General features: G+C 44.0%; 1 protein-coding gene and 1 long non-coding RNA gene across 5 annotated transcripts; one reads left to right on the top strand and one right to left on the bottom strand.

The window, feature by feature from the left end:
- Nucleotides 1-288: 288 nt before the first annotated feature.
- Nucleotides 289-22008, top strand: MEX3C (mex-3 RNA binding family member C). The gene is made up of 2 exons (XM_082416578.1): nt 289-1416; nt 18948-22008. Exons 1-2 carry the CDS (start codon nt 684-686, stop codon nt 20171-20173), a joined length of 1959 nt encoding a protein of 652 aa, XP_082272704.1. The 5' UTR covers nt 289-683; the 3' UTR covers nt 20174-22008.
- A 1797-nt stretch (nt 22009-23805) lies between these two features.
- Nucleotides 23806-39094, bottom strand: LOC309639445. Of its 4 annotated transcripts, none has more exons than XR_014251648.1 (4): nt 36836-39094; nt 33640-36288; nt 33242-33327; nt 23806-32706 (listed from the first exon to the last, which is right to left on the bottom strand). It is a non-coding gene; the product is annotated as an uncharacterized lncRNA (long non-coding RNA). The 4 variants fall into 4 exon arrangements; XR_014251649.1 differs by having other exon boundaries at nt 33640-35079; nt 36124-39094; XR_014251650.1 differs by having other exon boundaries at nt 23806-31957; nt 32526-32706; nt 33640-39094.
- Nucleotides 39095-67500: the final 28406 nt, after the last annotated feature.

A 67500-nucleotide genomic window follows, 5' to 3' on the forward strand; every position in this document is an offset into this window, starting at 1 on the left:
TGCCTTCGTCCCGCCTCCTTTTCCCCGCCTCCACCTGGTACGTCACAAAGAGTGACGTGTAAAGCGAACAACCACAGTCCCTCTCCTCGAGAACCAGTAGGGAAAGGGGAGGGAGGGGTGGGGGAGAGGGCAGAGGACGGAAGGAGAAGGTTTGGCGGGGCTAGCTCGTCTCAGTCACCCAATCAGAGCTCTGGGGAGGGGCGGGGCGGGGCACGAGACGAGGGTGGGGGGGGTGGGGCTAGGGCTAGGAGTTAGAAGGCTGCGGGGAGGAGAGGGCGGGCTCCCAGCGATTAAAAGCGGCCAATCAGGGCGCGCCGGCTTCATTCGGAGAGCTGCGTGGGGCGTCGCCGCCGCCGCCGCGCGCGCCGGGGGCTGGTTAAGGCCATGAAACAAAAGAAATCCTGAGAGGGGAGCCGCTGCCACCTCCACCAGCCCGCCCCGCTGCCGTCCCCACCCACCCACCTAGTTACCTACCTCTGCCACCTTCCTCTGCTCCTCCACCCCGCCCTCTCCGGTCTCCGGGCGGCCCTGGCGCTGCTCGGCCCGGGTCGCCAGCCCCGCCGCCTCCCCAGAGGAAAGGTGTTTGCGCGCTGAGCAGGGCCGGGGCCCTGTCCGCCATGGGGCTCGCCGCCTGCCGCGCCTGACCCGGCCGCCGCCGCCGCCATTGACAGCGCGCCGTCGCGATGCCGAGCGGCAGCTCCGCGGCCCTGGCCCTGGCGGCGGCCCCGGCCCCCCTGCCGCAGCCGCCCCCGCCGCCGCCGCCGCCGCCGTTGCCACCGCCCGCGGGTGGCCCGGAGCTCGAGGGGGACGGGCTCCTGCTGAGGGAGCGCCTGGCCGCGCTAGGCCTCGACGACCCCAGCCCGGCGGAGCCCGGCGCCCCGGCGCTCCGGGCCGCGGCGGCGCAGGGCCAGGCCCGGCGGGCGGCGGGGCTGTCTCCGGAGGAGCGGGCTCCTCCCGGCCGGCCCGGGGTCTCGGAGGCGGCCGAGCTGGAGCTGGAGGAGGACGAGGAGGAGGGAGAGGAAGCGGAGCTGGACGGAGACCTGCTGGAGGAGGAGGAGCTGGAGGAGGCAGAGGAGGAGGACCGGCCGTCTCTGCTGCTGCTGTCGCCGCCAGCGGCCGCCGCCTCTCAGACCCAGCCGATCCCGGGCGGGTCCCTGGGGTCGGTCCTGCTGCCCGCCGCCGGCTTCGATGCCCGGGAGGCGGCCGCGGCGGCGGGGGTGCTCTACGGAGGGGACGATGCCCAGGGCATGATGGCGGCGATGCTGTCCCACGCCTACGGCCCAGGCGGCTGCGGGGCGGCGGCGGCCGCCCTGAACGGGGAGCAGGCGGCCTTGCTCCGGAGGAAGAGCGTCAACACCACCGAGTGCGTCCCGGTGCCCAGCTCCGAGCATGTCGCCGAGATTGTCGGTCGCCAGGGTGAGTGCGGTTGTGGGGGGTGTCCAGCTGGGCTTGGCCCCCGGGCGTGGGTGGGGAGACGAAAGAAAGGAGCGTGGGGCAGGAAAGGCGAACCCGGAGAGTCCTCCAGGTCCACCGAGAAGGGGTCTGGGAGGAGCCGAGGGTCGACGAGATGAGAAGATGGGTCACCTTGCGAAAACCCCACGGTGTTCCTCTCATCTTGCGTGATAAAAGGTGCTAAGTTTCTCGAGCCACCCTATCCGGCGGTGTTCACTTTACTCGGGCTGTATTCCTGGAACACCCGGCTGGCGTGGCACCAAAAACCTCAGTGAGGTGGTAAAAGGTCGGGTCGGTTGTGGATTCGGTGTTGTGCACGGAAAGCTTTGAGATTGCAAGTTTGCGCAGCCGACCGTCTTTGTAAAAGCGCTCAGCTTGCCTTACAACGGCTTGTTGGGAAGAAGAAATGGACAGAAATGGAGGCTTGTAGGAAGAGCTTGTTCGAGAGGGAAGGGGATGTTCAAGTGGTCGTTCTTACCGCCCGCCCCTCCGGTGTTCAAAAATTTAGTTTTTTTGCTAACACTCTGTTGATCTTATTGTATTTCTTTCGATACATTTCAGCTCTCGAAAAGGCACGTTGGGTCCATTTCAGAACACTTTAGGGTGCACGATGAAGAAAAATTGGGCAGTAAAGTAATTGAGTTAAGGAACTTCATGCGTTTATACAGTTTTCAGTAAATTCTCTTCACTTGCCAGCACACCAGTACTGCAGACAAGACTCCTCCCACATTGCTCAGACAAAGGACCTAGGTCTCAGATTCCAGGAGTAGATTTGTGGAGGTGGGGGAAGGGATGCCCAGAGTACCTCCGTATCCGACATTTTTAGGGAAGGTCTCATGCTCTTTAGCGTAGCTCTTTTTCCCCTTTATTGAAGGAGTACATAGTACCTGCCGCTGCCTTATACAATATGATTTAACCTGGTTGATGCATGTCTTTCTCCTGTTAGGTTGAGAGCATTGTCGGGGTCAAATAAAGAGAAGTGATGGCGCTGCTGCTTAAATGATCTCATCTTTCCCAAGTGGTCTAGAGTACACATAAATAAGAGGTCTGTCGAAATGGTGGTTTCAAATATCAGCGTTGGCTCGTCTCTTACCTCTAGGATTTTAATAAGAAAAATCCATCTGAAATCCGGTTAGAGGAAATAGCGTATTTCAGACTGCCTGGTGACTGGTACTTAAAGGCAGTGTTCAAAGCTGATGCCCTTCAATTAAGAGTTTATTTCCGTAGTTCGGTAGATAAATTTTGCATGCCTTTTTTTGTTTTTTGGTTTGTTTTTGTTGTTTTGTTTTGGCAATACTGAAGATACTAATCCAGGAGAGAACTGTTTCACCTCACATAGGATAAAATTATAACATCTCAAATTAGAGACTCAGAATGAGTTGGTTATTCCATTAACAACATCGGGGAATTGCTATGTATCAGGTTTGTATTTTGCCAGGCATTGAGTTTATGGCAGTTGGGAATGTGAGGGTAATTCAGACTAACTTGGCTGCCCTTAGGAAGCTAACAGTCTAATAAACAGCAGAATGCTGCTAATCTAATCTGTAGTTAATGGCATTAACTATAGTGTGTGACAAAGTGGTACGTATAAGAACATCAACCCTGGAGGGCCTTGGAGAACAGATGGGACTTTAACAAATGGAGATGGAAGAAAGAATGAAGGACAGTGTGAGGAAAGGTGTGGAGAAATAATCTCTAGGTATGGTTGGAAAGTTGCTGCGGGGGGGGGGGGAGGGGAAGTTTGTATTTTTTGATACTTAGGATCTCATACTTAGGAGAGTGGTGAAAAGGGGCTGGGAAGGTGTCTGTTCAGGCCCTACTAGGGTGACACTTCCTCAGCACAAGTTGCTTCAGTGTGCTTATGGTAACAGTTTAGGATAATGAAGGAAAAGAATACTTACAGGACAGATTTACTAGGGGACAAGATACTGATATCTTTTGTATATTTAGTTTAATACAGATTTTTGTTTTCTGTATTATATCCTTTAAAGCATGATTAAATGTTCCTTAATTATGCAGACTGTTAACCTTTATGCAAATCCATTATTTAAAAGTAAACTGAATTCATTCCAAGTTTGTATTTTGTACCAAGTTATAGCAATGGAATGGTCTTTAGTTTTTCTTTTTAGGGCTGAGCTTATTGGTTAATAAGGAAATGTGAATCTATTTATGTCTTAGGACATGGAGACAAATTGCTGACTATTCCTTTTACGCTTAATATTTTCCCAGAGTTGACAGCACTGTTAAAAGTATGTCATCATCCTCTATCTTATCTTAAGAGCAAAAAGTCTTATCCTTTTCCTGTTCTGAACCATTCAACTAGTGGATCATTGACCCCCTTTGCCACACACAGCCCTCAGCAGCACCATGATAAAACCTGTAAAGTTATTTTCGCACTCCTGCAGAAAACCAGGCAACTTCTAATGTTTGCATCCTTTTACAGTGTGATAATTTCCCCTTTCCCTAAGTGAATAAACAGGGCAAATCATTTAGTTTACTTTTTGCTTTGGGTGAACCAAATTTTCCTTCTTAAGAATTATCCCTTCCTGCCATTTTATTCATTACCTGAAGTCATAATTTTCTGTTTGACATCTCTTAATTGGTTTTGGAAATAATTATGTCACAGATGGAGACATCTGTGACCAGCTCTGAAGCCAAGAGTAGGACAAATGGAATTCTGAGTCATATAGACTAGCAACTCATGTAGATGGTCTCTAGCTCCATTGTCTCTCAGAAAAACAAACTACTGCTTTTGATCGTGATGAAAGTTTGCAGAGCGTTGACCTCGTGTTTATACTCCCCAGCAGCATATGGTCATTTGCAAATGTTAAATTGGCCCCCTTTTTTAAGTGTGCATCTCATTTTGAAACCAACAATACTGTACAACAAAGCCAGGAACTGAAAAGAGGCTAAAGACTTGTAATCCAAGGTTTTATATTACTGTAAGATTAATGTACTTCTTTAACTATTTTCAATAGTGATTTACTTGATGGTCTATGTGTGTTCTCTAGCCTCCTAGTCAAGAAGGGCTATTTCTGGCTTTTTTTAATTGTATACTGTCAAAAAACATTTAAGCTAATACTCTCTGGATATTTATGAATAATACATATGCTGATATACTATACATTATAAAACATGTGAACAATTTTAAAAGGATGAGGTAAAGATGGAAATTGGAGTGTTTTGATTTTTTTTTTTTTCTGCACTCCAGTGAATTTTCTTGCACCCTGCTTTGGCTATCACTGAGCTAGACCTTAGAAATTTTTTTCTTCTTTATTAAGCTGCTCTCTCTCCATTGGTCCCCAGTGATTGTGTATATTGTCACTTTTTAAACAGTTAATATGTTACATTGCTTCAGGTTGTCTTAAATACATTCTTGTGAAAAATTTTTCCCAGTTTCCTAGGGCTGAACCACTCTTCCAGGTTCTAAAAAGAGAAAGCTTGGTCTTGTACATAAATTCCCTGTTTAAGAAGAAATAGACATTTCATGAGGAGAAATAGTTTCAGAATAATGCTAAAGCACAGTGTCTCTTTTGTGGAAGAGGGGGGATTGTTGGCATTCTCTCTGCCAGTTACTATATTACATGCCATTTAACTCTGCTAGGTGGTTATCCCCATTTTACAGACGTAGAAACTGAGGTGCTGATAGGTATCATTGCTCAGATAGTGGAACTTGGGGTTAGACCAGTTTGTTTGCTAGTAAAGATAAAGTTCTCATTCTACATTGCTGCCTCGGTATTGAAGCATCTTGCTCAGAAAGGCTAATGATATTTTGGGTTAATTTCTGCCCTAATCATGAGTTGGGGTACTGTATTTCTAATATGCATAACTTAAAATATCATCACTATCCAAATTAATTTACTTAATAAAATTTTGGTGTCTACTACACAGAAGGAACAGGTCATTTTCTAGTTCTAACGTGTCTAACTAGAAATTCACTGTCATTTATAATTCAGAAAGTTAATTTGTGTGTATATACATGCTAGCTTTAAAAATTAAATGTTGTCATTTTTCTAGGCTTTAAAATCTAAATAATAGTTTGTATTAGCTCTGGGACCACTGGGGAAGGTTCGATTATTATAATTGTTTTGCAAATGGGTGGGGAATCTGCTGCCTTTTCTTCCTGCCTTACTCAGCTAATGAACTATTTTGATTCACTAGGGAGGAAATGGAAAATAAAGTGGTAATTCAAGGGTGTATTTTCTGCCCCCTGGTAGAAATGCCAGTGACCTAAAAATGATCCAGGGAGTCAAGTCTTTGAGAACTATTAATCTGTTAGAGATTTCCATTGAGGAAAATTTCCAACAACGTCTGTGGGTTGGAATTCTAGATAGTTCTTACATTTTAAGTTTTCAAGGAAAGGTGGAATTTAGTTATAAGACGGTGCTTAGTATTTTATGGATTTGGTTTTGAATGAATTTAGTATTTGTACACATTGTAGAATTTATTGCTTTTGTCTTAAACTGAATACAAAAATGTTTTAGAATGTATGTTTTAATATAAAAATATTTGTTGAAAACTGTTCCAAATTGCCTTTAACAGTCTCTGCTTAGCTGTGATATATTGGAAAGAGCCAGCAATCAGAAATTAAAATTCCTAAATTTTGATTACTCTGTGCCAGTAACTCACTTTGTGGTCTTGGACAAATCACTTAAACTGCCTAGGCTTCAGATTCTTCTTCAGCTGGGTGTTATCATATCTACAACACCTCTGGGGACTATGAATTTTACACAAATAAATTGACATATATGAAACTGTAAGTGATAAGCACATACTACTTTTGTTAAGTTAAATCTGAAATTAATTCGAACCACTCTGTTAATCTCGTTCACCTTTCCTCGGCTTGAGCAGACAGTTTTCACACATTACTATATTCGTCTAAGGTGATAGAACTAGAACGAACTGATGTCTAAATGCCTGTTAGGCACATGGCACCTCTATCCAGATAGGCTTAAATGATGCTGTGATAACAAAGAACCCCAGCATCTCAGTATTGAAACAACAGTGGTTTATTTCTTATTCACAGGGGCTGTGCTCATTTTAGTCATTCAGAGTCTTAGACCAGTGAAGCAGCCAGCATCTCAAGTGTTAGCTGGTCTTCCCCTGTGCCGGAAGGATGAGAGACAGTGGCACAGCACACACCGGTCTTTAAATGTTAGACCCAGAAGTAATAATGATCACATCCGCTCATACTTCATTAATCAGAGCAAGTCATCTGGACACACCTAACTTCAAGTGGGCGAGAAATTGCATTACAATCATGTGCCTACAGGAGAGAGCCAAAATATTCATGATTATTACCACAGTATTATTTTAAAGTCTATGGAATTGTGACAGAATTTTTTAAATGTAATTTATGCCCTATAGGATTTGTAATTTAAACTCAAAATGAAAAAAATTATAGATAAAAGTGGTCATAACGGGAATAAAGACACAGACCTACTAGAGAATGGACTTGAAGATACGGGGAGGGGGAAGGGTAAGCTGGGACAAAGTGAGAGAGTGGCATGGACATATATATACACTACTGAACGTAAAATAGATAGCTAGTGGGAAGCAGCCTCATAGCACAGGGAGATGAGCTCGGTGCTTTGTGACCACCTAGAGGGGTGGGAGGGAGGGAGATGGAAGAGGCAAGAGATACGGGAACATATGTATATGTATAACTGATTCACTTTGTTATAAAGCAGAAACTAACACACCATTGTAAAGCAATTATACTCCAATAAAGATGTTAAAAAAAAAAGTGGTCATAAGATACCAAATAGTAAAGTGTATTCGCAGTTTAAAAACTCCTCTAGGGACTTTCCTGGCGGTCCCGTGGTTAAGACTGCATTTCCACTGCAGGGGGCAAGGTTCGATCCCTGGTCGATCAGGGAGCTAAGATCCCAATGCTGCGCAGCACAGGCAAAAAAAAAAACAACAACTCCTTTAGGAAACTCCAAACATTATGGATAATCTGTTTTAAAACCCCATTGATCTTCAGGTGATTCTAAAGTGATATGTTTATTAAACTGCATCTTAATCCTTCTCAAATGGCTTATATACCATAATGCATGTTTACTTTTAACTTTTTTTCCCTTACTACCATTAGGTACCATATAGACATTTATAAGGATTACATCTGATATTTAAGCTTTTGAAATGATATTCTAATACTAGTAATACCAAGCCAAACTATGCTAAATTGCATATGCACAACGTAATGTTATTTGAATACTTTGAGGCTTTATTCCATGACTGATTTTGAGAATTTTAAGTTACACTGCATAATTAGAGCACCTCTTTCATGCCAGTGTTGGAGATTTAAGAACAATTCGTGTGGGCATGGTTTGTTGCCTTTGTCCAGTAAGCGAAAACTGCAGTTCATTGTGTGCAGGGAAGCCTGATTTGACCACAAGTAAAGTGGTATCGTGAAATAATAAGACTAGGCCTTAAAATAATAAAGAAAATTATTTAATTAGCTGCAGATGTAGTTGAAGGTAAGCATAAAGTAGTTTCGTCTTAAACATAGTTAGAAGAGAGTGGGGAGGTAATAGTTCCAAACTACTAGAAGGTTACCAGTGTAAAATGTTTGCCCTTTGGGCTGACCTTTTTATTACTGTCCCCCTGTCTATACCACTCTCCCCTCCCCTTTGGCTTATCTTCTACCTTTCCACCAGTACCTGCAGGAAAGGACATTGAACTTGGAGTTAGGAAACTTGTTAGAGAGCTGGCTTTACCATTTGTCGCCTGTGACCATGGACAAATCGCCCAACCTCACTGAGTCTCAGTTTCCTTTGGTGGGGGGAAAGCTAGTCCATCCAGCTGTTCTTCCCGGCCCTCCCCCACCCGCTCTCCATTGTGAGGATCAGGTATGGGAAGATGTCATTAGTACAGATTCACTGTACAATGGAAAGTATAGAGATAATAAATTATATATGAGGCAGGGTAAAGTTTATCATTTTTTTTACTGCTAGATTTGTACCCTGAGCAAATGCTAGTTGAAACCAAAAATTGTCATTTTAGTAAGTTTTTCCTAGGACGTATATACCACTAGTTAGTGATATATATTATATTTTTTTATATTTTTTTAAGTTTACAATGTCTTAAAATTTTCTTTAAAATCAGCGCTTTTGAAATGTATTTCCTGGTAAAGACCTAAGCTAGTCTGTAGTCTGGAAGAGAATCATTTACAAATGAATCTGATTCCATTATATGATTCCCATACAGAGGTAATTCTCAGCTTTCTATTAACATCCTTTAAAGGGCATGAACCTAATTTTAAAATCCCCAGTTAGGAAAATTGTTCTGCCTTTCATCTCTAATTTACACCCTCTTCTGGGTGTCACAGCTTTAGTGAAAGGCCAAATATGAGCCCTTTTTTTGTTAAGTATGTCGATCCTCTTGTCTAAACTACGTGAAAAAGGAGGGGGATTTTAAATTTAGTTTAACCTCTGTTTTTAAAAATACCTTTATATATGCAGGGAATTCTCCACTTCTAAGAATCAACTAGGAAAATAAGGCAGGTTGAGAGAATGGTGTATTTAGGGAATTGGGGTATTTAGGAATCATTAGTTTATAACTTTGGGCAATTCTCAGCTTCAGTTTTCTTCACATATGAGATTGAACTAGATTATCTCTTGTAGCTCTTATATTCTTATTTTTGTCCAAAAAGAGTTCCTAAAATCATGTAAAAGTAAACCAGGTTTCAAATTACCAATTAGATTGACTTCAACATATCTCCTCCCAGTTTTGTAAAGTTTATAATATCTTAACATGCTTTTCACAATCTAAATATAAGTTTTATCTTCAGGATTTTAATTTTTTTAATGTTTTTTAACTTTCTATAGAAAATTGATTCATTTGATTTAAAAATAATAATAATAACAAACATTTAAATGTGTCAGGTAGTATATCATCTCATTTGATCCATTCTTATTTCCACCATACAGATAAGGAAACAGATCTGTGGGGATACAAATAACTTATCCAGGGTCTCAAGCTAATAGAATTAGAGACTTGAACACTCCACCTCAGTAAGTGGTAGAACAAGCAGACAAAGCAGCGAGGATATAAAAGGCTTGAACACCACCACCAACCAACAGTATAAGAAAAGAAAATGACAGATCAATATCTGTACTTGAACACATGTAGACACCAATTCCCTTTGGTGCTTGAAGTTTGGTACAAGTCAGTGAGGGCAGAATTGAATCTCAGTCATCTTAATGTCAGTTAAAGTACCTGAAACATAGCAGATACTTGCTGTTTGTTTTATTGAACTGAATAGTTGGATTAGAAAATTGCCATTTTATTATTTATCATTTTAGTTTTCATGTTGTGGGGTTTTCTTCCCTCTTGCCTTTACCTGAGGAGCCAGTCAACCTAAAGTTGTTTGGATCTGTTTGTTTTAGATGCTACTTGATTTAGGGCATTAGATGTCCATGTGAATACTGGTAATCAAAACTAAAATCACATAAATGAAGCTGTTTGAAGTGTTGACATAGTGATGTCTAGAGTGAAACAGTATTCTTAACAGAAAATTTGAGAAAATTTTGACTAGAGCTACAAGAAGGGCCCTTGAACCCGGGAAAGGAAAGCTGTTTCTATATTGCGCATTTAGGAATCCATTGCATTGCCAATCTAAACAATTTATTTAAATGTTGGATTAAGTTGTGTGCATAAGAAACACTCTCTTACTGGGATTTAGCTGATATTCATCAGTCTTTGAAGCTCTTAATACTGAAAAATTGAGTCCTTGTAAAATTATAGGAGTTTTGAATGCTCTGTCTAGACTCTTCCAAGAGGAAAGGGATCTTATTTATATATAAAATCAGTAAAGAATATGATCCCCTCATTAATTCTAATATATCATGAAATGTACATATAAAATGTGTTTCTCTAATGCTTTTAGAGAAAAATAGTATGGAGTAGTGAGAGGAGTATGGAATTATTAAGGCAACTTGTGTTTGAGATCTGACTTTCCAGCTGGGAGATCTCTCTAAGCTCTTTCAGTTTAGTTCTTTCCTATCCTTCCTAAAGCTATTAAGCCAATCATCATTCTGTTATGATGATTAAATGAAAATATAGGAGAGTTTGGAAAACTGAAAAGTGTGCTACGAATTTTACTATTTCAAAGCCAAGCCTATTGGCTCAGTTTACTCATGAAATACTTGAAATGGTGGTGGGGGGTAGGGGGGTTAGGTAGCCTAAAAAAGCTGTCCTTTACTGACCACAGGCATTGTAATAAGTATTTTTAATACATTATTTCATTTAATCCTTGCAACAACCAAATGAGAGAAGTAACTTTAATTATAGTTCCTCAGCCATGAAGGGAGAGATAGAGGTTTGGTGGCCTGTTAGAGCTCCCAAAGATGCTTTGTGATGGTCTATTCAAAGTCTTATGTTCCCAGCTATAATTCAACCTACTTTTCTTGAGGAAAGGAAGAATAGATGTATGCATGTGAGATATGGTAGTATCTGATTGTCCCAAGTGCTTTTTAGACTTCAGAAAGAAGTGATTTTATACTTCCTAGGAGAAAAGGGACTAGGTCAAAAGATAAAAGCATTGGAAGAGAGCTGGAGGTTGAATGACCTAACATTAAAACCACAAGCAAACTCTGGTGGTGGTAGATTAGAACCCAGTCCTGCAGATAATCAGTTTTTTTTCCTTACATTATTTCCTTTAAACTAGACCTTGGAATAGTATTAGTAAGTGGTAGCTGTGATAGAGTCATATCTATGTTTGTATTATTCTTGAGTTCATAGAGCCTTTCACACACAGTCTTTATCTTTTCCAAATGACTGTGTTTATTACTCAGAAGAGTTTGCTACTCAGAAGATTTGGGGGGGCGGGGAGGGGAAGTACTAGGAGGATTTTCCAGGTTATTTAGGGAAATACCTGGGTAGAGATGAGGAAGAATAAGGCATGTTTAGGAGATGATAAAATCTGGGAGAAGGTAAGTGATGGCCACTTAATTAGGAGATGGATGGGGTGGGAGCTGGGGGTAATTTAAATATCAAGCCCAGAGTTCTAATTTTCTTGAAGATAAAAGGAACTACTCAAGGAGTTTCACTCCCCCTCTTCATTGTTATTAAAGTGTGTTTCTGTATGTGTGTGTATACTGATTTCCCTTTTAAAATAAAACCTCTTGGAGAGAATTTCTGAAGAAAGATATACCCCAAGGATGACCCAAAGTGAAAATACACATAGTTTTGGTATGTGTTTATAAGGGTTTTAGCTTTCTTAAATCACCTTATATTTGTAGCTAATTGATGAAATGAATGGGAAATACAGTGAATTTAATTTCTGGAAAACAAAATCCTCTGTCGAAAATCTGTGACACTTCACATAACGTGTGGGACTTCTTTAAAAAAACAAAACAAGTTCTTTGCACCTACAAGATAGACTTTAAACTTCCTTGCCTCATGTTAAAGACTGAATCATCCCCCATCTGACCTGCTCCCCTGCCATTCTACCCTCCAGTCACTTAAAGCTCCCACAACACTGAGCCAGGTGTGGCCATCTTGTGCTCTTGATTCCTGCTTTGGCACTTGCAGTTCCCTCTACTTTCCTTCCCACCTGGCAGAACTACTTTCTTCAAGCCTAAGTTTAAATGCCATTGAAGTCTTCTTTCATTTTCTGTAAGCAACAAAGCCCTCTCCTTTTCTATGCTCCCACTGCTTTGTATGCTTATTTTCATTAAAGCAATTATCTTATATCAGTATTATATCAGTATTGTTTTCATGACTGTGAGCTCCTTTCCTTTCCTTACTGTGAGCTCCTTGAGAGCAGAAATTATGATAGTTCCTGTATATCACCTGGAATTAGCACCTGCACCTTTATAGGGAATTTAATATTTGAATGGGTAAGTTTAAGCATCAGGCTTGTGAATGTTCTTGGGCCAAAGAAGGAGTGGTTTAGCTAGGAACACCTAGCCAAATCCCTTAGGACAAGTGGAGGCCAGGTTTTACTTGTGCATCTCTTAACAAATCACTTATCTCAACATAAACACCCTGTCTTTGTCAACACCCTGGCTTATATATTTGTTTTCTACCTATTTTGATTTTTATCAATAGTCTTATCCCTTCACCCTACTCCAGTGCCCGTGATCCCCAGACTTTTCTTGTATTTATATCTAGCTACTTATATCTGGCGACTGCCCTAGACATTGGGTCTCTATTCTTGGGTTAGGGTTTACATTTTTTCTGAACCAAATACTTTCCTTTGTTCAAAAGCCAGGGACCTGGAAGAATGGAGGAAATAATTGGAGGAAGGGAAAAATGGTAATACGGTAGGCAGAATAAACCCCCTTTCCCTGAAGATGCCTACACCCTACATCCTTGGAAACTGAATATGTGTATGGAGTATGGACCTTGAGATGGGGAGGGAGGTTGAGATCATCTGGGTGGGCCCAGTGTAAACCCAGGAGTCCTTAAAAGCAGAAGAACTTTCCCAGCTGGGTCAGATACAAGAAGGGGAGAGATCTGAAGCATGAGAAGGATTCAACCTCCATTGCTGGCTCTGAAGATGGAGAGATGGGGCCACAAGCCGTGTTGGTGGCCTCTAGAAGCTGGGACTGGCCTTCAGCAGACAGTCAGCAAGAAAACAGGGAGCTCAGTCCTATGATGGTAAGCAACTAAATTCTGTCAATAACCTGAATGAGCAAGGAAATAGATTCTTCCCTGGAGCTTCCAGAAACACAGCCCTGCAAACACGTTGATTTTAGCTCTGTTGAGACCCGTGTCAGACTTCTGACCTACAGAATTGTAAAATAAAAAATTTGTGACATTGAAGCCACTATGTGGGGTAACTTGTTATGGCAGCACTAAAAAACTAAAGAAGGTAATAAGCAAAATTAAAGGACAGAACAAGATTTCTGGATTGAGGCCTCCATTTTCCTTCCAGCTCTCAGCTCCTACAGGCCACCTGTAGTTCCTTGCCACAAGGTCTCCATGGGCAGATCAAGCACAGAGTGTCTGCTTGCTTCCGGGCTAGCCAGAGCACATCTGACTACTTCTGAAGCCAGAAGGAGAAAACTCTTTTAAAGGACTCGTGATTAGGTCAGGGCCACCCATATAATCTGGACAATCTTCCTATTTTAAGGTGAATTAATTTGGACTGGAATCATATCTACATTACAGACTGTAATTCTACATCTGGTTCTTCTAAATATGTCATTCCAAGTGTTTCATGGAATTAAAAAGTGGTCTTAAAAATCTAGTCTAGTGCTTTTAAGCTTTTCTGATTGTGACCCGCCCCCCCCCCCCCCCCCCGCCCCCGGCAAATTTACTGAAACATTTGGAACCTATTCAATTGATATTGCAAACCATGGTTTCAGAAACACTGAAGATATCATTTCAATTCCGTTTCTTCAACTCCTCTCCCAGAAACAGAGGACCTCTTCCTCTTAACTGCTCAGGCAGCTGGTGGAAGAGGCTCTCTTTACCCTGGAGAAGCAAGACCCAACCTTTGCTACTCTACCAGGGAGTGAGAGGACCAGAATTCTGGCTGCAGCTAAAGAGTTTTAAGGTGAAACACAGTCCCAGCCACAGTGATAGAGAAAGGGGAAATGGGTTCCTACAGGAGGGAGGTAAGTTGGAGACTTTCTCTTGGGAGAATTTACTTGCAAATCAAAATAAAATTGCAGCTATGCAAGTCATTAGTGCTATCCTAGTTCTTAATCTCTACGCAGTCTGGTATAGAACTTGCCATATGTTGGTTTTTATTTGTAGCTGTAAGAAAACAATTGTTAGTCTGTCCTTGGACTTACTCAGCTTCGAGGTTATGAAATCGTTTACCCTGCTGTTCATAAATTTTTTTTAAAGCTCAGAACTAGCCAAAAGTCTGATTGATATGCTTAGTGTAATAAAGTATATCATTTCTTCATAACTAATTTTTAAATTTTTCTAATTTAATATTTCTTTGGAAAAAAAAAACTAATACATTTGTATGGTTCAAAATTTGTAAGAAATAAAAGTGTACAAGGAAAATTGTAACCCTCCTACCCTGTCTCCCTAAGTCAACCAGTTTTATGACTGCAGAGTATTCCTTTATATAGCTTTACCAGCCTCACACTAATACAAACAGTAATATAATGCAAAGGTCATTTGCCCCTGTGCAAGTATTCCTACAGACTCAATTCTATGAGTGGGATTGTAGGGGCAAAAGGATACTTGACTTGTAATATTGATGGATATTGCAAACTGCCCTTGAGGAGTTTATACTCTCAGCAGCTAAATATAAGTGGTTTTTTTCCCCATTCTTACTAGCACTGTTTATTTGTTTTTGATATTTGACAGTCTTACAGGTGGAAAATGATACCTCAGTTCACATGAAAATGGGAATTTTCATGTTTGGAGCCATTTATATATTTCCTTTTCTGTGAGCTATTTCTTTCACCTTTTTTTTCTGTTGGGTTTTGGTGTTTTGATATATAAGGGTAGGTATATGGGTACCTGTGTAAGAGAGAGAAATTAGCCATTTGTGATGTGAGTTGTAAATAATTCTTTTACGTTGTATTTGGTGAGTTTTGCCATGCAGCAATTTTAAAGTGCAGTCTAACTTTTCAGTACCTTTATGGCTTATGAGTTTTGTGACACTCTGAGATTATAAATTTTTCAATGTTTTTTTAAAATATCATTGCACTTTCAAATAGAAACTCAATCTAAAATACTCTAAAAAGCTTTTTTACCTCCTCTATCTGCAAAATAGTAAAACAAATTGGTTTTTTCTGCTTAGTTTGTGCCATCTGTTTAGAACTCTGCCTATTCAAATTGTCCCAAACTTTATAACGTGTATATATATTCTAGAAACCGTGTGTTGGTTGTTGGGAGCTCAGAATATGCATGTTCTCATAGAAACAATAATGTGATTGATGAGGTTTCCTATAGGTTTCCTGATCTGAGTTAAGGCTACTGTGTTAAAACTGTCTTATAAAATTTAGGAGCGAAAAGAAATACTTCTATTTCTGTTGGCAGTGGCGTAAAAGGGGTTGGCTTTGCTCTCTTCCTGTTCCCTCTTTCCCCTGATCTGCAAAACCTAAGCACATGACCCTTTTGGGCAGGGTAAGCCTATCTTACGCCCCTATCTGAGAGATGGTCCACACTCCAACCATCTGTCTTCCTAATGAGCCATGTATTAAACATCTATTTATTTGTACCATCCATAGGCCCAATAGTGTCTGTGTACCTTTAGGCATATTTTCTTAGTTAATAATATACCTACTAGGTATTAAACAAAGTGTTCTACTAAGGTGCACCTGACAGTTGCTTATAGTCTCAGAAGCATTTAGAGAAGTTTCTTAATGCAGCTTTCTAATGTTCACTACAGTAAGCGTTGAGAGGGGCCAACCCTAGACTCTCAAGCTAACTCTCCCTTTGTCCTTAATAGAAGTTGCCCAGTGTTTTTCTGCAGGATGATCAGGGCCCTCTTTGTTAGAAATGTGTGATTCTAGCAGACTGCCTTCTTGTTGAGTTGTAGCTCAGAGAAGAAACTCATGTGTCCAGATAATGATAGTAACTCCCATGAGTGTGTAGTATGAAGAATTAGGCATTCATTCCACCCATTTCAGACTTTCTTAGGCATCTCTCCATCAGTCACATATTGGCCAATGGAAAATGATTGCAGTTCTCAACCTCAAGCAGCACCTGCTGTGCTGACTGAGAGAGTTTCCTAGAGATTTAGCCTGTATAAATGATAAGTAGATGTAGAAGTTTAATTGTTCTAGTCTTCCAATTCACTGTCTTTTGTGGAGCAAAAGCAGATATATTTTCCTATACTCAGAAGTTACACTATCAATTTAACCTTGTAGTTCATTGTAGATATAAACTTACAGCAGCACTCTATAATACAAACTTTCATGTTTTACAGTAGCGTAAATTCGACTGATTGCACTCTGCCCTTCTTACCTCCTCCAGTTACTGCACTAAGTGCTTTCTTTGCAATTTTGCTTTTAGCTGCACCACCCACCCACCCCCACCCCCCAGTCTTCTTGAATATATAACCTTCAGGTTAGAGAAAACCTGACTCTGAAAGTGTTTTCGTGATAGGTACCTAAGATCCAGCAGTGAGAAAGCAGCCGTTTCTAAGTTCTACAGTTTGTTGGAAGGAGAAACAGGATCTTCATTTGTGGTTCAGATCCAAAAGTTCAGTGGTAGGTTGAGTAAAGTTGTTATTGAATAACATATTCAGTAGCTTCATAGCATAAAGTCAGCATAATCAGCTCCCTTCAACAGGGTTGGATTAGCAGTATGGGGCCAGAATATGAAAGGCCGGGAAAGCTCAACAAAAATGCTTAGATGCAAAGCAATATGTATAAGAAGGGCCCAGTGTTCTTATATAGAAAAATGATCTTTGTTTCAAGAAATGTTATATGGCCACCCCGTGGCATATACTTATAGCCAACCACCCAGTGCTTTGAGAATGCTTAGGGAGGGCACACAAACCAGTCCTGAGGGAGAGGAAGCTCCGCAGAGGATGAGGCATCTAAACTGAAATCTGAAGGGCTACCAGGAGCTAAGCAGAGCTGGTAGTAAAGGGGCAGGAGTAAAGGAACATTCTGATCACGGAAGCAAGGGAGCGTGCATAGGAGTTTAATATGGTGGAAGCACACCCACAGAGTTTAAGAAGTGAGGAGGGGGAAAGGAGAGGGGTACAGAGAGAAGGCTAGAGAGGAGTAATCAGGTACCAGGTACAGAGGAGCCTTGTGTGTGCCGTACTGTTGACTTTATCCTTATGGTAAAAGGGAGCCATTAAAGCACTTTATGCAAAGAAGTGAGCATGTGATAGGTGCTTTGTTTAGAAAGCATCATCTGCCTAAAGTGACTATAGAGAGTGGATGGGAGTGAGGCAAGAATGGAGGCAAGGACACCTATTTGGTGCAGGGTGGAGGGTACTATTGCAGTCACACAGGTTAGAAATGATGTCCAGAGAGAATTAGTTTTTATACATTATGAATTTGTTGAGGGCCAAAAAAAAAGAAAGTTTAAGAGAAGGATCTGCTGAGATTGTGATGTGTTTTTCAGCAGCACCTAGCTGCTTTATTTTGAGGAACTAGGAATAGCATGATATATTCATGAGAAGAAATCTATTCTGGCAAGCTTCGCGTTAAGACCTTTGAAAAGTATAACCCCAGAGTTTTATGCCTTAGTTGTATATTTGACATCTTTGTTACCGTTTGAAACCCTCTAATCTTACGCAGTTGGCGCTGGTAATGGGTGATTACTCCAAAAAGTAATCATGGGTAGTTATGCATAGGTGTCTTAGATATTTTATTTATTTAACTTTAATAAATTTTATTTATTTAACTCAGGATTTAGGGCCAAAGCCTTTTATTTGAGAATGGGACTGCCAACCAGCGTAGTCCTTCAATAAAACCACATTCAATGACCATATTCCATACAATTTCCAATATGTTTCTTTTGAATTTAGCAAGAACTTTACAGTGAGTGCAAAGTTATTCTATGTTAGTTTTTTTACCCCAGGATTTTACAGTTGTCTCACCCATAGTTCAACAGCATCTTTTTTTTTTCTTTAAGGTGCTCGTCTTTACTGAAATTTTTTAAAATAATCAATTTTCATACAAGTTCAGCGTCTTCTCTCATTTATATGTTACTGCTTTATGTAATTGTTAATTTAGTTAATGCATGAGTGCAGCTAGTATAAACAGATGGGAATCAAAACAACTGATTCTTAGTGAAGCCTGAAATCCAACTGATGGAACAGAAAAGAGATGATGTACTAGCCTTGAGCATTTTGCCATGGTCATCAATTGAGTTTTACAGAGGAAAGAGTAATGTTAAGGTAAAATGATAAGACAGTTAAATGGAAGTCAGTTGAAGAGTTTTTATCGCAGTATAGTTGTGTGGAATTTGAGATTCTGGGAATAGCAAAAAGACTATATAGATTATGAAGTCAGACTAGGTTTAACTCTGGCTCTGCCTCTTACTTGCTGTGTGAACTTGGACACGTTATACAATTTTTCTGTGCTTTATATTCCTTAGCAATAAAAGGAGTGTAATAGTCTCATCCTTAGGGTTGTTATGTAGATTAAATAAGATGATAGATATTAAATGTCTCACATGTACATTAATGGTTTTTCTTTGCCGCCAACACCCTGCACGGTAGTAAACTATTAGTGTTCTGAAAGTCAGACCCACTTATAGTGTAGCTGGCGTATTTCATGCATCATTTGCAATGACTAATAACAAGAGGAAGAAACAATAAGCCTGACCTCTGAGTTAAAGACCTCCAGTAGAGGTGTCACCTCCTCCCTGAGAATGAGAGATCACCAGGAAAGTATGCCTCAGGATCTAGGAGTCTTAGTGGAATTAGGAGAGTTTTATCATCATCTAGTGATAAGTTTTTGTGATAAAGAAAAAACTCTTAAAACTTAAAGAGGGAAGAAAAACTGCCCAGTAGCAGACTTTTAGCTTGAAAGGAGCTTTCTGTGATTTGTCTTTATCAATATTATTGAAGTAGATGTTGATACTTACGAAATATTTCTTTCTAACAGGTTGTAAAATTAAAGCGCTGAGAGCCAAGACGAACACGTATATCAAGACACCTGTTCGTGGTGAAGAGCCCATTTTTGTTGTCACTGGACGGAAAGAAGATGTTGCCATGGCCAAAAGAGAAATCCTCTCAGCTGCAGAGCACTTTTCCATGATTCGTGCATCTCGAAACAAAAATGGCCCTGCCCTGGGAGGGTTGTCGTGCAGTCCTAATCTGCCTGGCCAGACCACCGTTCAAGTCAGGGTCCCCTATCGTGTGGTGGGATTAGTTGTTGGACCCAAAGGAGCAACAATTAAAAGAATTCAGCAGCAGACCCACACATACATAGTAACTCCAAGCAGAGATAAGGAGCCTGTCTTTGAAGTGACAGGGATGCCCGAGAATGTTGACCGAGCACGAGAAGAAATAGAAATGCATATTGCCATGCGTACAGGAAACTACATCGAGCTCAATGAAGAGAATGATTTCCATTACAACGGTACTGACGTAAGCTTTGAAGGTGGCACACTCGGCTCTGCGTGGCTCTCCTCCAATCCAGTTCCTCCTAGCCGTGCCAGAATGATCTCCAATTATCGAAATGATAGTTCCAGTTCTCTGGGAAGTGGTTCCACAGATTCCTACTTTGGAAGCAATAGGCTGGCTGACTTTAGTCCAACAAGCCCATTTAGCACAGGGAACTTTTGGTTTGGAGATACACTACCTTCTGTAGGCTCAGAAGATCTTGCGGTTGATTCCCCTGCCTTTGACTCTTTACCAACATCCGCTCAAACTATCTGGACTCCGTTTGAACCAGTTAACCCGCTCTCTGGCTTTGGGAGTGATCCTCCTGCTAACATGAAGACTCAGCGTAGAGGAAGTCAGCCATCTACTCCTCGTCTGTCTCCTACATTTCCGGAGAGCATTGAACACCCACTTGCTCGGAGGGTTAGGAGTGACCCACCTAGTACAGGCAGCCATGCTGGCCTTCCGATATACATCCCTGCTTTTTCTAATGGTACCAATAGTTACTCCTCTTCCAATGGTGGTTCCACCTCTAGCTCACCACCAGAATCAAGACGAAAGCACGACTGTGTGATTTGCTTTGAGAATGAAGTTATTGCTGCCCTAGTTCCATGTGGCCACAACCTCTTCTGCATGGAATGTGCCAACAAGATCTGTGAAAAGAGAACACCGTCATGTCCAGTTTGCCAGACAGCTGTTACTCAGGCAATCCAAATTCACTCTTAACTATATATATATATATATTATATATATATACATAAATACTATATCTCTATATGGACTCATAAAGGCATGGGTATAATGGTACCCCCAGTAAACTTCCTAATGATTTCTTATGACTGTTATCAGGCTTTATTGGGATTAGGCTAAAGTTGTTAGTAAACTTATAAAAGGCTGCTGTGGTAACACTAAACCTAAGTGGTCTCTTGTCTATTAGTTTGGTTTGAATTATTAATACTATTCTGTAGACCCAGAGACATAGCTTGTATAAGAATTGCTAAAGCTGACGTTCAACTCGGCTGAGTGAAGATAATCATAGGTTGTGTGAACCTATGAGAAAAGTGTATTACGTCTAAGATTTCAAAACGATGGGTCCCAAAGCCTAACCACATTAAGAGTTTATGGAGGGTACTTGGCATTACAGATGATTCAGACACTTCCAGTGCTGCCTTCTTTACACTGCCAGTTTTCACAAAATAGGTTTGTTTGTTTTTTATTTCACAACAACTTATGCCTAATTCTGCAGGATTGCAAGTAACTTTTTAATGCATTGTGATGACTTACTGGTAATAATAGGGCTGATGGCGGTTTACTCGATCACTGGTTATAATTTGGGACAAAAACTGCTACATTGACCTTCATCTCGCCCAGAGTGCTCACGGCTGGTATGAGCAGTGGATCAGGAATGCATTTGTGTCGGTTGTGAATTCACACCCATTGCCTCCCTTGGTGAATGTGGAAACGGCCACCTGGGTTTTTCCATTTCAGGAAGGGCTTTGGGATGCACCTATATTGGCTAATAATTGAGGATACGAACATTCCATTCATTAGTCTGATCAAGCTGTTGATTAATTTTTAGACTATAGATCAAAATGTGAAACATTTTATGTTCAATCCATATTTGTCTTGCACATTATAAATATATTTTTATTTTTTAGTAATTTAGGGGAGGGGGGAGGGAGAGAGGGATAGTAATGCCCTTAGCATAATTCACAAAAGCAGCTGTGATGACCTCCGATCAGTTTACTTCATTTCAAAACTTACTTCCAATCAAAAGGAAAGATTTCTTTAAGATACACTTTTTACATTTCACCTGTGGATGTCTGTGACTTCATCCTCAGTATGTTCCCAAATCTGTGCTGGCATTGAACGGACAAAACATTATACTGGTGGGTTTTTCTACTAATTATTTTTTGAAGCGTTATTTTCCCAACACAAAGAGCTTTTTTTCTCAGTATAACAAAAATTGAAATCCTATGTGTATTGAATAGTAAATAGACAAATTTTATTTTTTATTTCCACTTGAAGAGTTACATTTCGTATAAAAGTTTACAAATAACGGTTTTTATTTTGATTTTTTCAGTATAAAAAATTGCCTTGATGGCATATTATGATGTAATGCTAATTGCTTGTAGGATAGTTATATGTCAGTATTGAAACCTAATCTTTAGCTGCCGTCTTGTAGATACAAACGAATGTTCACCAAGCATGTATTTTGTATTTTGTTGCATTGTACACTGCAACTAATAAGCCAAGGAATCGACATATATTAGGTGCGTGTACTGTTTCTAAAAACCACAAACTAAGAATGATAAATTATCAATATAGTTTAGTATTTGCTAATTTTACTACACTCTTTTGTTATGTATATGTAGGGAAGTCATAGGGATTATAAATTCAATTTGAGTAAAGTTTAAAACCATATATTTTATGATAAAGGGCCTTTAACTTAAGATGGCCAAAGCACTGATATTATATATTTGCTGTAAAGAGAATTATAAGAGTTTTATTTTTCTGATATTAAAAGTTACTTAATAAAGACTTGTTTCCATTAACTTGAATGTATTCTCCTTGGTGTTTTTCATGTAATCATTGGTTTAGACTGGGAGACTGCTGTTTGCCAGAATTGGAAATTTCCTTTTACAGTGTTTCCCCTCTCCTCAGCCAGTGACCCTGTTGCTTTTGCTCCTATCCGAATTTAGCTTTTTTCTTTAAATAAGTGTCACATTAGGTAAAACTAGAGACTTGGCTAGTTTCAGATTGTATAGTTAGTTGCACGTTTATATAGTTGACCACAAATAACCACTATTAACCTAATTGTAAATAAAATAGTGAATGATTTATACATATTAATGTTAACTAAAATCCTGAACCCAACTTAGACTTTACTCAGTTTCCATCCTTTGTTACGGATTTTTGCCTTTCTATCACAACTATAAAACTAATTTTTTTATAATATGAAGGTACAAGTTTTTAACTTTTAGTTCCTAAGTACCTTCCGAAAGGTTTTGTGGTTGATAAAAATATTATTCTGTTAATGAAATTGACTTGATGCTGACTGGAATAAATTGTTGCCGTTTGTTAAAAAGCAAGAATAAAGACAGTTCTAGATTATTTTAATAAAACCAAAATTCTATTGTTAATACTTAGAGGTATTAGCCATAGGAAGTCTTTTCATCGTAAGTTTTGGACAAATTCTCAGGCTGTGTTAGACAACTCTGGAATATATAGATTTGATGGGCAGGATCGTTGCCCTATAGAATCATTTTACTAGTTTTAGGATTAGCCTCCAGAAGTATGAAAGTTAAATTATTTGAGTGTGTTTTAGTATTTATACAATTCCAGCATAGATTGAATGAACGGTGAATATGAATTTGACCTTTACCTAATATAAGGTCAAGATCTTTCAGGGGACCTTGAAAAACAATCTACTTTTGGAGGCTTTCCTTGCCAGAGGAAGCCAAAACTTTGTCTGAAAGTAATGTTAGCAAAACTGATAAGCACTTACCCAAGGTCTCCGTCTGAATCTGCCTTTCCTCACATGCCCACATTCATTTTCTTGTTTAAGGACATACTGTGGGAGAGGCTCCAGGAACCCCATGGACCTGTGTTACCAGGGAATTGCTGCACCACACTGGATAATCTGCAGTGTGGATAATCCAGAATTAGACAAACCTATTGAGAAGAACTTGACATTCCATTCACAAAACCTTGGAGGCCAGATGCTAAACTGAAAACATTTGGATCAGCTAGCAGCTTAGTTACTATAATGATAACATAATTCTTTCTGTAAAGGATTTTATCAAAAGAATCCCCTTGCAAAGTAGGTTTTTAGCAAGAGTGAAAAAGGCTAGAATACTTAGGTTTAGAAAACAGATACAGAATATTGCTCAGCCATAAAAAGGAACAAAATTGTGCCACTTGCAGAGACGTGGATGGACCTAGAGACTGTCATACAGAATGAAGTAAGTCAGAAAGAGAAAAATATATTAATGCCTATATGTGGAATCTAGAACAATGGTATAGATGAACTTATTTGCAAAGGAGAAATAGAGACAGAACAAACATATGGATACCAAGGGGGAAAGGGGGGGTGGGATAGATTGGGATTGACATATATGCACTACTGTGTATAAAACATAACTAACGAGAACCGACTGTATAGCACAGGGAACTCTACTCACTGCTCTGTAGTGACCTAAATGGGAAGGAAATCCAAGGAAGAGGGAATGTATGTATACGTGTAGCTGATTCACTTTGCTGTACAGCAGAAACTAATCGTAATAAAGCAACTATGCTCCGATGTATAAAAAAAAAAAAAAGGTACAGGAATGTTATTATACTTCAGATTATTTCTCATTCCAAAACTTTTTATAAATAATGCAGGTTAGGAATATTTATAATACAGGCATACCTCGGAAATGTGAGTTCAGTTCAAGACCACCACATATAAGTTATGTTTACACTATACTGTTGTCTAGTAAGTGTGCAATAGCATTGTGTTGAAGAAACAATGTACATACCTTAATTTTAAAATATTTCATTGCTAAAAAATGCTAATCATCATCTGAGCCTTCAATGGGTCATAATCTTTTTGCTGGTGCTGGAGGGTCTTGCCTCTATGTTGATGGCTGCCGACTGATCAAGGTGGTGGTTACTGAAGATTGGGGCAGCTGTGGCAATTTCTTAAAATAACAGTAGAGTTTGCCACATCAATTGACATCCTTTCATGCAAGATTTCTCTGTAACATGCAATGCTGTTTACTAGCATTTTACCCACAGTAGAACTTCTTTCAAATTTGGAGTAAGTCCTCTCAAACCCCATGCTGCTTTATCAACTAAGTTTATGTCATATTCTAAATCCTTTGTCATTTCAGCAATCTTTACAGTATCACCAGGAGTAGATTCCATCTCAAGAGACCTTTTTATTTGCTCATCCGTAAGAAGCTCCTCCTCCAGTACAGTTTTATCATGAGATTGCAGCAATTCAGTCACACCTTCAGGCTCCACTTCTAATTCTACCTCTCTTGCTGTTTCCACCACATCTGCAGTTACTTCCTCCACTGAAGTCTTGAACCCCTCAGAGTCATCCATGAGGGTTGGAATCAACTTCTTCCAAACTCCTGTTAATGGTATTTTGTTCTCTTCCCATGAATCATGAATGTTTTTAATGGCATCTAGAACCCTTTCCAGGTTTTCAATCGACTTTGCCCAGATCCATCAGAGGAATCGCTAGCCATGGCAGCTATAGCCTTAACAAAATGTTTATTAAAAAATAAGACTTGAAAGTTGAAACTACTTGATCCATGGGCTGCAGAAAGAATGTTGTGTTAATCTCATTATACATCTCCATCAGAGTTCCTGGGTGACCAAGTGCATTGTCAATGAGCAGTAATATTTTGAAAGGAATCTTTTTTTTCTGAGCTGTAGGCCTCAATGGTGGGCTTAAAATATTCAGTAAACCATGCTGTAAATAGATGTGCTACCATCCAAGCTTTGTTGCGTTTAAAGAGCACAGGCAGAGTAGATTTAGCATAATTCTTAGGGGCCCTAGGATTTTTGGAATGGTAAATGAGCATTGCTTTCAACTTAAAGTCACTGGCTGCATTAGCCCCTAGCAAGAGAGTCAGCTTGTCCTTTGAAACTTTGAGGCCAGGCATTGACTTCTCTTTAGCTATGAAAGTCCTAGATGACATCTTCCAATATAGGGCTGTTTCATCTACATTGAAAATCTGTGTTTAATATAGCCACCCACATTAGTTACCTTACCTAGATTTTCTGGATAATCTGCTGCAGCTTCTACATCAGCACTTGCTGCTTCATCTTGCACTTTGATATTATGGAGACGGCTTCTTTCCTTAAACCTCATGGACTAACCTCTGCTAGCTTCGAATTTTTCTTCTGCAGCTTCCTCGCCTCTCTCAGCCTTCATAGAATTGAAGGGAGTTAGGGCCTTGCTCTGGATTAGGCTTTGGCTTAAGGGAATGTTGTGGCCGGTTGGATTTCCTTCAAGAACTCTTCCCTCGAATTCACAACTTGGCTAACTGGCACAAGAGGACCAGCTTTCGGCCTGTTTCTGCTTTTGACATGCCTTCCTCACTAAACGTCATGTCTAGCTTTTGATTTAAAGTGAGAGACATGTGACTTCCTTTCACTTGAACACTTAGAGGTTATTAATTGGTCTAATTTCAAAATTGTTGTGTCTCAGGGAATAAGGAGGCCCAAGGAGTGGGAGAGATGGGAGAACAGCCCACTGGTGGAGCAGTCAGAACACACAACATTTATGAATTAAGCTTGCCATCTTATATGGGCGCGGTTCATGGCACCCCAAAACAATTACAACAGTAACATCAAGGATCACAGATCACCATAACAAAATAATGAAAAAGTTAGAAGTACTGCGAGAACTACCAAAATGTGACACACAAAGTGAGCAAATGCTATTGGAAAAATTGCACTGATAGACTTGTTCGATGCAGGGTTGCCACCAACCCTGAATTTGTAAAAATGTGCGATAAAGCAAAGCGCAATAAAACAAGGTATGCCTGTATATTGTGAGCATATTTTCCATGTCGCTATACTTCCACAGCATGATTTAGTGGTTGCAGTAATAATCTGTTTTATGGCTATTCCATACCGTAGCCATTTTCTATTAGTGGTTAAGTAACTGTAGGCAGTGGAGCATTGATGGACTAGGGAAGGACATTGAGAAATGTAATAAGGAGATTCCATTTAATAAAGATTAAGAATAGCTGTTCTCTTTAAGCTGCCATACCTTCCTATTTGAGTGTCTGAGTAATTATTCCTAGTAAGTGTCTTCAGCTGACCATGTGAAATAATTGAAAGTTACGAATGTTAAATTTTCTTGCCATTTGGGGATTTTCTATGCTGTATCCATATTAATGTTCATCTGGTTTTATAAGTATCATTTGTACAGCAGTGCAAGAGAGCTTCCATAGGGAGAAGTGGTTAGGTGTCTTAAACAGAAAATAGAGTTCAGTGATCAGAGATGGGGATTGGAAGGCAAAAGAGGAAAACAGCTGAAGAGAAACCACATTTCTAGGCCCTCAGGGTGTTTTTTAGAGGGCTCATGGGAAATGGCGATGTTTGTCACCTGACACCTAAATGAGTTCCTGCTGCCTTTGTGTTTAAAGTGATAAATCGTCAATCTTTGTAAGAGCGTATGCAAAAATACCTTTTTAAGTGTGAAAGTCTTAGGAAGGAGCTACAATATTCAGCTGAATACACAACAATAAAAAACTGAAAAGAATTAGCTTAGTAATAAGAAGCTTGCTCATTTAAGAAGAAAGTAAATTAACACAACATAATAAATCAACTATACTTCAATAAAATAAATTTTTAAAAAAAGAACAGTCAATGAAGGCCAAGATTATATAAATCTTTGTTTAATGCCTACCAGCAACATCTCAATGTTCACCTAAAGCCTCTAGCAGTGTCATGCATAATTTACTGCATATATTAATTTTGAAAACCAAGATGGGAAAAATCAGTCCCACCAACTTAAAGGCTGTATAAAACCTCAAAATATAGAGATGACCTATGCCAGAGACAGTCAGATGGAGTTCTGTTCAAGTGGAATGTTCTTGCATAAGTCAACAATCATTAGCCTCTATTCAAAATGAAAATTTGAGGGGTTTTTAAAAATGTGATCCTGGAACTATAAGAATGTAATGATTATTTAAAATGAAAATAAATTATAGGTATTTCTCTATTTTAAAGCACCGAGGTTCATATCTATTCCATGACATTACAGTGGAATTTTTACACGATCTGGTACTGCAAATTCAAGGGAATTACCAAGGCATTTCAACAAGAGACTTGAATGGGGTAGTGGTTTCAAGTCTGCTTGAGTCATAGATGTAAAATGCTAAAGTATGGAAATTAGGCATTGTACTTTAAAGATAAATCTAAAACTAGAGAGCTAAGATTTCCACAAGGAATGCGGGAATACTTGATAGCTTATGGATTTCGCTAATGATAAATATTTGTAAGTTACCTAGATTTAAAGTCTCTGAGGTTCACTATTAGGTGACAATTTTTAATATATTGATGTGTTAATAAGAAATAGCCAAACCTACTACTATTAAGAAATTGTTATTGGAATTCTTCGTAAAGTAAGATTTTCTGAAAGTAAGACCACAGAGAAAAACTGGAGAGATGGGCTAGTGCATTTCTTCCACATTGGTGGAGGCTACAACAAGAACTTGTTGGACATTTTAAGAATTGTATATGTGTAAAAGTAATTGCGTGGGTTTCTCTTAAAGCTACTTTCTTAAAACAGTCTGTGCTACCTCAGTTAAGGACTTTTTTTTTCCCCTCTATCGATAAGAACCAAGAATGGACCGTGAATTGGTTCTCGGTTGTATTTGGATTAAATAGCAACTTTCCTTTGTTATTCTGTACATTGCTGAATTTGAACTTCTTGGAAACTGCACATTTATTCTCACCCAATGATATTGTCGAGGATGTTTCTTTTTAATTCTGGTACTTCCAGTTATCTAGAGGCTGGACATATCTTCCTAAGTTTGTCTTTTCATTGCACAGATGAAGGTTCTCAGAATTCATATTCCGAGAGCCACCATCTCATTGGAAGTTAAAAGAGCAAACTCCAAACATGTCTAATTTTCCTGGCCTGTTGCCAGTGGCTTTTCTTGAGCAACGTGAAAACCACTGAGATCTTATTCTCATGTGCTTGAGGTGAGGACTCTTGCCTCAGGATCATATTTTATATGTTTTCTTCTCAAGCAAGTGATGCCTAGTACTTTTTGGAAAATAAACCCTCATATCAAAGATTCTATTTGTGGTCAAGGATTACAGAAATGGTTCCTTTATTTTTACCTTCTTTACTAGTAGACAAGTCTTTCTAAATGTTCTATTCCATTTCCTCAACCTTTTCAGTAGCCTCCCTTCAACTCTCACCCCGATCTTTTTTAACTTTCCCCAGGAATAGCAGCATTCTCTGTGATCCCTTCCACCGTACCACCATTTGGGCACCTGTAGGTAAACCCTTCCATGTAAAACATGGACTCAGTTGGACTCCAAGTCTCTCTCTGAGGTCTTTAAATCCGCTTAAAGCACTGAAGGGAATTGGGTGCCACCTTTTAGAGCACATCTGATTTTCAGTCATTTCCCATGCTTTCCTGGTCATTTGGAAACTGCTCCCGGGCTAGGCCGACAAAAGCTTATTTTCTAGCTTTGGACTCTATTTCAGTTCAAGTTCCCTTATTTTCTGGTTTCAGTAAAGGGCATCTAATGCCATGCTTTGCAGATTATGTTCTTTGAATATCATTTTCCTTATCTGTAAATGGAAATGATTACCTACATGAAATCCAAGTAAGAAACTGAGACCTAGAGATACTGTGAAATAATTTGCCCTCCTTGGCAGCCTCCCTCTTGTTCTGGCTCTTTGTAAAACCCAGCATGACCCTGAAAGAAAATGTTGAGGTGCTGCTGAGAGCAACGTGAAGTAAAAGCAAAAAGCCTTCGGATTTTAGAGCTCTACCTTTAGTTGGGTGAACCAGTTTGTACGAAGTGAACTCAGGTAAGTTATCTTATTTAATCTTTACCACAGCCCTACGGGTGTAGGGACTATTACCTCCATTTTGCAGAGAAAAAAAAAAAGCTGAGGCTTAAGAGTCCAAGTAGCTGGCTTAAGGTAAAGATAAAAATCCCCAAATCTAAAGCATTTTCAGGAAGATTTCGTGCAAAATGTTTCATGAGTTGCTTACAACTGTGGTGTGAGCATTTTTCATTTAACGCAGTGGTCCTCTAATTCCTGGGCATGCCAATCAAAAGATTTCAGCAGCATTTCCTAATATAATACAGTTCATTTTTATTCTCGAACTGTCATGCCCATGAAGGACTTGGGCTAGATTAAGGTACCATGTCTTCTTTCAAAATTGATTTGTGGACTCAAATTGGGCACTAAAGTGCTCTGACCAGCAAATGGAACGTCAAAATCGGCTGAAACTGTGGTTGAACCAGGAGTTTTACTTAGGTTTTTAATTTCTTCTTTGAGACCAAAGCATGAGCAGATATTGGCCCAGCCAGATTACTGTTGACTTTTTGAGGAATTAGTCTTTCCACAATCATGGAAACTTGCCTTTACTTGTAGTCTCTTAGTATGTAATTTGCTTTATCCTAGAAAGAAAATAAAAAATGGGAGACAGGCCTCATCTATTTTATTACTATGTGATGCCCTTTCTTTTTCCTGGACCACATTTCGGCCCCCAGCTGCTTTCCCGTTCTGACCCTCTAATTTCTATTGCTTTTTCGCATCTTACCAAAAAAACTATTTAAATCAGTCCACTGACCTGATGAGTCTTAACTCTGAATCCAGTTTCTGTAACTTAACCCTGTGAGTGATAACTGCTAAAGGTATCCTAATTGAGAAGAGGGTTCCTCTTCCAGGGATGTGTGCAGGAAATTTCATTTGCTGCCAGATCCCAGACCTGGGGATCCCATTTGCTTCCCCACCTCCCCTCGTCTGAGTGGGCGAACCTTAGCTTCTCCCTTTACATCAGTGACTTTCAACCTCAGCACTGTTGACATTTGGGGCTGAATAACCGGGGAGGGGGGCACTGTCCTGTGCATTGTTTAGCAGCATCTCTGCCCTCCACCTACCAGACATCAGTTGTACACACATACACACACACACACACACACACACAGTTGTGACAATCCAAAATGCCTTGACATCGCCAATTGTACCCTGGGGGGCAAAATTGCCCCTGATTGAGAACCACTGCTTTTTTCTTTTTTAAGAACTCTTTTTTTTTATTCAAACAGAAAGTCACAAAAGTTATAATCATCCTCATCAGTTCACTCAGTCCCATGTAATTAATTTGTTTTTCATCTTGCTCTTTTGTTAGCACTTTTATGAGCTCATCAGTTTTCCATTAGAGTTCTGAAAATGCTTATTCATTCATTTCAGCAGTACAGTCAGTTACCAGAAACCTGTACTTGTCAGAGTCTTTTCCATGAATTCCTTGAAGATGAAACCCTTTTATGGGAGGAACATTTTTGCAAAAGCATCAGAGTACACCCAGAACTGTCTGTAAATGACAAAAAACAAAAAATGACCACGGTTAAAGATTTGATGAAAGTTCATAATAATGCAATTGACAAGGAAATTTAGTTATTTCTGAGATATACATTTTAAAGTAATAACTAGAATTATGACTTATAACATTATAGCAGAACATATAAGATTTTTAGGAATTTCATGTAATGTCTGAAACATTTATATGAACATATTTCCATACAAATAACCCAAAGAAAGTTTAGTCTTAGTTTTTTGGAGAACCACTGCTTTTTTAAAAATATTTTAATTTTACTGTAGTATAGTTGATTTACAATGTGTTCGTTTCAGGTGTACAACAAAGTGAGAACCACCGCTTTAGAAGAACATTTGAGTTTATTAGATAAACATTCGACCAAGCCCTCGCTTAGCCAGTCAACTTGAGCAAGTTGGACATACTAGACATTCTATGGGCAAGTGACAGAAAAACACTTTTAAATGGCTAAAATAACCATCTATGAGTACTTGAGTTAAGCATGCTACTAAATGTTTTACCTACAGTCGCATTTAATACTTAAACTCTGTGGGGGAAGTAGCACCCCATCTTACAGGTAAGAAGACCACCTCGGATGAATGAACTTGCCAAGGTCACACAGTGAGGGGCAGAACTGTCATTCAGCCCAGGTTGGTGGGATTCTGACACCTACATTCTTCACCCCTGCTCTGTACTGATTCCTTGCCCTCCGGTAGCTCACATTCTAACTTGAGATGCCACAGTCAGTATTCCTGAGCCTCAGGCCCCCTTCTTAAAAAGCTGTCTCTCACACTTGCCAGGTCCTCTAGAGGTCTCTCTGCTGCCAGGCCCCAGACCACTCTTCTCCAAGGACAGGCCTTATAGCTATCCAGACCCTCCCTCTACTGCACTTGCCACCAAGGACACACTGTCCATAAACCTGGCAGCTCCATCAAGTTGCCTCAGAATCTATCTGGTGAAAGATACTATGTTGTTTGTGGAACAAACAATGAAGAACTAAGCTGCCTAAGAATCCATGTTCCGGGTGCCAAGAATTTATCTGAAAACTTAGGACATCTGCAGCCCTCTGGGAAGCCTCATTTTTCTGTGATTTTCCCATCTGACCCTGGTTCCATGAAGGAAGCATCACTTGCAGGCCTCAGGAGGGGTTGGGGGATGCTGTCTTACCTTTACAAGGCTTTGAGAGACATCCTTAGATTCATTTGCTCCCCATTATCAAAAGGTGGAAAAAGCCACCTAAGTGTGAGATCTTGTTCCTCTTTGGCAGGTCTGTACCTGCATCTTGGGTGCGCTGTGCAGTGCCGAGTTCATCTGGAGCGAACCCCGAGACATCCTCACGCTCTACGGCATGATATTAACACTGGTTTGACCCAGCAAAGCTCCCCAGTAGATTTGTCACTGTATCACTTAGATCTTGAAGAAATCACTAGCTCATCTACGAAGAGACCAGAAACCATCGATAAGGGAGTGCCTTCCAGACCTTTCCACCTAAGAGTCAACACCCTTGAGCTGGCGCTGCTAATTCTACCTGAACATGAGAGTCGCCTGGGAGCCTTTTTAGATGCGCTGGTGCTGGACCTCACCCCTGAGGTCCTGATTCAGCTGGTGAGGATGGGCCCAGCGAGGCTGTGTGGAGGAGGTGAGGATGAGGGCATTACACTCTCCCAAGCTGGCCTTGTTAAGCCGCAAGCCCGAAATTTCTTTGAAGCCTTGTGGTTAATTTATTTATTTGTTTATTTGGCTGCACCAGGTCTTAGTTGCGGCATGCGGGATCTAGTTTCCTGACCAGGGATCAAACCCAGGCCGCCTGCACTGGGAGCGCGGAGTCTTACCCACTGGACCCCCAGGGAAGTCCCTTTGTGTTTACTCTTGATCCATGAACAATTTGCAGTTTCCAAACATCCATATAGGATATTAAAATACCTTAAATTACTAAACTTCCCCCATACACTTCCAAGAGTAAAATCGATGAGCCTGGAAGCTATTTATCACATATCACATACTTTCATTTGAGGCAGGTGGGATCCAAGTCTTGGAGACCCCTTCACACTCTCACTGTCTGCGAAGCTGTGTCATGAGAGAAATTTACAGCTGTTGGCCACCTTCCTTGGGCTTCTGGGAACCCCTTCCTCATTTGAAAGTGCCTGGACTTCCCCACGGCTAGGTTCTTGAGGGCTTCACAGGCTGCACAGGTAAAAGAGGGACAAGAAGTTCTGCCTGAGTAACAGACATCATATTTTGACCAGGAAAGACGACACAAATGGGGGAAACCTTGACAGTGCGGCCGGGGATGCTGAGGCCCGAGCCAGGGAGAGAGGCCTTCGGCTCTCAGAGTCCGCACCCCCGGGGGCTTCTGATGCCTCACTTAAATGCCTCACTTTCTTTCCAATAATATAAGAACGAGTTCCTTATATTTTTATCTTTGACCCTTCTGCCAGTCCCAGAGGCAGGGCGGTGCCCCCGTTTTGCAGAGGAGGGGGAAATGGGACTCAGCGAGGCTTCCAGAACTGGAAACCAGGAGGCTCTGAGGCGAGAGCAACGCTCGGGGAAGCTGAGCCCAGGCTGCCCATTTGGTTGGAACAACCTCCCACGGTGCCGACCCGGAGCCTTCCTTCCCTCAGGACGTTTGCGGCATCTAAAGCTGGCTGGATTCACAGCCAGCTTTAATTATGGTAAAACAGAGTCCCTGGGTAGGAAATATTTTATTCATAAAAAGTACCTCTCTATTCCACGGTGTCCATAGCAAGCAGACTCTCCTGGACATCTGTGCGTCCATTACTCCATGTCACCAAGCACGTGCGGGCCCTGCAGGGAGAGCTGGGTCACACATGGCGTCCTGTCGCCTGCAGGGCCCCCTTGGCAGGTACGAGCAGCGTGGGGCCTCTCTTAGGGTGGACTCCATCCTACACCACTGCCCTCCCACCATCCCCAGAGACACCCTGTGTTTTCACATCCTGGAGGCCTTACAAGGGCCTGGAGGGGACCCCCATCCTGCTAGGATGCGGCAGGACGGGCCTGAGGACGGCCCTGTTCAGGGTTGGAGTGGGATCCACGTGCCATTTCACAAAAGGGGGAGGTGACGAGGAGAGAAAAAACTGTATACTTTCTGAGACTCACCAGGCAGAGACGTCAGAGAAAAAGATGACCTTCGGCCCAGCAGTCCAGATACTTGACTGGAGGGTCAAATAAAGAGAGCAGCTAGGTTCCATCAGGTTTCTGGCCCGGGCTGGGGCTTCTGGTGAGGGCAGGGGGATGACCGGTCTCACCTGCAGCCCATTCTGCCTGGGCCCATTGGACCTGTCCAGGCAGAGGGATGAGGCTTGCGAGGGTGGCAGCTGAAAACCCTGGGCCGGGATGAATCCTCCGGAAAAGCGCCTCCACTCCCTTCCCTTGCCCGCGCCCCTCCCACTAGCATGTGTCAGCTGGACCCAGCTACTGGCCTGGGGAAAAAAGACAGAAAACAGGTTCTGTCCTGCTAGCCAGGTCTTCCCCTCCCACTCAGATCTCCCCTAGAGTTTAGGAAACAGGACTTCAGTGCATTCTTCTAATGCTGACTAAATTCCTTCCTCTGGGCAGCTTTGTGTGCCCTTGGCACAGAGAAGAAAAAGAGTAGGAAGGGTTTAAAATAGCACACAACTGGCCAACTTGCACTGCCAACATAGGCTAGCTATTACAAACCAAAAAATCCAGGTGGTGCAATTTGTTGCAACTGTCTTTGGCGTGGACTCGGGTGTGGTGCGCATTTTTAAGAGCACACATGTTGCCTGGGTGGAAGGGAAATAAACCAGGTGCAAATTCTGCTGCAGGCTCTGGGACCACTGCAGGGTGCGGTTGCAGTTCAGACTGCAACGCGCTTTGATGTCCAAGTAAAATGTGGTTGTCAACCATTCCTGGCCTCAGGCCCCCTCAGGTGACATGTAGTCATCGGGTGCCGTTGGAATCAGCTGTTTCTAGGAACTGGAAACTAAGACGGCCATAAAAGGAAGCCACTTCCTGGGGCTGTTCTTCAAGGCATGTTGGACAGATTCTGGAGATGGCTGTCACAGGCCAGTCTCCTGACTGCAAATAAACACTTTACTGGAGACCCACGTCCCTCATGCATAGTCTCTCCTGAGACTTTCGAGAGGGCCAATGTCATGAATACAGAGCACTTATTTACAAAGGACGTTTTTAATCACTTAATTAGTTACTATGTCTGTTATAACAAGAGAACAGTGAGCCATCTTGGATGAGGGTGCCGGACCATCCACTAGATTCACTCAGGAGCAAGTGAGTAACGCAGATCTGTGCCCCTACGAAATGGAAGATACACCCGTCAAGGACCTTCTGGGAATGGCTAAAATGCCAGCTGTACAAATGCCAAGGATCTATAATAGTCTTGTCCTCAAACCAAGGGTCTTGATTTGGGATGAGAACAGGGTAGCTACACCTGCAGACACCTTCTTTTCCCTTGCCTTGGAAGGAAGAAATGTACCTTCTCGGGAGGCACTGGAATCGGCCGATCTTTGTGTTGGAGTGATGCTTTGGGTCTCAAAACACTTCACAGCTGTTACCTTCCTGTTTGAGGTCAAGAGGGCAGATCTTGGATGGATGAGAAAAGCACCAGGACGTGAAAAGCCTTTTTGCTCAAAATCACATAATTATTAGTTAGTTGAAGTTGGGATTAGAAACTCCAGTCTTCTATTCAACATCCTGCTGCCTCTGCCTCTGCCTCTTTGTTACCTGGCTCTATTCCACGCACCCCCCCTACACTCGACACCCTCCCCTGGATAGTTCAGTCAAAGGAAGCCACCTGTCATAGATAGATGCCTAAATTCCACCATTAGAGCTTCATCTCTTTTGCTTAAGACATGAGTGTGAATTAAAGTGCAAATGCTCCTGGAAGGAAAGTTTCTCAGAGATCATCAAATTTTTTCTGTAAAGGGCCAGATAATAAATATTTTAGGTTTTGCAGGCCACACAGTCTCGGTCACAACTACTCAACTCTGCCACGGTAGCATGGAAAGCAGCCGTAGACTACATAACAAATGAACAAATTACTACTTATGGACACTGACATTTGAATTTCATATTATCACATATCACAGAATATTATTCTTCTTTTGAGAAGCATTTTCACCATTCTTAGCTCATAAGCATACAAAAGTAGAGCCAGACCCTTGCTCTAAGGTGTCTCCGGTCAGGGCTGTGCTTTGTGGGTCAAGGCTCTGCAGAAAGGAGGAGCGGGGGCGGAAAGAGTGAGCAGGAGACCACCTAGTGCCCCAGGCAGTGAGTGGGGAATGCAGACAGGTCACTGCTGTCTGCAGTCTGGCCATTGCAGTCTCGGCACCGTCCCCTGGGCCCGCCTAGAAGGGGGCAGCTGCCCACCGGGCTGTCGGAGCAACCTCTGCATCTGGATCACCGCTGGAGCCATTGGGACCTCACGAGAGCTGTGGCTTTAATGCCGGTGTTTGCTGGCCAGCTGAGGGGGAAGTGACTGTTCCCCTTTCTGGCGCACAGCTACACCGATATTCAAATTTTTCTTCTCCCCACATCCATCTGTAGGCTCCATGCCCCACCATGAGGAGGCTGAAAGGTCAGATTGCTCCATGATGCTGTTACCTTTGAGGGCTTTTGTTATTGCTTTGTTGTTCTTTAAATATAAAAGCCCAACGGAGGAGGAGATCGCTTCTATGGGCTGACACTTTGATCTGCCACGTGGTAGACATGGGGTATATGATGCTGTCATCCTGAAAGCGCTTCCTCTTACAATCTCATTTGGTTCTCCTGAGTGGAGTGAATAAGGAGATATAATTATCACCATTTTACAGATGGAAAAACTGAGGCTCAGAGCACTAAACTGACTTTCCCCAGGCAGAGCCAGGGAGCAGGGTTTGCATCCAGGTCTGAGTCCAAAACCCCGACTAGGTTTCCAGGATGACTCCAGGAGGGATGTGTGCAGACCAGCAGCCTCTCACCCCCACCCAGAGCAAGGAAGAGACTGGACCAGCCCCTCCAGCCTCGGCCTCCCTCTGTCTCACTTGGGCCCTTAGGCCTGGCAACCCCTCTGTGGTTCTTCCGCTCTTTGCCTGGGGGTGGAAATAGGCTTCCATCTACCTTCAGTGCCCACTATGTGCCCCGTCCTCACCCCACCCAGCAGTGCAGTCTCCATGGAGACCCACGGGAGCCCCAAGACCCTTCTGCATGAATAGCCCTTCCAGAGAAGCTTTTATCACCATTTCTTCTTATATGTTTATTAGTTTATTGTCCGACATGCAATCGGCACTCGATATTTATTTGTGCGTGGATGAGTGAATGAGTTAATGCCTCTTACCTTCAGATGCCCCCAGGACCACCAGGATAGGATTCTCCGTGATTACCTCTCAGTGGAATGACCCACAGGGGTTTTCTGGAGTTTAGTCAAATTGGATCAGCACATAATAAGGATACAAGGGAGCAGCCAAAATTTCCGGCACTTCACACACATTCGCTTCATCCTCGTGACCATCTGCACTGAGCACCCTCACCACCCCATTTCACAGATCAAGGAACTGAGGCTCAGTGCAGGGCCCGAGGATCTGGACCCAGGTCCCCCTGGCTGTCTCCACACCGGTCCCTTCTGGGCACCAAGTTGTAGGTAAAGGAGGCTCCTTAATTCACCCTAAACCTCGGGCCCCTCGAGGAAGAGGGCTAGAGCAGGAAGGAGCCCGGGGCTCCCATTTCCCCCGGCAGGGCAGCACCAGCCCAGGTGCACCGGGGGCTGGGAAGGAGCCCAGGGCAGCCTGTTCCCTTCTCCCTGTAGGCTGCGTGCTTGGGGCTGGAATCTTAATACTTTTCACTGGCAGCCAATGTAGGCAGGTGCAGAAAAGCGATAGTACAGTGGACCTTCCCTCAGAAGCACACGGCCCGTATGTACGTGGATGTGATTGGGGTCCACTATAAGACACTGACTCTTTATGGCCCAGCCTGTGCTAGAAATCCTGCCATTGAAACTGCATCCCTTGATGTGTTACTGCTTCCGGATTTCAAGCATCCCCTAGAAAAATAGGTGTGAAAAAAAAAAAAAGCTGGATATGACTATGTGCGGGAGGGAGCCCCGGGGCAGAGGGAGCCGGGAAGGCTCATGCTGTGCCAGCCTTGGCAGCAGATGTGGGTGCGGGATTCAGCCTCCAGCCCCTGCCCTTAATGCTGAGGGTGTGGAGGGCACAGAGGAGCAGCGTGCGGCCCGCCCCCCCAGGGCTCCCAGCTCCCTTCTCGCATCTCCCCTGCACTGGCCACAGCTTCCTCCACCCTCCCTCTCCCAGCACCCTCCTAGCCGCTCAGCTCCTGCCACGGCCCCCCTTCCCTCGCAGGTCAGCTCAGGCCCTCCACCCTCACAGACCCACCGCTTCACTGACCAGGCAACAAGAGCCTTCACCCAGCAAGACACACCCTTCTTAGAAGGCAGCAAGAGCAGGAGAAATCGTACGACTTTTTTGGTCCTGTTGCACCTATATTATCTTCTGGAAGATTTGAGGTCAAAAGCTAGTGTGTGGCCATGCAGGCGATCCATCAGGTGTCTCAGCCACCAGAGCCTGAGCTACCCAGTCCCGTGTCCTCAGGGCAAGGCCAGGAGATACGCTACAGGGCCCTGCTCCCCACTCCCTGCCCCAGGCAGCCAGGCAGTCCTGAGTGCTGTTTCCAGATCCTCCCTTTCTAGAGGTGGTTGTGAAACCTCAGGTGAAGGAATCCACCTCTGAGGGCGACGTCAGGGCAGCGTGGCAGGCTGGGGGCGTCACTGGCATTCAGGGGGACACTTGTCTTCACTGCGAGGAAGGTGACATGGCAGAGGTGGGTCTCACTCACCTTCAGAGTGTGTTCCCTCAGGCTGTGGTCACTTTTACAGTCCAGAGTCTCCCCAGACCAGCAGCATCGCCTGGGAACCTGCAAATTCTCACATCGCATCCCAGACCTCCTGAACCAGACCCCCTGGGGTGGACCCAGCGACCTGTGTCTTTACAAGCCACCCGTGATTCTGAGGCTCGTGAAGTCTGAGGTCAGCCATCCTCAAGCTTCTGTGTGACCCACTCTTCCCCGGGGGCAAAAAGCTGTTCACACTTCCACACAAGTTCTGATGATCTTGTTTTATCTAGGTACTATTATCATATTATGTACAAATAATAATAATATTATCATATTATGTACAAAGTAAGGCACCCAAAAAAGAAGATTCTGAAGGACAAGATAAAGATGAAACTAAGAATGTTTTTTAAGGTCTTGTTATTCTCTCATGGCACAGTATCCACTGGAGGCAACACTCACCATGAATGATTAAGGATGTAAAGTCCTGTAGTGTTCTGGACAATTTCAATTCTGACCAACGCTTTGGCAGATCTGCTTAAAGCACGTGGCTGACAGCGAGCTGCTACCAGGGCTCGGGGAAGGGCCGGCTGTGCCACCTGGGGCCGCTCACCGTGATTTCCACGTTAGTGTCGGCTCCGGCCCAAGGTTCCTTTCAACGATGTTTTAAAGCCACTTGCCCTTCTCGCGAGAGTTCGTTTACTCTCGGTAACAGAATCTCTCAGTTCCCCTCAGTGGGCACATGTAAATTACAATGTGCTAAGATACCCCCTCCCCCCTCCACAATCCTCCCCCCTCCCCCAGGGGCCCCTTCCCACCCCCCGACGCCCCCATCCCCGGGACAACCCAGGAGGCCAGAGTCCGTCGGCACTCAGCCTTAATAATGTTGCACAGCTTTCTCTTTCATTTTTGAAGTAAACCATTCATCTAGATGGACGGACTATTGTTTTCTCTTCTCAACCCCATTGATCAGCTTCTACAGCCTCTGGGGGTGCGCGTACCCCGCTTTGGAGACCCCACACTGAACACAGCGCCCCTCCACTTCCCCTAAAAGCCCCTAAAGAGGCGTCATCGGTCAAGAGGGCCTGCCAGGAGCTGCCCAGGCCACCAAGGGAAGGTCGGGCAGGGTGGCCTCAGGGTCACACGTCCCCTTCCCTCTGCGACCAGCTCCCTGTTACCACCCTAGACCCAGGAGTCTCCCCCGGGGTCAGCCCGGCAGGACCCGCTGCTGGACAGCACCAGCCTGGGCAGCCACAGCCTTCCCGGGGGACAGGCCCAGCTGGCAGCCCAAAGCAGGGGAGATACGAGGGAGGGCTGCCTCCCCCTGGCCTCATTGTGGCGTTTCTGAAATCTCGCTTCCTGTCACCATTCGGAGGCAGGTGTTTCTGTGTTTAGATCCGTCTCCGGTTGCTATTCCAGTCGTGTGAGTGGCTAGTTTTTCTTCGGGGGGTGGACCAAGTTAGCAGCCAGGCTCCTACCTCCAGCCCTGGCAGGGTCAGTTGTGCAGCAAAGGGCCCTCCCAGAGACCTGGGGACACTCCAGGGACAGCTGGGGACCCAGTGGAGCAGGAACCCATCTCAGGGCAGTTAAAGAGCCATTTGTGTTTTGGTTGAATTGCAGATGAGCAGCACGCCTGGCTCTACTCAGGAAAGGCGAAACAAAAACAAGCCGGGCCCTGCGCCTTAGGGGGAACCCGGGCCCACAGGGCATGAGAGTAGCTGGAGACAATAGTGAGAGAGCTTCTCACACGACATCCAGAACCTCAAACCCAGGAATTTTAAAACTGGGGTCTGCAAACACCCCGAGAAGCACCTGCCCCATTCAGGAGGTCCGTGACCCCCCCTATGAGAATTTTAACTTCCATTTGAATGAAAATCTTAAAAATTAATGTAAACATGTTCCACATCACATGAAAGATCATCTCATAGCTAAGTGTTTATGGAGATTTCAGAGCCAGATAGTATTTGTAAAAAGAATGGAGGAGAAGCTTTCATTCATGAACATCACGGTGTCCTATACAAGGGAAAGGTGTGCAGTTTCTCCAGTCGGGGTAAGACAGGGAGGAACCTGGTCATCACACCACTCGGGTGGTGTCACCAAGCACAACATTCGGTGTTTGGGTTCAGAAAAGTACCATGAGGTCCCATTAAAGTAAGTGAGCTAAGTGGAGTTTCAGCGACATCACAGGGATTTTCTGTATTTCAGTTGTACACTGGCTCGGGTTTTAGAGTCATGTAAGAGCTATTAAGGATACAGAGTTTAAATAATTTTGTGTCCAGACTTAATAAGTAAAATCATTTAAATCAGCCCTGGGGAGCATAAGACTTTTGGTTTCCTTTGTTTAAAAGAGGTTTGTACATGACTCAGATTTAAAAATCACCACTTTGGTGTTTGAATTAGATATCCAGAATTACCTCGAATGAGGGTTTATGCTGGGAGAATTACGGAACAGCCTCTTAGGGTTTAGGACCAACCAAGAGAACCAGCCTGTGGGAGGTATGTTATCACTTGTATGTTTCCTGGGAGCTGAGTTTAAGCAGGGGCTGTTTATTACCAGCGTCATTACTCAGGCCTGAAATGTTAGTTTCTAGTGCTTTGTGGTCAATGAGTAAAAAGTGAATTTCATGTATGTGTCGCTGCCTAATGAAGCACACGAGATGCGATTTGAACACTCATGATCTCCCGAGAGCAGCTGCAGGCAGGTGAGGTCACCGCCTGGGGGTGAAGCCGGTGCCTCGCCTCCTCCCTGGGGACTGAAGCTTCAAGGGCTCCCCCGCCTCCCCCGCCCACTGCTGGGTTGAGGGTCACTGGGTCAGGTCTGGGCTGTCACGGTCAGGGGGGCAAGGGCCACAGCTTTGTTCAGGTCATTCTCAGGCTTCCCAAGAGCCCCAGCGTCCACAAGAGCAAAACAAGAAACGCAGCGGTGCATGGGGGTGTAGAGTCCAAAACAGTAGTTTGTGAACGAGCCCACGAGGCAGCTAAGGGTCACTGCCCCTGCGGTGTGAGGACCCCGGGAGCAAGTCCAGCCAGCGGTCCTGCTGGTGCTCCCTGTATAGCCAGGAGGTGCCCTGTCCCCCGGGGACAGAAACCCCAGAGATCTGGGCTCTTGGCCTCTGAGCTGGGAACCTGCTAGAATCCCCTCACTGGGAAGGGGCTGGTTGGTAAAGGAGGATGACATAAGCCTGGCAAACAGACCCAGACACAAATAGAGGGAACGAAGCCTGATACCTCTGGACCAGGTGGGGTGGGGGGTGTTTCCCAGGAGGACAGAGGTTCTCACCATCACCTTCCCATCAACCAAGAGAGGGTTTGACCCCAAGTGAACTCGTTTGCCAGGGCTGCCGTATCAAAGTACCACAGACTGGGGGCTTAAACAACAGGACTTCATTTTCTCACAGTCCTGGAGGCTGGAAGTCCAAGACCAAGGTGTCGGAAGGTTTGGTTCTCCTGAGGCCCCTCTCCTTGGCTTGCAGGTGGCCGTCTGCTTGTGTGTCCTCACACAGCCTTTCCTCTGGGCATCTGCGTCTCTGGTGTCTCTCCCTCTTCTTATAAGGACACCAGTCCCATTGGATTAGGGACCACACATATGACCTCCTTTACTTATTACTTCTTTAAAGGCTCTATCTCCAAATACAGTCACATTCTGAGGTATCGGGGGTTAGGGCTTCGACATATGAATTTTAGAGGGACACCATTCAATTCATAACACCAAGAAAATGGCCTTGTGTGAGGTGTGGAGTCAGACCTGAGCTGTGCCCTTGCCAGTGAGGGTCATGAGGAGCCCCCACCTGCAATGGCAGCTTCATTCACAGTCACAAGAAGACGATGCATTAGCTCCAGGAATGGCCTGTCTCTCACCTTTCCTTGGCCCCTGGCAAGGACGGACTGATTCTGACCCTTGTTCCAGGTCTTTGAACATGCACTGAGCACTTGCTGTATCCATCTTTGTGAAAGTGGAAGAGAGTCTATTTTCATACTGACCTATAGACGTTGGGGAGACCCCCATGGCACCGGGCCCTGGGCACTGATCCCAAATCTGCTCAGGACAGCACAAGCCACTTCAGACGCCCTGTTGGATTGTGTTTATTCAGGCAGATAAGAAATATGTGCAGCTCCTAGGACTGGCTGACACACACCCCCAGAACAGCATCACTGGCTGGGTCTGTGAATCACCTTTCCCAGATACCACAGATGCTAAAGAGCTCTGGAATTTAGACTTCCCTATTAGCAGCAATACTTGCTCCTATACCTGCTCAGTGAGTCTTCTTCAAGTAGAGTATAGCTAACACTCCACTGCCATTAATGACAGAATAGGTAAATCAGACCAATTGTTTCACCAAGGACAACTAGAAAAGCTGGACTAAATATAAAAATCACTGAAGGAAGAGCTAACATAAGAGTGAAAAATTACTAGGCCAAGACCTCATGGAGAGCAGAAACTCAGGTAGGTAAGGCAGGTGTTCAGAGCCTGGGTGCATTTGCTGAGCCACAGAGAGCAGCTGAGAGACTGAGCATAGCTTTTCAAAGCTTATATGCTGCAGGGCAGGGATCCACACAAATAGCATATATATCAGAAATGGAATAAATGGAATTAAGGTTTTTCTAAGGTACTCATATTGTCTAAGAAGAGGTAAAAGTACTAATTTCTTTTAGAATTTGGTAATTCAAAAAAACAGTTGTAATCTCTAAGTTTGACCACTAAAAATCATATTTAAAAAAAAAGGATAACTACCAAACTAAGAAAGGAAAAAAATGAAATAATTTAAAAAGAATTAAAGAAGGCAAGAAAGAAAAAGGAAGCATAGACTAATTGGGACAAAGAGAGAGCAAATAATAACATTTAAGCCCAAGTGAATCAGTAATTATATTAAATGTAAATAGACTAAATCCTCCAATTAAAAGATAGTCTGACTTGATAAAAACAAAACCTAGCTATAAGTTGCATATAAGAAGCACACCTAAAGTAAAAAGATACAGAAAGGTTAAAAGTTAAGTATTGAAAAAGATATGGCAATCAAAAATCTAAAGAAAGTCAGAGTAACCATATTAATACTAGAAAAAATAGATTTAAAATTGAGAAACTTTACTGAAAGTGGTGTTTCATAATAATAAAAAGATCAATTCACCACAAATATCTAGCAAATCTAAATTTGTATGTGCATGATAAAATAGCCTCAAAATGTAGAAAGCAAAATGTTGACAGATAAAAGAAAAAATAGGCAAATCCTAAACTATAACTATAGTTAGGAGATAGTGACATATTTCTCACAGAAATTTGGAGAAAACAAACAAAAAGTCTGAAAGGAATGAAAAGGATACACCACTTAATTGACCCTAAATAACCAATACGAAGACATATTCTAGTAAAATATCGGACTTTAAAAATAAAAAGGAGAAAATAAAGCGGGAATATAATATGTATTAACTATGTGCTCCATAAAAGAAGAGGAGGAGGTAGAATGGGGTGAGAATACACACACAAAGACATCTTTTTAACTGTCTTCATTAACCAAATTTTGACAGTAGTGTTCCATTTCCCAGCTCTTCAGGGAGAAATGTCTGGGACAAGAATTGTACATGATGAGCCTGGAGTGTTTGTCATACGGGATGGAAAAGAAGCTACAAAGGCTAAGGAGCCAAGCAGAACTCCAACTGGCTGAATAGCGGACAATGTCCTCGTCAGCAAGTTGGCAAAGGAAGCTTCTGAGGCTTGCACTGAAGCTCTTGGTCATCAGGAAAGCTTTATAGGCCTCTGGGTTAGGAGAGCCAAGTTTCGGAGCAGGCTGGTGGGGGCAAGGGAGGGGGCAGAGACCAAGGAGACATAGCAAAGATGCAGAAAAAAGGCAAAAGAACCCACAGGAGAGCTCCAAGAAGCCAGACAGGAGCAGGCAGGGCTTCCCACCTCTCAAAAGGGGACTTCTTATTGCCCTGGCTCCCGTCGGCCATGCGGGGACAATGATGGTCCTGGGGCTGGCAAGTCACGCCCTTGCCCCACTCCACCCGCCTCCCCACTTAGACCTTCCTCCGCCTTTAAGGAAGGAGGCAGCAATGAATTCTATGTCCCTGGGATGGATCTAAGTACTCCAAGAAAATTCCAGTTTAATTAGTCCTAAATCATCATCCAGCCTGGCATTGTCTGCCTTTATTGAAATCTGGACCCAGAAGCCTCCTCATCCAGACGGATGCTTGCACAGGCTGATGTGTCCAGTTCTAACGCTGCCCTCATTTTCCAAGGTGACTGACAATGAAGGATTTTGTTTACTCATCAGCAAGAAGACCTGGGAAGGGACAGGGAAGGGATATGTGCTTGACAAGAAAGCACAGAGGAACTGGGCTTGAGAGAAATCCTTAAGACACACAGGGTGGTTGTATAAAATTCCATCAGTTTGACACCTCTTTTCCCTTTCCTTTTTTTTGGGGGGGGAAATCTGATTTTGAATTTGTGGTTTGAGTCCTGGCTGAGCTGCCAGGCAGTAGATCTGGCCACCACAGGCTTTGCTTCCTAATCTCTCCAGCGGGTCTGAAAGGCCTGCTGCTGTATTATGGAGAGAGAAGCAGGATGATGTCAGGAAAGCACTTCGTAAACTCAAAAGCGTTAGATGTTCTTAGCTCACGTCTCTGATGGCCTCTGCAGGGCCACCGGAGGAAGGATTTGCTAAGCAAACAAAGGGTGTGGCCTCCTGGGCTGGGCGGAGGGAAGGGTTGGCCCAGAAAACCAATCTCTCGCACTTTGAAAGAAACATTTGACCTCATCGCAAGTTATTCTTAATCAGTTTTTCCCCCAGGTAACCCAAGAACCCCTGCTTGGCAGGGCCCACATGTCACCAGGCAGGTATTGGAATGTCCCATAAGAAACATAATGCTGCTGGACTCTTCCAGGACCTCAGCTGGGAGCCCCACCCCAGAGCCTTCCCAGGCATCCGGCACTTTTTGGTTTGTCTGCGTAATGAGCCCGGTTTCCTGATGCTCCCCGGGGGGGTGGGATCCCACAGTGGTGGCCTTCCCTGTGTGTCCTTGGGCAAGTCACTCAGCAGAAACCTCTGGGAGCCCCTGTTTGTCATCTACACAGCAGGGAAATGATAATCCCCTCCTCACAGCATTGCTGTACGGATGAAGTAATTCACACAAGCATTGGACAGTGCCTAACACTCAGGAAGTCTTCACAAAGTATTAGCTATTACACTCAGGAACAAAAGTCAAACATGGAGAGGCCCACGGTGGCCCCAGGTGTGCGTTTCAGGGACAGAGGCTCCAAATGGAGAGACCTTGACGCACCAGGCTGCTCACTTTACACACATTTAGACATTTACACACATTTAGACATTTACACACATTTAGACGTTTTACCAAGCGTCCCACAGCACTTCAGCTGACCCCCAGCCATGGCCTCCCTGCCCCAGGGATGATTCAGTGTTTGAGCTTATTTATGGGAGACCATGAGTTCATTTCAAAATGTCAAATGCTCCTTGGTGACTAATGGTCCCTGCTGTGCTCAATATCTTCACAGAGGTTGTCCTCCTGTGCCCCAAGGGCCTCTGCACTTCAGGAACATCCATCTGGGTGTCTGTCATAAGGAGCTACTATGTCATAAAACCACCCAAAAAAGTCGGGGAGCCCAGGCCCTGCTGGGGCAAGCGCTGGGGGAGTCTCAGCCAGAAAAAACATCCCCAGGAATGTGGAAAGACGATGGTTGGAGGATGAGAACCTATAAATTCAACCACCCGGAAAAAACAACCAGTGCATTGGACAAGTGGGTCTCATGGGATGTACCCAGAAAGCAGTTTTACTATTTTACAATTTTTGCCCACTGAAACCTGCTCTGATCCTACCCATAAATGACTCTCCAGTAGCTTCTGTGCCTGTCCTGTTCACTCCCAATTTCACAAAGTCCTCTGGTCACTGTTTAAAACTTTATATGATGGAAATTTTCACATACCACCAAAAATAAAGAAAATGGTATCGTGAACCCCCAGGTACCCAGTCACCCAGCTTCAACAATTATCAACAGTCTTGCTTGTTTCGGCATTTCCCATTCCCTCCCCACCCCTCCCCCAGGCAACACACACACACTTTGTCTTTGCTGGAGTATTTACAGAAAATCCTCTAATTACTTTCAGAAACAAAAATAGCCTTAGTTCAGGAATGAGTCCCTAGCCCAGTGGAACAATCTAGAACTTCCAAACTTCAAGTTCAAGCTCACTCTCCCACCCAGGGCTGCTGCAGGCTGGGAGCCTGCCTTTGGAAAGGAAGCGTGGTGGGAGTCTTCTCTGTTCCCCACCTCAAGTTTCTTCTCCTCCCGCTCACAGCTGCCTCTGGCTCCTTCAGGGTTGGCAGTGGTGGGTAAGGCCCGCTTTACCAGCGGGAGATGTTCCCGCTGGCTCTCAAGGCTAGAGGTGGGGGTCAGCTAAACGTCCCGGAGTGAGCACTCCATCTCTCCTCTGCAGGGCTTGCCTACCTGGAACTGGCCCCAGAGCTGATGGACAGAAGGTGGAAACAGAGCTTCCTGGGTCAGAGAGTAGTGCTTGCTGGGTAAACTGAATGTGGTGAGTCTGTCCGTCACTGTGAAGACGTTTTTTCATTGGGAAGAAAAATCTGGTGGGAGGAGGGGAGGATATGCACTGTTTCACCAACTCCCTTAGGTGACCTGGCATCTCACTTGGGAATGTGGGAATAGTTGGCAGTTCTTGCCTTGGAGCCTAACTGGCCAACACGGCAGCCACTGGCCACGAGTGGCTACCAAGCACATGAGATGTACCAGAAGTGTGAAACTGGCTCTCCAAGACTTGGTATGAAAAATAATGTAAAATATCTTATTAAAAGTTTTCTAGGGACTTCCCTGGTGGCGCAGTGGTTAAGAATCTGCCTCCCAATGCAGGGGACGTGGGTTCGATCCCTGGTCCGGGAACTAGATCCCACGTGCGTGCCGCAACTAAGAGTTCACGAGCTGCAACTAAGGAGCACACGTGCCGCACGCAACTAAGACCTGCAGCAACCAAAATAAATAAATAAAATAAATAAATTTTTTTTTTAAAGAAGTGTTCTATATTGATTACACGTTGAACTGATAATATTTTTATACTGCATTAAATAAAATGTATTATTAAAATTAATTTCAACTCTTTCTTTTTAATTTTTTAATGTGGCTATTAGAAAGTTTAAAATTATATCCAGGGTTCACATTATATTTCCATTGGGCGGTGCAGCCTTAAGGACTTGGCTAAAACCATGAGTGAAATTGTTTCATTTTAATCTGATGGTATGAAAACTCCTTCTCCTCCCCCACCCCCTCCAAAAAACTGGTCCTAAAACCAACAAAAGTTTGATCTGGATGTGTGTCTAGCTGGACTCCTTCATTTTATAGATGATGAAACTGAGGCCTAGAGAGACGTGACAGGCCTGGCTTGAGGTCACCAAGTGTCACTGTGGAGCACATGAGCCGTTTCAAGTTGCTCCTGCAAAGCAGTGGGAAAGATGGGTACCAGACTTCCAGAAAATCTTTCATACACGCATGCCTCAAAATGCAGCATTTCCTAAGTCAGAGAAGGAAAAATACTGTGTGATATCACTTATATGTGGAATCTAAAAATACAACAAACTAGTGAATATAACAAAAAAGAAGCAGACTCACAGATATAGAGAACAAACTAGTGGTTACCAGTAGGGAGATGGAAGAGGGGAGGGGTAATATAGGGGGTGGGAATTAAGAGGTACAAACTATTAGGTATAAAATAAGCTACAAGGATGTATTGCACAACACAGGGAATATAGCCAATATTTTATAATAACTATAAATGGAGTATAACCTTTAAAAATTGAGTCACTATATTGTACACCTGTAACTTATATAATATTGTACAGCAACTACAACAAAAAATAAATTAAAAGATCATAATAAATAAATAAAATGCAGTATTTCAGTGTCTCGTAGCTGAAATGACAGCTCAAAGTGGGGGGGGGGGGCGGTCGAGGCTGCAGACCTTTGCCTGCTGCCGGTGGAGATGGCTGGGTGCCTGCCAGCAGACAGCGCAGGGCCTGAAGAGGTCTGGGTCTGAGGTCAACAAACTGGCAGCCTGAGGCCTAAATCGGGCCCTCAGACCTGTTTTGACTGGCCTGCGATGTTTGACAATTTTTTAAATCATTTGCCAACGTTCCAACTTTAGGGAACATCAAGAGAAATTCGGGTTCCAACTTCTCCTAAAAAATTAGGTCTGGTGACACTGGGCTTGTTGTCCTGCCTGGCAGCAGCCTGCCGGCCCCGCGGCTGCTGCCACTTTGGATGTGGTGTCACACCCTCCGTTCCCCACAGAACTCACCTGGCCCTCCCCTCCCTCCCAGAGGCGCAGCTGTAATCACCTTGATCTCCAGTTTTCCTTAGGGCAGAGGTAAGAGGAAACTGAAGTCGTTTTTTCATATCTTGGACGCTATCAAAAGGGGAAGAAATAAAAGCTAGGCCAAGAAGCCGTCCTGTTTCAGGGGAGAAAACTCTTTTTTACCAGCTGCTCCACCCATTTGCATCACGTCCCTCCTTACCGTGGACACCTGAGTTTGCCATCTGACCTAATTTACTTCTGCTGCATCCCAGGACAAGAGGGAAGGTGGCCATTTTACACATTTTCCAGGAGAAAACAGAGGCGCCATCCGCTGAGTACAAGGAGGCGGCTCCAGGGTGTCCTGTGGTCTGGGGCTTCTTTCCAGCTCGCCTGCATTCCAGGGCCAAGTCAGCAGGATTTGTTGGCCAGGGCTGCAGGTGCTTCTGTCCCAAGGACAGATAAAGTACCCCTGGGGGGCAAACTTCCATACGGTCAGCCTCCCGAGGGCTCTTCCCAAGAGCCACATCCAGGTACAGGAAGGAGAAAGACATAGCCATGCTAAGGGCAGGAAACCACAGAAAGGGCCATCACCGCTGGCATTTCTGCTGCTTTTCCCGATATCAGGTCATCCTCCCTCCATCCCCGATGGCATCCTACCCTTGGGTTCTGGAACCCAGTCCTGTCTCCCAGGGTACGGGGCCGGCCACACCCAGACTCCCCCAGCTTTCAGAACCTCGTCCAGACAAGGCCTGCCCTGTGGGGTTGGCACCCTGACCGGAACGGGGCAGCCCCGGGGCCAGGGGTGCCTCTCAGCTTCCCCACTGAAGGGCTTGGAAGTCCTTACTCGTCCCAGGAGACCCATGGTTTGGGATTGTCTCCTGTAGCCAAATGAACAGGCAGGAGAGGGCAGGCTGCCCCAGTAGGGGAGGAGAAGGGAGGGAAGTGGGTTCTAGTTATAATTAAGGCTGCTTGTATGGTTCAAAATTATTTACTTTGGGGGCGGGGCAAGACAGTAAGTGACAAGTGCACAGCAGGTAGATGCCCCAGCAGCTGGCAGAAGCCCATTTTCTTTTGTCCCCAAACCTGATGAACCAATATGGAAACAGATACTTGCCCAGCCGCTGGACGGGGGAGCATTGCTCGCCAGGCAAAGGCTGTGAGTCCTTCAGTTCACTAGGAAATGAGGCGGGGAGAAAGATGGGGAGTGGAGGAAGGTGGTCTGAACTCTGCCAACCAGGTGGTCCTCTAAGTGCAGGATCCGAGTTTGCTTGCTATGTTGGCAGTCATGGCATTTACACTTCTATTTGCTTCTTTGGTTTTTCCCCTTCGTTTGTTTGTTTAGGAAAAGAGTCTTATGCAGGGATTCCGAAAGATTGCTAAACGAAAAAAGGAGCAGAAACAATGCATTTAGTACTCTACTTTTACAGTAAAGAAAAGTAAGAATATTACTCAGGCTTGCTTGCATTTACATCAGGAAAATATGGAAGGATACACAAGGAGCAAACAAAAGTGGTTGCTAGGGGACAAGGAGAAGGAATACATCTCAACGCATATATTTAAAAAATAAAGTGAAATCTAGGGACTTCCCTGGTGGCGCAGTGGTTGGGAATCTGCCTGCCAATGCAGGGGACATGGGTTCGAGCCCTGGTCTGGGAAGATCCCACATGCCGAGGAGCAACTAAGCCCGTGCACCACAACTACTGAGCCTGCGCTCCAGAGCCCGCGAACCACAACTACTGAAGTCCGTACTCCGCAACAAGAGAAGCCACCGCAAAAAGAAGCCTGCACACCGTAGCGAAGAGTAGCCCCTGCTCACCGCAACTAGAGAAAGCCCGCGCACAGCAACAAAGACCCAACGCAGCCAAAAATAAATAAAATAAATAAATTTTAAAATATATAAAATAAAATAAAATCTAAAATAAAAACACCACAAACAACTTCCTAAAGAGTTTAAAAAGCAGATGAAGGACACGTACCCTTAATTCTACTGCCATCAAAGCACAGATGCATTCATTTGTGCCTATTTACTTCCTGATTTAGCCACATGCTTTTATGTTTTACATAGAGATACCATCACAGGGCACATAAAATTGTCTCCTAATTGTTTCACTGTATATCATCAGTGTTTTCCAGGTTGCCAGGTAGGATTCATTTGGGTTGGATACAGAAAATTCCATCACTTTTCTTGCTTCTAAAGACCCACCACGGTCTTTATTTCTTTATTTCTAAAGCTCACCACGTTGATTAGCTCTGAATCTCCTCACTCAGCACAATCATGGCTGCAACTGGGGTCAATGGGAGCGCAAAATGGAGACTTTCTTCTCCCAGGACACAGGCAGAAAAACACAGCCCAGACCCACGCCTCCCCGTCAAGGCAACTATGATTTTTCATTGACCTAACACGACCAGCGACCCCACGAAGGCTTTTATTTCCTCTCAGAGCTAAGAGTTCTTTAAGATTTGTTTACTCTTTATTTTGAAACAATTATAGACTCACAGGAAGTTGCAAAAATAGGACAGAGAAGTCCCAGGTACTCTTCACCCAGTTCCCCACAATGGTGACGTCTACCATAGGAGATCAAATATGTCAAAGCCAGGAAATTGACACTGAGACAATATGTATGTAGTGCGATGCCATTCACCACGTGGACAGGTTCCTGTAACCAACACCCCCTTCAAGATAACCACTCCAGCACCAAGAAGGTGTCCCTTGTGCTGCTCCTCCCACCCACCCTCATTCCTAACCCCGGGCAAACAGGATTCTCTTCTCCATCTCCCTAATTTTGTCATTCAAGAATGTTGTATAAATGGAATCGTACAGTGTGTGATCTTTGAGATTGGCTTTTGGGGGACTATTCCAAATAAACTGTTATGAACACTCGTGTACGTGTTTGTGTGTGGACATAAGCTTTCATTTCTCTGGGATAAATGTGACATTGCTGGGTCATAGGCTAAAAGCTTAGTTTTTTAAGAAACTGCCAAACCGTTTTCAGAGCATCTGTACCATTTCACATTCGCATCAACAAGGGATGAGAAATCCAGTTTTTCCATGTCCTCGCCAGCATGCGCCTTTGAGCGTCTCACAAGCGTGGGCCAATCAGAACCCCTCCCGGATGTCAGTAGGTGATGTTGAGAGAGGCAAGTTCTTTATGGGGTTGCGAGTTGTAAGTTGTATTCATTACATGTTTTTAAATTTTCTGTATTTCTGATGCTTTGACATCTGGGGGCTTGCTGGCCCTGATGAGACTGCCCCTCCCAGGGCTAGCCAGTTCCTAGAGATAGAAAACCAGTGTGTGTGCCTTTCATATGCAAACTAACCAGTCAGAGCCCACACCCCCCAACCGCCTCCTTCACTGGCTCTTACGTTTCAGGGGCCACGCTCTCCCTCCCCTAATCACCCCAGGGACAGGTGTCAGGCATCCAGGGGCAGCCCCTCTACCTCAGAGCCCGTTGAAACTATTCAAACTACCCTGCTTACCCTGCTCACCCATTCCTTCCCACAAGCACTGTAAAGGCTCTTGCCCACGTTTGTTCTCCTGCTGGGCCCTCTGCCTCCTGACCCACCGTGATGCTTCCCTGTGTGGCCCTGCACGGTGAGCCCCTTCCTCTTGGGAACTGTGAGAAACAAAGTATCTTTTCAATGGCAATTGTCTCCTGATCATGGGAAGGCAATTGTCTGCCTTCCCATATCTAATAATAAATCCTACATTTTAAAACATGAGGACAATGTGCATTTAGAGTTGCAGGTGGTCCCCCTTACCCCCCACGAGGAGAGCCCACCTGAGGATGAAGCCCACCTACAGAAACACAAAGGCAAGACAGTGTCCTGATAGGATCATTTCAGGCCCCGGATCCACCTGTGCCTCAAAGGCGCCCCGGACTTCCTAGTACATGAGCAGTTACCTCTTTTTTCTTTTCCCTAAATTATTTTGAGTTGGATTGCCCATCCCAAGCACCCTGACTGATGCACAGACAGGCCATGGTGACCCTGTCAAGGTGCTGTGCTTCGGCAAGACCCAGACCCCCAAGAGCACTGCGGAAGCAGTCTGACAACTCAGCAAAGAAGGAGCTGGTGATGGGCACAAGTCTGGAGCATCCGTGAGGGGCTATGGGGAGAGCAGCTCTCTGGGCTCAAATTTCTCACCTGTAAAAGAAATGGCTAGACTAGGTGTCCCTATGGACCCCTCCAGCCCTCACTCATGTTCCCCAATTCTCTAAGTTTTCATTTCAAAGGAAAAATAACACTAGCTAGCGCTCACAGAGCACTCACCACCAGTCGGGCACTGTGCTTAGTGATGCCTACATGCGAATTCATTTCATCCTTGTAACAGCCCTCCGAGGGGTGTGATTCTACAGATGAGGAAAGTGAGGCACAGATGGACGAAGGCCAAGCTTGTAAGTGCAAGAGCTGGGATGAGACCCGAGCCGTCTGGCTGCAGAGTTCTCGCTGAAGACCACTCCTGAGCCCCTCGAGCTCCCCACACCCACGCTTCCCTCTGCTGGAAATTCTCCCCTTTCTGACCTGAATTCTTAGTCTCAGTCTCTTTCTTCAGTTCTTTTCAGTCTTTTCCTTCCCAGACTTAATCATCTGACTTTTTAGACTCCCCTCCAAAGTATTAGCTGCTGTTACTTTAAAATTTTCTTTTCTCTCTAAATTACTTCCCACATTGCCCCTCATGTAATCCCATAGAGCTGAGGGCCTTCGTTCTGGGACCAGCTCAGGCAAAGGCCTGCAGCAGTGGGGAATGGCACATCACAAGAGTGTTTACAAGGCCAAGCAAAGGCCCAGGGGCAGGGGGTGCTGTTATGGGGCAGAATCTGAAATCCTGCTGGAGACACCACCACTGAAGAATGGGGGGCCTGGGTTGCCTCTGTCTCCCGTTTGTGAAGTCCCACCATGGGTGTTCTTCTCATCTTCTCAATGTCCCATAATACAGTTTTCATTCCCCACCATCACCACCACCACTATTTATAGATAAGGAAACTTGCCCTGATATTTTAGCTGATAAACAGTGAGATATTTACAAGCGGGCCTGACTTCAAAGCTCTTGTTCTTTCTACTACATTATTAAATAAACATTATAAAACACCACCCAGTGCTTGACACTGCATTGTTTATGGCTAGCATGGGGGGCGGGGACTGGGCCCAGACAAGGGCAGCTTCTTTCTTTGGGAAGAAGCTGCAGTCAACACGTGGTGAGTGAGAACCACACCAGGTAGGCTGAGTACAGACCCCAACCCTTAGAGCAGCAGCATGAGAGAGGATACTTGTGCCCTGGAGCTGGCAATCGTACTGGGGGGCCAGGCTCTTCTGTAACAATAGCCTTGAATGCCCCTTCCTCCTACTATGGGGGTACATCATTCTCAAGGACAAATGGACCCAACAGCTATTTGCTGACCCAAAAAGGTGGTGTGAGGGCTCTTGTGACAGTGCTCCCACAGCCATGGTGGTGGTTTGAGCTCCAACTGCAAAGGCAGCTCTGAAACAGGGCCAGCACCATCCTCCAGCGGCCCCAGGGATCCCCCCACCCACACACTGGAAAGTATCTGATGAGCTCATTCATCCTGGGGCGTTAGATGCCCTCCCTGGGGGAACCAGGGCTCTGGGCCTGGAAGGAACTTACTGGGAGGCAGGGCTTGTCTCAGCACCGGGAAGAATTTTCTACGTTCAGAGGGGGGCAAAATTGGGACCCAGCCTTGTGCCACGTCCTCTTCTCTCTGGTGATGGAGTTTCTGACACCGTTAGCAGTCCTGGGACTGCTTCAAGCCACTGCTTACCTGCCCCTCCATTTCCACCTCTGCCCGACATCGCCTGTGCCACGTGGTTCACATGCCACAAATGCCCGCACAGTCCTCTGTTTAGTGGCCTCTCCATGGGCCATCAGTCGGGAAGGTGGCTCAATGACTGTCCCCTCCAGCTTCATGTCACCCTGCCTCTTGCCCACACCGAGAGGTTCTCACACTTAGGGCAAAACTGGTATTTCCCTCACCAGGCTGGGAACACATCCCTTCCAAGGCTGACCTCCAAGGGGACTTTGCTAAGGCGGCAGCCTTGACTGCCCTTCCCACCAGGGGGCGCCTTAAGAGAAAAATTCACGGGCAGCTCCTTTAGCAGCCGTTTCTTCTCTAGGTTCTTCAGCAATTTTTTTAACGCAATTGTCCCGCGGCAGCGCATCCAGAAAACACATTTTTCTGGTCTCACCCCCTACACTTTTCCACTTACCATGAATTGGCTGCTATTTCAGTAAAATAATTGATGACTAACCTGGTGGGGTACTTTCCTTCAAAAGCGTTGAATTTTCAGGAAACTGAGACCCAGAGAGATTTAAGATCTCTATGCCTCACTTTCCTCATCTGTGAAAGTGATAATATTCCCTCAGAAAACGTTTCTGAGGATTAAATGAGTAACTACAGTTAACGAGTTCAGAACGGTGCCTGGCACATAGTAAGTGCTGACTCAGTGTTAGTTGTTGCTATTATTACTGTTGTTATTATGTTCGTGCCTCCGGGGCCTGGCCCTAGAACTTCCTCTTTGGCCTGTGGCTCCCCGGGCCCAGGCCGGGGACGGGGTGGGGGGGGCGGTGTTCCCCCAACCTTTCAGTAACGGGAGCACTTTGGGGGACTGATGGGTACCAACTATCCTTCCGATGCTTTGAGCGCCAAGCCATCTGCATCAAGGGGGAGGCTTCCATTCGGGTCCAGGAAGGGAAGGGGCCCGGGAAGGGAAGGGGCTCAGGACGCCGGCCGACCTTCAGCCTCAGACCCCAGATTCTGAGCAAACGAGGGCCTGGCTTAGTTCCTCCGCAAGATCGAGGCTCTCTGTGGACGAAAACGACAGCCGTCCTAGGCTGTCTCCCGGAGTCCTTGCGACATCGAATTAAAGAACCCTAATACCCGAAATCTAGGGGCAGGACCACCGGTGTTAGTCCGGCTCCCGGCTCCGCCCTCGGGCTCGGCTACCAGGCGAGCGGCTCCGGGCTGGAACGGGCGCGTCCTCCTCGCAGGCCGGCGACTCACCTGGGAGGAGCCGGGAGGAGCTGGGTGGGGGGGAGGCGTCACCGAGGAGGGCGCTGCGCGGGGCGATGGCGACCCCTAGCGGTTGTCGCGGGAAGCGGAAAGCCCGAGTGCACCTCCAGACCCCTCGCAGTGGGCCCCCGCGGCTCCCCGCGGCTTCGCCCCGCGTCGGCCCCGCCTTCCCCGTGGACCCACGCCCCGCTCCCTCCGCCCCTCCCGGCCCGGATCCCAGAGGCCTGCAGGCCCCGACTCGCCACACCCCGGACTGCAGTCCGCTTCCCCCCCATGCCTATACCTGGCTACCGGTCGGCCTCCGGACACCCCAGAGGTGACGGGGCGTGCGTGGGGGAGGGCGGGAGTCCCCAGGTGCCTAATGAAGACCCCCAACAGCCCGCCTTCCCCGGGCACGTTGATAGGCCCGTACATTTCAATGGTGAGGGGCGCAGCCCCCAAACACACCAGTTTTCCATTAAGGCTCCGATGATGATGATGATGATGGTGATGATGGTGATGATGATGATGATGATGATGGTGATGATGGTGATGATGATGGTGATGATGATGGTGATGATGATGATGATGGTGATGATGGTGATGGTGATGATGATGATGATGATGATGATGGTGATGATGACGATGATGGTGGTGAAGATGATGATGGTGATGATGGTGAAGATGATGATGATGGTGATATGGTGATGATGGTGAAGATGATGATGATGGTGATTATGGTGATGATGATGGTGAAGATGATGGCTGCTAAGCTCTATCAACCCCTTCCTGGCAGCAGGCACATTGTTAAGTACTTCACATACATTTTTCTCAATTTATCCTCACATCAAACCTAAGACCTTAAGTATGCCTGTCAGTGTTGCACAGATAAAGAGACTGAAGCTTAAAGAAGTTAGAGAAGTTGCCGAAAGTGCAACAATGAGTAACCGCGGGTGGGTCTGATGATGCCGAGACACCCGAACCACTACATCCCCGGTCTCCAGGTGTCTGCCAGTCACAGGTGCACATGGTACCGCTGCAGTAGTGTTTTCACCCTTGGTGGTAGATTTTGCAAGTCACCACCCTCCTGTCTGAGTGCTCCTATTTGCCGATCATCAATGTACCAAGGAAAGGCGCCTCCGGAGCCCCAGGAGATGATCAGCAGGCCCCCCAGCCCTAACCCTGTCCTGGGAGAATCGCAGACATGCTCTCATCCCACCGCGTCTGCCTCTCAGCCTTTGTCCTCCAGACTGAGGCTCTGGTTCTCAGAAGGTCCCCCTAGGGACACTGCAACATGGCCTGGGCTGGCCTCAAACTAACTTCTCCATGGAGAATCCAACCTGCCAGGGCAGGAAGGCACCACCTCCCACTCGTCCTGTGCTGCCACCATCTCACCCCTCCGAGAGCCGCCCGAGGTCTCCAGCACAGCCCAGTTCAGTGGGCTTGCCTTACCTGTTTCAAGAATCAAGGAATGAATGTTGTGTTAATTTCCTAGAGCTGCTGTAACAAAGTGCCACAAACCAGATGGCTTAAAACAGCAGAAACTTATTCTCTCACAACTCTGGGGGCCGCAAGTCCAAAATCAAGGTGTGGGCCCTGCCATGCTCCCAAGGAAGAGGAGCCTTCCTTGCCTCTTCCAGTTTCGGGTGGTGGCCGGCTATCTTAGCGTTCCTTGGCTGGTACATGCATCACTCCAGTCTCTGCCTCCGACTTCACAGGGTCCCGCCCAAAGCCCCTATTTCCAAATAAGGTCACGTTCACAGGTACTAGGGATTAGAACTTCAATATATCTTTTTGGAAGACACAATCCAACCTAAAACAACTGTTAAGGGCAATTTGCTTGTGGTCTGTTTTTCAATTTAAACTGAAGCTCCCGGGGCTTGGTTTGTCACGGCAAGCAAAAGGTTGGCAGTGTTTATGAGGTGGTGCTGCCTTACACGCTGCAAAGATGTACTCGTTTCACCCCTGGTTCCTTTCCCTTCTTATTAGTCCATCAGTGATGCTTCTGTGGTCACGGTACGACTGTGTTTACTCCAGGCTTAAGTGCCTCTGTTTCTCTTTCATGTTAGGTGTTAAAATGGAATATTAACTTGGAATATAGCCTCTCCCTCCCTGGTAGTGGCAAGAAGCATTCTAATGTCAAAATAGGTCAGGCTGACCTCGCATACTCACTGAAGTCCAGGCTCCTCTGCCTGGTCCTTAAGCCTCATCACAGTCCGGCCCCAGCTCGCCTTTCCTGGGGCTGCCCCTCAGTTCACACACTCAAGGGGTGCCTGCCCTTCCCAGAAATGCCCCTCGGGCTTCCACATCCATGGCTTTGCTGTGTCATTCGCGGAATCCCCTTCCCACATCCAGCTTTTCTGTTGACATTTTCCCCAGTCTTCAAGGCAAAGTTCAAAGGCTACCTCCTCCAGGAAGCTTTCCTGACCCTCCAGCTTCCTCTTCAGAAGGCTAGAGGCCCTGGTTGGGCTTCAGTTAGGGCACTGACCATGCACTGCTTTGAAGCAAATTTATGTCTTTCCTTCACTTGCCCTACTCCTACTAAGCAGTAAAAGTCTAGAGGCCATTTCATACAAGGAATAGCTGAGGTTGCTCTTTTACTTGGAAAAGAGAAGACTTCCATGAGGCACGTGGCCCAAGCTTCCTTCAGCTGCTAAGATTCTGTTAGACTATGAGTTCGTTGTAGAAAATATGCCTGGGCTTCTTTGGAGGTCCCTTATACATACAGACACACACACACACACACACACACACACACACACACACACACACACACGCATGCACACCTATGTGTAGCACAGAGCAGTGCTCAAATACAACCTCCTACCCAATATAAAAGGTCTCTCTTTTGTCCTCCTTTTAGGTGGTGTGGTAGGCAGAATTCTAAGATGATCCCCAAGATTTCCTGCACCCCAGGAAATTCCTGCCTTGAATAATCCCCAGGACTGTGATGAAGATGCTTTCACTCCTGTGATTAGGCTATGCTATATGGCACAGTTGACCTTAAAATAGGGAAATTATCTGGGTGGGCTGGTCCTAATCACATGATGCTTTAAAAGCAGAGTTTTCTTCAGCTGGTCACAGAACGGGAAGTCCAAGAGCTCAGAGTGTGAGAGGGATTTGACTCGAGAGAGGTCCTCCATGGCTGAGATGGAGGGGCCACATGGCAGTGACCTGAGCGTGGCCAAGAGCAGTCCACACCAACAGCTAGTAAGATGGTGGGAACCTCAGTCCTACAGCCATGAGGAATTGAATTCTGCCAACAACCTGAGGAGGCTTGGAAGCAGCTCATTCCCTAGTGGAGCCTCCAGATGTGGATGCAGCTGGCCAACACCTTGATTTCGGCCTCATGAGACCCTGAGCAGAGGGTCAGCGAAAATGTGCTGGACTCCTGACCCATGGAAGCTGTGAGCTAATAAATGGGTGTCATTTAATCTGTTCTGTTTGTGATAACTTGTGACTCAGCAATGGAAAACTGATCCAGGTGGGCAAATCCCTGGGCCCCTTCCAGGACAGAGCTTGCTCAAATCCACTGTAGATAGGTAGTGGCATTAAAGTATATATATATATATATATATATATATATATATATATATATATATATATATATATATATATATATATAATATATACACACACATATACACACACATATATATATATGTATATACATATATATACACATATATACATAAATATATATACATATATATATATATATTTTTGGCTGCGTTGGGGTCTTAGTTGCAGTACGCAGGATCTTCATTGCAGCATGCGAGATCCTCCACTGTGGCGTGCAGACTCCTCCTTGCAGCTCACAGGCTCTCTAGTTGTGGGGTGCAGGCTCGGTAGTTGCAGCGTGAGGGCTTAGTTGCCCCAGGCATGTGGGATCTTAGCTCCCCAACCAGGGATAGAACCTGTGTCCCCTGCATTGGAGTGCAAATTCTTAACCACTGGACCACCAGGGAAGTCCCTAAAGTATATTTTAAAGCCAGAAGAATCGAAATTGCCTGGTATTGGCTCAGGGATACAGATAGATTATTCCAATCAGTGGAATACAATGGACCCAGAACTAAATATACAGATATGAAATTTTTGTTCATGATAAAAGAGGCATATCAATAAATAAATTAGTGAATAAATGATGTTTTATTTAATTAATGGTGTTGGACCAATGAGGTATCCATTTGGAAGAATTAAGTTAGATCCCTCAACCTCACACCACATATATAATTACAGCTGGATTAAATGACTAAAATAAATAACCATACAACCTGTAAAATATTACAATGTTACAAAACTGTAGAAGAATATTTTTGTAATCCTTGAGTAGGGAAGACTTTCCTAAGCAAAACATAAAACGCAGAAAGCTGTAAAGGAAGCTTCTGAGAAATTTAACTACATCAATTCAAAACTTCAATTAGACATTGGGACCAATAACACAACTAAAAGCAAGAATCAGGCTGGAAGAAATCATTTACACATACATAACAGGCAAAGGATAAATATCCAGGTCCAGATATATAAAATATTATACTAATAAATTTAAAATTACAATTCACCGAAAAAATAAGCCATAAACGTATGAAAAGCTTCTAAACTTACTAATAATCAGGAAAACTCAAAATAAAATGATAGTAATACATCACCCATAACCCAGTGTGACTGACACAATTTGTAAGTTGATAATATCCAAAGTGGGCAAAGGTGAGGGAACTCTAATACTCATTTGTTGGGACTGCAAAATGATAAGGCCTTCTGGGGGACAATTTAAAATTTTAAACTGGGAATTCCCCGGCAGTCCAGTAGTTAGAATGCTGCACTTCCACTGCTGGGGGCCCAGGTTCAATCCCTGGTCAGGGAACTAATATCCCACGAGTATGTGGTGCAGGCAACAACAACAAAAAAAAAATTAAAATTTTAAATGGGCAAACTCTTGAATCCAACAATTCTACTTCTAAATATCTATCTTAGAGAAATATTCAAAAAGCCCTGTGAAAGACATTTATTGTAGCATTTTCATAATATTCTGAAAAGTCAGATATCCATATTAGAACAGTGGTTAGATAAATTGTGGGATAGCCACACTGTGGAATATTGCAGCTGTTATATTAAAATAAGGCAGGTCTATATAAACTAACATAAAAAGATGTGCACATATCATTGGATGAGAACAGAAAGTTGCAAAATACTAACATATATTTTCAATCATTTTGAGACACATATTTTATCACATTTCAATATCTCTGAAAATCGGAAGTCACCTTATGCTATTGGCCCACTGCCTATATTCCCTGAGTATATGTGAACCCTCAAAATTTCACAAACCATTAAAGGGCCATTTGGTGAAGAAACATGAAAGCTGTTTGTTGCCTGGAAACTTTGTTAACTTCTTGTCAGATGAAGAAAGTGCCAGCATCAAAAATTGCAGAATGCGTGTTAACAACTTAGAGGAAACTCCCTGAGACTGTAGTGAAGTGGTCTTTTAAGAAATGCTGCATCACAAGGCTCTTGATGGTGTAAAGAGGACACAGTATGTAAAAACAGTCATGGGCAATTGAGGGTCAGAAGAGATTCGGAAGAGTCAGATTCTAAACATTCAGAAATTTTAGCAAACACCTAAACCAACTTATTTTATTTATATTTTCCATTTATTGGATGGACATGAGCTATGATACCAGAAAAACTTTGTGTAAACATCTAAGTAAATTCTTCCAATAAATGTAAAATAAAAAATTACAAAGTGAAAAGAAAATGTGGTAAATTACTATTTTTGTTTAGATTTACAGATAGTTCAAAGAGTTCCCATATAGTCCACCCCCAGTTTCCTTTATTATTAACATCTTATATTATAATGGTACATTTGTTGCAATTAATGAAATGATATTGATACATTATTATTACTAAGTCCATACTTTATTCAGATTTCTTTAGTTTTTCCCCAGTGTCCCTTTTCTGTCCCAGGAGCCCACATTCTATTTACTCATAATGTATTCTTAGGCTCCTCTTGGCTGTGACTGTTTCTCAGACTTTCCTTGTTTTTGATGACCTTGACAGTTTTGCAGAGTACTGGTATTTTGTAGAATGTGCCTCAGTTGGGATTTCTGATGTTTTTCTCATGATGAGACTGGGAAGAAGATCAAAGATGTAAAGTATCATTTTCATCACATTATGTCAAGGGCACAGAGTATCAACATGATTTTATCACTGTTTACGTGAACCTTGATCACCGGGCTGAGGTAAAATCTGTCAGGTTTCTCGACTGTAAAGTTAATTAATTTTTTACAAAGATGTCAAAATAATTTAATGGGTGAAACAGAAAGACTTTTCAATAAATGGTGCTTGGACAATTGGATATTCTTATAGGGAAAAACCTTGACCCTTACCTTACAGCACACATAAAAATCAACTTGAAATGTATCACATACCTAAATGTAAAAACTAAAACGATAAAAGTTCTACAAGGAAAGATAAGAGAAAATCTTCATGATTATGAGGTAGGCAAAGAATTCTTAGGACACGAATAACATAAACAATAAATGAAAAACAATAAGTTTGATGTAATCAAAATTTTGAACTGCTCTTTGAAAGACACTATTAAGAACACGAAAAGGCGAGTTGCAGGTTGGGAGAAAATAGTCACCATACATATATCTGATATAGATCTTTCTACAGAATATATTTTAAAATCTTACAGTTCAATCAGAAGGCAAACAATCTGATTTTTTAAATGGCAAAAGATTTAAACAGACTCACAGAAAAATATATAAATGGACAATAAGTACATGAAAAAATGCTCAACATCAATAGTCATCAAGGAAATGCAAACTAAAACCACAATGAGATACCACTACATACTCACTAGCATGGGTAAAATTAAAAAGACTCACAATACCAAGTGTTGGTGAGGATGTGGAGAACTGAAATTTTCACACTCTTCTAGTAGGAAAGTAAAATGATGTAAACACTTTGAAAAAGAATTTGGTACTTTCTCAAAATATGTGCATACAAGCAAGCAGTTTCACTCTTAGGTGTTTACTCAAGAGAAATAAAAACAGATATCCATCCAAAAACTTGTACATTAATGTTCATAGCAGCCTGAGGCATAATAGGGAAAACCTAAAACAACCTTGACGTTTTGCCAAGATATTAGGTTTCTGACATTCTGAAATGCCTCCAGGTGGGCTGGTTCAATAAAGAACCAATTAAATTGAAAACCAGAAATAGTGACAAATGCATGAACCCTCTATTACTCTGTGGCTCATTCCTGGGCAAGATTTGAGCCGAGTCATGCCCCAATCAGAAGTTGGGAACAACCTACTGATTACATATGACGGGTACCATTCTAGGCACTACAGAGCCCACAAAGCAGTGCAAGTCATGGCCCCCGCCTTAGCCTCTGAGTTCTCTAGTCTTAAGGAATTCCCGCCTGTCAGGCAGAGCCCACCTCCCATTATAGAAGGAGAACCTGCCAAATACTTTCTCTCCCAGCCTCTCCTGCAGCCAAGATGTGGACCCGATGATCTAGGCTCTCCAATTATGTGTTCTTGACTCAGACTTCGCTTGGTAGGCTACCGACAGAAGACCTGGGGACAGTGCAGAATCCGTGCTGGCAAGGGTGGCTGAACTGCAGAGGCAGTTCCCCCAGGATCCAGGGGCAGCAACGACATCAGGCCAGCATGGGCAGCGCAGGCAAAGTTCGCTGCTGTTTCAGGGCCCAGCAGACAAGTTCTGCAATGTGACACTGGCAGTGCCTGGCTCTGTGGATTCCAAGCCCACATCTCCTGCTCTAGTTAGGATTCTAATTACCAAGCCGGATCCTTTTAACAAATTCCCTTTCCGCTTAAATTAACCAGAGTTGGTTTCTTTGCTTTCTAGATAAACCAGGTCCTTAAGGAATTCACACTCTAGACAAGATGCTTACACAGATTCCCTGAAACAAGAGGGAACAAAGAAGATAGTATTACACAAGTGTTAAACTGGGTAGAATAAGCTAGAGGCTCAGAGAGAGAGGGATTGCTCAGTGATTGAGGGATTTTCAGAAGAGAGGCTTAGCGTGGAAGAGGCAGCATAAAGGTAGGAAGTGAGGGGTGCCCCGCCCCATAGCCACAGGGCTGTGAGACCTGCAGGCTCCGGGACCCCCTGTTCCCCAGGATTGCTCACAGTCTGGAGGAACATATCAGAGCATCCCTTTCTCTTCAGAGCCAGAGCCTCCGGGCAGCACCTTGGAGGACAGCTTCTCAGGGCTCACTCCCCAAGCAGCTCTAGAGTGTCCTGAAGAACCTGCTGATGACATCATTCAGGGAGAACAGCCCCACAGGAGCAAGTTCTAGTTCCTGGAGATCAGCCTCCAATGAAAGCAGCACAGAACTGAGAGGGATGCAGCTTATTTCCAGTCCACCAATCAACACATCTCACGGAGCACCTAAAACATACAGCCAAGGGCTAGATTTCGTGTGTGGAACACGAAGTGTAAAGTGTGAGAACCCAGTGTGGCTGGAGAGACCTCCGGCTCTCCTGAGGACGGTCCCCTCTAGTGAACGGGAAGTCTGAAGGGATGCCTCACAGCCAAGGTGGGCTCCCTCGGGCTGTGTCCTATGGGAACACCAGAGGGGACGGCAGCAGTCGCAGGTGTCCCGGCCCTGCCCTCGTCCTGTTTCTGTGACCTGAGCTGCCTGAGATGGCAGCTGTGGCAGCCGGCTGTGTGCCATGGCAATCCTGCAAGTTTTGCCTCAACTAAAGTTTTCCCCAAGGTCCCAGCAGCCCTTGGCACCCAAACTCATATGAGATTTGTAAAAGGTTGTTCCTGACACAACTGTGCTAGTTCTGAACGTGGGGAGTGAGTTTATGGGTGTTCATTTTCTCATTATACTCCATGTATCTTGTATATTATGTTCATTCCTTTTTATTGATTGAATAGTACATGGTACTGCTTTAATTTAATTAAAAGTTTTACTTCCAAGAACAATAGCAAATGGGGATGTTTGCAAAGTTCTAAGGTATCTTGGGAAGCACACGACTAGTAAGCGCTGGACAGCGTGCCGTGGACCGTGCATGGGTGGCAGTCCTGACTTCCGGTTTGAGGCTGGGTTAGATGCCACACCAGGCTGATCTGATTCCAAGCTGGGGACGCCAGCTGTCACTGCTGCCAGGACCAGTGGGATGGACTCCATCCCTACTGGAACCCTTGCATCCTGGTCCCATCAGCTAGCTGCGTGGCTGCCTGACCTATTCTAAATCCCATCCTGCATATTCTGTTAAGCGTCTGTGTGAGGGGTGACTTCAGCTTTGCCCACTTCTCCAGGGTTTTCACCAGCAACTCACTACAGTGTCATATCCCCCTCCTCCTACCTCCACCTTCTGGTTCCAAGTAATCCTCAAGAATCCTATCACTAACAGTGAAGAGATGTCCATGGATGACAACTAGGAGTCAGGCCTCATCCACACTGGAGCAGTGAAACAGGCCACCTCCAGAAAAGTAACTAATTAATGGAACTAAACGGTTATCTGATGTGACTGACCATAATGAAAGGAGTTTCATCGTTCTTTTACAAAGTTGGAGGCTAAAGTAAGAGACACATAAACTAAGCAAATGTGCACATTAAAATACTGAGGCAATTAATTTTCAGGAAAAAAGCAAAAGCCAAAAAAAAATTATCCAAGAAAGAAAATACACACCAAGTGGCTCAGCTATGAATACTGAATTAATCAAAGTTATGACTTAATTCTATCAGTGAACGGGAAATAATGGTGGTAGTGATGGTGTGAGAGAGCCAAATCCTCATTTTTCAGAGTAGGAAGTCAGTGGATGTCTAAAAAAAATTTTTTTAAACCAAGAAACGGCAACACAAGTATGCGATTTAGAAAGATGGAGGTAAACCCAGATAAAGAGCTAAGAAACAGGAATGGGAGTAGAGAGGGGTGAGGGTTAGGGTTAGGGCTTGAGAAAGAGAGACCTGTCTTTCATTATAAGCCTCACAGTATGACTTTTTTTAAGATTAAACTTTTTATTTTGAGAAAATTATAGAGTCACATGCAGTTGTAAGAAATGATACAGAGATTCCTCAGCAGTAACATCTTGCTAAATTATAGAGCAATTCCACACCGGGTTATCCACGTTAATACAGTTGACCCTTGAACAACACAGGTTAACCTGCGCTGGTCCACTTATACACAGTTGATTGAACGCACAGGTGTGGAACTTGTGGGGACAGTAAAGTGATACACAAATTTTCTACTGCTAAAGGGTCGGCACCCCTTGCCCCCCGGGTTGTCTAAGGTCAACTGTACAGTCAAGATACACATTTCCATCACTACAAGGATCCCTTTGTTACCTTTCTGCTGTATACCCACTGACCTCCAACCTTGGCCTCTAGCAACCACTAATCTGCTCTTCATTTCTGTACTTTTGTCATTTCAAGAATGTTCTATAATTGGAATAATTTGTAATTGGGAGGAATTGTCTTTTTTTACTCAGCAGCATACTCTGGAGATTCATCTAGATGTGCATGTATCAATTGTTTTTTCCTTTTTATTAATGAATAGTATTCCATGGTGTAGATGTATCAGTTTGTTTAACCATTTGTCTGTTGAAGAACATCTGGGTTGTTTCCAGTTTTCAGCTATTACAAATAACGCTGCTATAAACATTCAGGTATAGGTTTTTTGTGTGAACATGACTTTTCAGTTCTCTGGGATAAATGCCCAGGAGTGCAGTTGGTGGACTTTGTGATTAGTTGCATGTTCGGTTTTTTAAAAAGAAACTGCCCAAGTGTTTTCCAGAGCGGTTGTAACATTTTACATCCCCACCAGCAATGTATGTGTGGTCCACTTTCTCTGCATCCCCATTAGCATATGACGTTGTATTTTTTATTTTACCCATTATAGGTGTATAACGATATCTCATTGTGGTTTTAATTTGCATTTCTCTAATGGCTGGTGATGTTGAGTATCTTTTCATGTACTTATACGCCACCTGTATATCCTCTTCAGTGAAATGTCTCATGTCTTATGCCCATTTTCTAATGGGATTATTTGGTTTTTTTATTGTTGAGTTTTGAGAATTACTTATATATTCTAGATAGTGTCAATTCATTCTCTTAACAGGGTCTTTCACAGAGCAAATATTTTTAATTTTGACAGAATCCAATTTATCAAATTTTCCATTTATGGATCTTGATTTTGGTGTCAAGTCTAAGAACTTTTCTTAATCCTAGATCCCAAAGATTTTTTTTCTAAAAGTTTTATAATTTTAGGTTTTACATGTTAAGTCTGTGATTCATTTTTAGTTAATTTACATATAAAGTATAAAACTTGGGTCAAGGTCCGTTTCCTTGCCTATGTGTGTCCAGCTTCTCCATCACCATTTGGTGAAAAAACTATCATTTCTCCATTGAATTGCTTTTGCACCTTTGTAAAAAGTCAGTTGTGCATATTTCTGTGGGTCTATTTCTGGGTTCTCTATTTCATCCTATTGATCTGTGTGTCTGTCCCTCCAATACCACACAGTCTCGACTACAGTAATCAATATACAGTAATCATATATATATATACACATATTCAGTATACACACACACACATACGCTATATTTGTCTTGAATTCGAGTAAACTAACTCTTCCTACTTTATTCTTTTATCAAAATTGTCTTACCTTCTGGTTTGCCTTTCCATGTACATTTTAGAATAATCTTGTCTATACCTACAAAAAAAAAAAATCTTGCTGGGATTTTGACAGAAATTGCATTAAACCTGTATATCAATCTAGGGAGAATTGACATACTATATTGAGTGTTCCAATCCATGAACACACAGCATGTTTCTCCATTTATTTAGACGTTCTTCAATT

The sequence above is a fragment of the Balaenoptera physalus genome, assembly GCF_965194825.1.
Source record: "Balaenoptera physalus genome assembly, chromosome: 12".
Classification (NCBI taxonomy): domain Eukaryota; kingdom Metazoa; phylum Chordata; class Mammalia; order Artiodactyla; family Balaenopteridae; genus Balaenoptera; species Balaenoptera physalus.

Bases quoted from the DNA above. Each gene is read 5' to 3' on its own strand.
- MEX3C (XM_082416578.1), top strand. From the start codon at position 684: ATGCCGAGCGGCAGCTCCGCGGCCCTGGCCCTGGCGGCGGCCCCGGCC. The intron at 1,417-18,947 runs GTGAGTGCGGTT...TCTTTCTAACAG, and splicing joins CGAGATTGTCGGTCGCCAGG to GTTGTAAAATTAAAGCGCTG.